This window comes from Mastacembelus armatus, chromosome 17 (assembly GCF_900324485.2).
Source record: "Mastacembelus armatus chromosome 17, fMasArm1.2, whole genome shotgun sequence".
NCBI classification, from domain to species: domain Eukaryota; kingdom Metazoa; phylum Chordata; class Actinopteri; order Synbranchiformes; family Mastacembelidae; genus Mastacembelus; species Mastacembelus armatus.
Genome location: NC_046649.1, coordinates 696,847 through 768,935, shown reverse-complemented (window position 1 = coordinate 768,935; position 72,089 = coordinate 696,847). Strand labels below are relative to the sequence as shown.

At 41.3% G+C, this 72,089-nt stretch overlaps 1 protein-coding gene across 1 annotated transcript; it reads left to right on the top strand.

The window, feature by feature from the left end:
• Positions 1-25,087: 25,087 nt before the first annotated feature.
• On the top strand, positions 25,088-45,968 carry cahz (carbonic anhydrase). The gene is made up of 7 exons (XM_026312826.2): positions 25,088-25,266; positions 26,907-27,104; positions 30,502-30,620; positions 31,190-31,282; positions 31,470-31,532; positions 31,693-31,848; positions 44,287-45,968. Exons 1-7 carry the CDS (start codon positions 25,233-25,235, stop codon positions 44,404-44,406), a joined length of 783 nt encoding a protein of 260 aa, XP_026168611.1. The 5' UTR covers positions 25,088-25,232; the 3' UTR covers positions 44,407-45,968.
• The last annotated feature ends 26,121 nt before the right edge of the window (positions 45,969-72,089 follow it).

The window sequence follows — 72,089 nt, the reverse complement described above, 5'->3', positions numbered from 1 at the left end:
ACAGATTGAGCAATATTGCTAAGCTTTTCCTCGTGAACTTCAATGGCAGACTCAATACCAGTGCACCATGGTGACTGAGTGGCTGAGGCATGGTCCATAGTGGCAGATTGTACTGTCATGAACTGGGTGGAATGAGGACCAGTAAATTGCCAAACACCACAACTCAGATGTAAACGTTTTTATTCTGTCTATATGGAAGGGGTATTGGGTGCAGCTGATAGAGTGACCAGGAGGTGGAATGTAAAGTAAGTGTTTATTGGAGGGTTGATTACTACACTGGCATGGATCTGGTAACACCAAAAGGAGCCATGGCAGATGGGAAATGGAGTCCAGATTGTAGTTCCACAGAGCAAGATCTGGTGGCGTAGTTTCCTTGGTCAAAGGTTCCCAGGTGATCTGGTACAACACAACTCAGAAAATCCAGAGATTGCGATTATTAACAAAAAACTCCTCCAACAGAAAAGAGCAAACTAAATATCCATGGAGGGAAAAAACTCCGTACAAGATGGCACCCTACTGCAGGGTAATTTGGGATCAAAGATTTCCTCTTGGGCAAAAAACATTCCTCTTTCTCAAATTATGAAACTAGAAACAAACTTACATAGCTTGGCATGGGATTCCTGGTCTTTAACTTGAATCAAACAAAATCCTCTTAAGCAAAAAAACATTCCTCTTTCTCCAATCATTAAACAAAAAGCAAACTTACATAGCTTGGCATAGGTAGAACAAGATAAAGGTTTTTGTGAACGGCAGCTTACAGGGGCCAGGCAGCATAGACCAGATCGGTGCAAGATGAACCAACTTTGCTGTAGACACCTTGGCTGAGTGAATTACAGACAATCTGGCAACTTGTCTGTGGCTGTGGGGAGGTATATACAGTCAAGCCCGAAATTATTCATGCCCCTGGCAAATTCTGACTTAAAGTTACTTTTATTCACATGCCACTTTTTGTTCAAATGTAAATAAAAAATGAGTAATAATTTTTTCCACAATATGCCTCTTGTACATCGTCTTATTTTCTTCTGGGAGACGCCTGTGTCATTTCTAATCAAGAAAAAACTTGCTGGTTGAATAAAAGTAACTTTAAGTCAGAATTTGCCAGGGGTATGAATAATTTCGGGCTTGACTGTATGCTGTGACCAGAGGAGAGAGAACAGGTGAACTCAATTACATAATCAAGTGGCTGTAGATGAGTGGGTGACCAAACCAGGCATGAGTTTTCAAAATAAGAGCATGAAACAGGAAGTGAATCTGCCAATCATCAAAGGTTCAGCACTATCACTACAATGATATTCATGAGTTTGACCCCTGAGTTCAAAATGTTCCATAAATATTTGTTCTGTATGAACACCCCTAAATCTGAACGCCAATTGCTATTACATATGAGGCATTTAAATGTGGTCACTTCAATATGTGAGAATAGTTGATGAAATCTTGACAAATGGGTCAAAAGTGCTCTCCAAATCTTGCAGGTACAAAGACTAAAATCAATGCATGGACGAATGGCGGTGTCCGCAGTGTCTGTGTTCAAGCTTATAATGTTTAAGCTCAGATCTTCGTAACAGAACTGCCACAGTCTTTGCATTTCCACATTTATCGAAGGACTAGGAAGGAAAGAAAAAAACACCTTACCCATTTGCCACTTAATTTACAAAATGCCACAGGGCACGTTTGCATTTAATTTATAGAAATAGTAGTTTGTTGTCAGTTACATCTTCAGCAGGAAAGCAATGCATTTTAAAGTCAGTAGTTATTAATTTTGCTTGTTTAGTCCATAAAGTATTTCAATTCTGAATTGTTAACACCATTGTGAAAATGCTGTTTGACACAGGAAAAAGTGATTTTTACATACCTGCAATCATTATCTTTTAACTTAGATATTTTAGAACACTTGTTGACGATACTTAAAATGGAATGAAATAATTCATTTATTTATTCTTTTCTTTCCATTGATTTTTTTTTGTCGCACCTATATGCACTTGTTGGTTTGAATGTCCAGAGATTTTTTTTCTAATTAAAGTGAAATTATATTTTCATTCAGATTAGCAAGTATGCATGTGCGTTTCAGTTCAAAGATATTGTTTAAGTAATGCATTTATATTTTGGGTCATTCTTATTTAACATAGATGAAGTTCATTTCGAAACTTAGCAAATTCAACAATGTGAAGAGAACCTGGCTCAACAGCAAACCTGTAAACACAAAGGAAAAGGTGAGATTTCACATTCATTTTGTTGGGAAAGTGTGCACTATTCATAATTGTCACTACAGACTGCAAATAATTAATTAGGCCTTAAACACGGGCACACGCACGCAAACACACAAACAAAAAAGTATAAATATTCATATGAGTTTACATTTTTATTACATAATGTTTAAAGATCAAAAGGAGCAAAGTCATCATATTTACTATGTCATTGTCATAAAACATTAACTCTGAAAAGTAACTCGACCGGTGAGCATTTCATTGGACATGAAGCTGACAAGTTTAACTAATGTTGGATAAACAAAGGGCTGGATGACTGAAATGGCTTGAGACTTTGTTAAGGTTAGTTTCACACCTTGAGGTTATACACTGTAAACAGACGAGCTGACTGTGGCTGTGTATGAACACAACAGCACAGCACACAACACACAATACTTGCTACCTCGTTTTCACTCCAAAGGTTTATCCCACTTACAGTAATGTGCATTTCAGTAGATTAAAAAGTGTCCATGGAGTTTTACCATCTCTACTCTGCTCCACACTGCAGTCAGTTCCAGGCCTGTGTGTGCAGCGGGCAAAGCAAACCCCCTCCTCCCTTCATAAGACGTTTGCTGACACAGAGTGGGACAGGCCCCATTACGCTCTCTCAAACATCACAGATTTTTTTGATGTTTTTAAGAGGGAATGATCATGGATGATCCTGTGATTCACACCTGAGAATACAAAGACCTGTATAATGAGCCTTTCAGTTAGGCTTACTTGTCAGGAACACGCATGCATGCAAAGTGCAGAAAAAGTAAGTAATGAATTCTATGATGAAGCTTGACGTTTTATGCCATTTCTCAGGGGTGTGTACATAATTACCTGGCTCACCTCAGATTATTTCCATATGAACACTGCGCTCAGTGCGAGGCAGGATCACATTAGCTATAATGAGGTGAAACAGGACAAACCATACCACTCCTTACTTTCATACGGATTACATAAAAAGAGATTATTTGTTTTTGAATTGATTGATTAGTTTAAAAGTAGACTTCAAGCTTTCTATGCAATTATTTCTCGTGTTTGAAGAAAGTATTCGCTGAGATTCAGGTTGTTTTTGACGTTAATCCTGAGTGAGTTCTGAGGTGAGTAGCTGAACATCCGGGTAAGCGAATCACTTTTGTCTTGCAGGCGTGTCTTGTTGTGTGTGTTGTGTGGTTCGTCTGCAGACTGGCGGCACACTAGCTGTGGTTTGGCACACCTGGGAACCGGCTAGACTTTGAACGGTTCACTGGCTGCTGCATTCCGGTGCTGGTCGGGTACCTTTCTGTTTTGACCGGTGTTTGTTGCTATTTCCTGACTTAGCGCTCGTTGGCCTACCGGTTAGCTTAGCTAGCTAGTTAGCTTGCTAACATGGCCTCTCCCTCTCTCTCTCTTTCTTGCTCGGTGTGCCACATGTTTAGTTATTCCTCTGCCTCCTTTAGCGATAATGATACCTGTATTAAGTGTAAGGTTCTGTTAGCCTTGGAGGCGAGGATCACTGATTTGGAAGCGCGGCTCCGCACCTTCGAACAAAAGCCAGCTAGCCTAGCCCCGTTAGCTGGTGTGGAGCCACCGAGCTCAGGGTCTGTTAGCGGTCCAAGGGCAGGAGAATTAGCCTGGGTGACGGTCCGAAGGAAACATACTCCTAAGCAGAAGCCCACGGCTCATCACCTGCCTGTTCACGTTTCTAATAGATTTTCCCCGCTCAGCGACACACCCGCTGAGAAACCGACTCTGATAATTGGCGATTCCATAGTCAGGAACGTGAAAATAGAGACACCAGCGACCATAGTCAAATGTATTCCTGGGGCCAGAGCGGGCGACATCGAGTCAAATCTGAAGCTGCTGGCTAAGGCTAATCGGAAATATGGGAAAATTGTTATTCACGTCGGCAGCAATGACACCCGATTACGCCAATCGGAGGTCACTAAAATTAATGTTGAGTCGGTGTGTAACTTTGCTAAATTAATGTCGGACTCCGTAGTTTTCTCTGGACCCCTCCCCAATCTGACCAGCGATGACATGTTTAGCCGCATGTCGTCGTTCCGTCGCTGGCTGTCTAGGTGGTGTCCAGCAAAGGATGTGGGCTTCATAGACAATTGGGCCACTTTCTGGGGAAAACCCGGTCTGATAGCGAGAGACGGCATCCATCCCACTTTGAATGGTGCAGCTCTCATCTCTAGGAATTTGGCCGAGTTTCTTAGCCGACCTAAAGCCTGACAATCCAGGGTGGGGACCGGGATGCAGAGACTCAGTCTAAAACGCTTCTCTGCAGTTTCCTTAGAGCCGCCGCCCCCTTCAAACCACATAGAGACTGTGTCTGCCCCTCGAACATATAAATCAAACAAATCAGAAGTTAACAGAAGAGGAGTTATTCATAAAAACTTAATAAAAATTAAGACCACTCCTCTTATTGAACAGAAAAACAGAACTGTCAAATGTGGATTATTAAATATTAGGTCCCTTTCTTCTAAATCTCTGTTAGTAAATGATTTGATAACTGATCACCAAATTGACCTACTTTATCTTACTGAAACCTGGTTACAGCAGGATGAATATGTCAGTCTGAATGAATCAACCCCCCTCAGTCATAAAAATTATCATGTTCCTCGAAGCACAGGTCGAGGTGGAGGAGTAGCTGCAATCTTCCAGTCAAACTTATTATTAAACTTTCATCCTCAGAACAGTTATAACTCATTTGAGAGCCTCACTCTTAGTCTCTCACATACAAACTGGAAAACACAAAAACCAGTTCTACTTGTCATTTTGTACCGTCCACCTGTTCCTTACTCAGAGTTTTTAACTGAATTCCCTGACTTCCTGTCTGATTTAGTGCTTAGATCAGATAAAGTCATTATAGTGGGAGATTTTAACATTCATGTAGATGTTGAAAATAACAGCCTCAGCATTGCATTTAATTCTATATTAGATTCAATTGGTTTCATTCAAAACGTTAATAAACCCACCCACTGTTTTAATCACACCCTTGATCTTGTTCTGACCTATGGCATCGAAATTGAACATCTAATAATTTTCCCCCCAAATCCTGTTTTGTCAGATCATTCTTTAATAACTTTCGAATTTAAAATGATGGATCATGCAGCGTCTGGAAGAAAATTCCACTACAGCAGATGTTTATCCGACAACGCTGTTAATAAATTTAAGAAAATGATTCCATCTTTATTTGCATCTATGCCAAGTATAAACATAATGGAGGGCAGCTGCCTTAATCCTACTCCCTACCAAATTGATCATGTTGTTGACAGCGCTGTAACCTCACTGCGTGAAACGCTTGATTCTGTAGCCCCTCTGAAAAAGAAGTTAGTGATTCAGAGAAGACTAGCCCCATGGTATAATTTACATGTTCGTACCTTAAAGCAGGCATCACGAAGGCTGGAAAGGAAGTGGCGTTCCACAAACTTAGAGGAAATTTTTCTAGCCTGGAAAAACAGTCTATTAACATATAAAAAAGCTCTCCGTAAAGCCAGAACTGCATATTATTCATCACTAATAGAGGAAAATAAGAACAATCCCAGGTTTCTTTTCAGCACTGTAGCCAGGCTGACAAAAAGTCACAGCTCCGTTGAGCCCAGTGTTCCCTTAGCTCTCAGCAGTGATGAATTTATGAGTTTCTTTACAAATAAAATCACAACTATTAGAGATAAAATTCAGCAGATGCTTCCTATACCTGCAATAAATGAATCTTTTACTACAGTAGCTCTTGAATCATCTGTAGGACCTCAGTTATGTTTAGACTGCTTCTCTCCTATAGATCTCTCTGAATTTACATCAGTAGTTGCTTCATCGAAATCATCAACGTGTCTCTTGGACCCCATCCCGACTAGACTGCTTAAAGGCACCCTGCCATTAATGAACTCATCTTTATTGGACTTGGTAAATTTATCTCTAGTATCAGGCTACGTACCACAGGCCTTTAAGACTGCAGTAATCAAACCTTTACTCAAAAAGCCTAGTCTTGATCCAGGTGTCTTGGCTAATTATAGACCAATATCCAACCTGCCATTTATTTCTAAAATCCTAGAAAAAGCTGTTGCTAAGCAGCTATCAGACCACTTACACAGGAATGAACTATTTGAAGATTTCCAATCAGGATTTAGAGCACATCATAGTACAGAAACAGCACTGTTGAAAGTTACCAACGATCTTCTCTTAGCCTCAGATAATGGACTTGTTTCGATACTTGTCCTCCTAGACCTTAGTGCAGCATTCGACACCATTGACCACAACATCTTATTACAGAGACTGGAGCATGTGATTGGTATCAGAGGAACAGCGTTAAAGTGGTTCCAATCCTATTTATCGGACAGATTCCAGTTTGTTCATGTCCATGATGAACCTTCCACACGAACAAAAGTTAGTTATGGAGTTCCACAAGGTTCTGTGCTAGGACCGATTCTGTTCACCCTGTACATGCTTCCTTTAGGATATGTCATTAGGAAGCACTCTATTAATTACCACTGCTATGCGGATGACACTCAGTTATATCTATCTATTAAACCTGTTAACACAAACCAGTTAACCAGACTTCAAGCCTGTCTAACTGACATAAAGGCTTGGATGACCAGTAACTTTTTACTTTTAAACTCGGAGAAAACAGAAGTCATTATATTTGGGCCTAAAAATCTCAGAAATAACTTTTCTAAAATTATAGCTACTCTAGATGGCATAGCCCTGGCCTCCAGCACTACTGTAAAAAACCTTGGAGTTATTTTTGACCAGGACATGTCCTTTAACTCACACATAAAACAAATTTCTAGAACTGCATTCTTTCACCTGCGCAACATTTCCAAAATTAGGAACATCCTGTCTCAAAATGATGCAGAAAAACTAGTCCATGCGTTTGTTTCCTCAAGGCTAGATTACTGTAACTCATTACTATCTGGATGTCCTAATATCTTAATAAAAAGCCTCCAATTAATCCAGAATGCCGCAGCCAGAGTCCTGACAGGAACTAGCAAGAGAGATCATATTTCTCCTATATTGGCTTCTCTTCATTGGCTCCCTGTAAAATATAGAATAGAATTTAAAATCCTTCTTCTCACATACAAATCCCTTCATAATCAAGCTCCTTCATACCTTAAAGACCTCATAGTACCATATTATCCCAATAGACCACTTCGCTCTCAGAGTGCAGGCCTACTTGTGGTTCCCAGAGTTCTCAAAAGCAGAATGGGAGGCAGAGCCTTTAGCTATCAAGCTCCTCTCCTGTGGAACCAGCTCTCAGCCTGTGTTCAGGAGGCAGACACTCTCTGTACTTTTAAGGCTAGACTTAAAACCTTCCTCTTTGACAAAGCATATAGTTAGGGCTGGCTTCAGGCAACCCTGAACTATCCCTTAGTTATGCTGCTATAGGCCTAGACTGCCCGAGGACCATTGGTGCACTGAGCTCCCCTACCCTACCCCCCCCCCCTTCTCTCCCACCTCATGTATATTCCACCATTGAATGTTACTAACCTTGTGCTCTCTCTCTCCCCTAGTTTGTGCTCTCTCCCTCCCTCTCTCTCTCTCTGTACCTTCTGCAGGTGTCCCTGGTCCTGGAGCTGTTTATCGCTGATGTGCAGTTACTGGCCCCACCAACTTGCAGTGTCTATTTGTTGTTTATTGTTGCTGTTCTTTTCTCTCTGCTCTATCCACTCACCCCAACCGGTCGAGGCAGATGGCCGCCCAAACTGAGCCCGGTTCTGCTGGAGGTTTTTTTCTTCCGTTAAAGGGAGTTTTTTCCTCTCCACTGTCGCCAAGTGCTTGCTCATAAGGGAATTGTTGGGTTTTTAGTTTTAGTTTTTGTAAAGTGCCTTGAGATGATTTGTATTGTGATTTGGCGCTATACAAATAAAATTGAATTGAATTGAATTGAATTGAATTGAATTGAATCCTCCAACATGGAAGAAAGACAGGAGGAGGTATACAGTGGCCTGCGAAAGTTTGGGCACCCCTGGTCAAAATTTCTGTTAATGTGAACAGTTAGGCAAGTGGAAGATGAAATGATCCCCAAAAGGCATAAAATGACACATTCCCTTTATATTTTAAACAAAATCTTTTTTTAAAATTATTTTCATCTTTTACATTTTCAAAGTAACAGAAAAGGAAAAGGGCCCACAGCAAAAGTTTGGGCACTCTGCATAGTTAGTACCTAGTTGCAGCCCTTTTGGCAAGTATCACAGCTTGTAAATGCTTTTTGTAGCCAGCCAAGAGTCCTTCAGTTCTTGTTTGAAGGGTTTTCGCCTATTCTTCCTTACAATAGTCTTCCAGTTCTGTGCGATTCCTGGGCCATCGTGTGCGCACTGCTCTTTTGATCACAGATTTTCAGTTATGTTTAGGTCAATATCCCTAATGTTCATTGTGGATTTTGAGGTGTGTTTAGGATCATTATCTATTTGTAGAAGCCATCCTCTTTTCAACTTCAGCTTTTTTACAGATGGTGTTATGTTTGTTTCTAGAATTTGTTGGAATTTAATTGAATCCATTCGTCCCTCTACCTGAGAAATATTTCCTGTGCCATTGGCTGCAATACAACCCCAAAGCATGAACGATCCAACCCCATGCCTAACAGTTGGACTGGTGTTCTTTTCATAAAATTCTGTGCCCTTTGTTCTCCAAACAGGGGTTCTGACTTGCTTTTCTAGCAATCCTACAAGCAGTTCTCTCTTCCAGACCTTATCTTGACCTCCACTGTTCCTGTTAACTGCCATTTTTTAATTACATTCCGAACTGAGAAAATCGGCACCTGAAAACGCTTTGCTATCTTTTTATAGCCTCCTCCTGCTTTGGGGACGTCAGTCATTTTCATTTTGAGAGTGTTAGGCAACTGCTTAGAGTAACCCATGGCTGCTCATTGTTGGGACAAGATTAGAGGAGTCTGGGTATTTATAAAGCTTTGAAATTTGCATCACCTGGCCTTTCCTAACGATGAACAAGCCATGACCCTAACAGGCTAATTAAGGTCTCATACCTTGGTCAAAGTTATCTGAGAGCTCATATCTCCTGGGGTTCCCATTCTTTTGCAGGGTGCTGCTTTCCCTTTTTTCACTCTAAGATTTGTGGGAATTATTACTTTTATCACATTATAGCTTAAAGTATAAGGCATTATTACAGTATACTCATGAAGCATTTTGGTATGTGCGAAACAGTAGCAGTTTAGACATGAACATGTTTTTCAGTAATTGCAAGGTTTCTTACAGGGCAAGAAGTGGACTAGACATAACATCAGATAGGATGTGCCTGTTGCTTTTGTTGTTGTACTTTGTCTTACAGGGCAGGTTGACCTCTGCCAGGAGGCATAGCAACAGTGATATCTCAGGACATCCCATCGTTCTCAACCTATGGGAGAGGAACACGCCAACTTCCTAAAGATTGCACATTTCATTCTGTAATATTATCACTGGGTCGAGGGAAGAATAGTCAGTCAGACTTCGTGCCCTGACAAAGACGGTTTGACCCAGAGCTCTGTAACTGCTTTATTCAGTGTGTTTTAATAAACGGCTAATTTGAGACCACATTTATCTCCTCCGTTTTATCAATCAAATGAACACGCGGAACTGAGGGAGGACATTCCAGTTCCAACAATTTGGTGACCCCGGTGTGATTGATGACGGAGGACTGGTCGGTAAAACAGACGGACGACTGCTTTTGACACTGGGCCTGGGTCGTTCTCAAAGGTAAGCAGACGCCTGCTTTCTTTCAAAAGTCTGCTATTGAACAATTTAAATTGAACGGTGTCGAAGGCAAATCATACGTCTGTCTAAATTTTAAAACACTGAATAAATTAGTAAAAACCTGTAAGTAAGTAAAGAGATAAATAAAAAGAATAAAAGTAAAAGTAAAAGTATACAAAAGTAAAAGTGAAATATAAGAAGAAAAGTGATGTTGTGAATTTAAAAAAAAAAAGGGAGACTAAATTACAGAGATAAGACGACTGGTTGAATTAATATTTCGAGTATAGTGTAGTATCCTCGGCGTGGTTGCCGCCTAATTCGATGGGAGAAGGAGACCACTGGGTTAAAATCCCGCCTAAAATTCAGTTACAGGACCGTAAGGGTGGAGTCCATTCCTGTAGACGTACAGGATAGAGTCTCGAGAAAGGGTGCCTCTGGGGAGTGTTGGTTCGCCCCCTAAAGACCCTCATTGAACACGCTAAAAGCATAGTACCTACGGCTCCATAAGAGCCGGTAAGTGGTGAGGTAAGGTAAAGGTATAAGAGAATATAAAGATAAAAAGCAGGTTTACTTTTACTTTTTGGTAAGTTGCTGTTGTTTTGTTTTCTGGTGTATATGTGTATGTACAGTTTGTGTTGTGTACAGTGACAGTGTCCTGAGTACGAAAAGCCGCCTGAGATCATTTGTGGAAACCTAACGGTGCTAACGAAGCAGTGGTCTCGTGGTCGAGAGAAGTAGTACTCAGTTGGACCGGTTGCTTGGGTGTACTCCATACAAACCGGTTGGCTGTCACTGCTGTATATAATGGATGATGAAAATTAGAGAATGTGGAGGAGAAGGAGGCTGGTATGTCACTCTTAAGTGGCAATGGGTAGAGGCATGTAATCAGTTAATGAGTGGTATTCCTGAACAGGAACGGAAAAAGCAGAAAGGTAAGTATCAGCAAAAATACGAGGAAGTGAGTAGTAAGTATGGATTGCACGGCGAGGATATGGAGGATTTGGCTCCTCTCCTGATGCAAGAGGATCAGAAAGCATTGAGGGAAGTGGAGGAACTGAAGAAGAAACCCGTAAGTGGAATGATGGCGAAGAGGAAGTGGAAGAAGGAAGTGGAGGGAAAAGAAGCTCACAGACTACAACATGGCACTTGCTGTGAGAGCGATGCAGGCTCGGAGAGCACTATATGATAAGAAGGATGCAGGTAAGTGTGAGAAGGACAAAGAGAAAATGGAGGCTCGCCTATATCCATCCCTCCCCAACGCACCCCCTCCACCACCTCATGTGCAGGCCCCAGTGTGGTGGATAAAGGGAGGAGAGTTAGATGTGGAGGAAGAAAAGGAAGACACTGGGGACCTATTGAGAGACTTAGAGCAGTGGAAGGTAGACACAGGGAAGCAGACATCCACACCGCTAGGGGCAGAAGGGCGACGAAGAGGGAGTGAGAGTAAGTTTAGTGTAAGAGACGAGGAAAAAGTAAGTCAGAAGAATTTGAAGCCATTTCAGGTGAGACAGGACAGGGAACATAAGGAGATACAGGACCAATGGGATAAAGAGGGAGAAATGTTGATTGACCTAGGGATAGATCAGGAAGAGGTAGTGGAGAGTGAGAATGAGAAAGGTGGTGTGGGGGTCACACTGACAGGTCAACTGCAGGTGCACGAGCCACAGCAAGCTCCCAGATATGTGTTGAGAAGCCATGTTCCAGCCCCAGCCATACAAGCACCCTCTTGGTGAAAGGGGGCAGACACCAGTACAAACCATGGTAGTCAACTGGTCCCACGGATGTGGGTTTCTGCCACGAGTTGGAGCCTCCTTCTCGGTTAAAGACACATTTCCCATCTGGCAACCTCAGTATCCCCAAAAACCTGTTGCTGAGGAAGGCATAGCTGAAACGATCGACAGTTTAAAGCGTGCTGGAGTATTGGAGCCTTCCACTGCAGCCTGGAACACCCCAATACTCCCGGTAGAAAAACAGGGGACAGGTAAGTTTCGGATGGCACATGATTTGCGGAGAATTAATGCGATAGTGACGACGCCAACTGTCCCCGTTCCAAATCCTTATACTGCATGGCATCACTCTCCCCTGAGTATCAGTGGTTCTCTTGTATTGACTTGGCAAATGCCTTCTTCTGTTTACCACTGGCAGAAGAATGTCGTGACATCTTCTCATTTACGTTCCGTGGCGAACGGCTGCGATACACCCGAGTCACACAGGGTTTTCTCTTGCCACCTGGCCTTTTCAACCATGCATTGCGTCAGCTCATGGAAGATCTGCAGCTTCCGCCTAATGTTGTTTTGGTTCAATATGTAGATGACTTGCTTTTGGCCGCTGCCACTCCTGAGGATTGCCTTGAAGGCACGCGTCGTCTGCTGCTTAAGCTCCATGACATTGGCTTTAAAGTCAGTAAATCTAAGTTGCAGCTGTGCTGCCGACAGGTTTCTTTTCTGGGCCACCTGATATCTGCGGCTGGCTCAGGATTGTCGCCTCAGCATCGGGCTTCCATTCTTCATCATCCTAAGCCCACTACAGTTAAACAAATGTTATCTTTTCTGGGCCTCACGGGGTTCAGCCGTCATTTTGTCCTGGCGTACAGTGAACGCACGGCTCCATTGCATGCCCTGGTCCAACAAGCAGGACCTAAAAACTTAGCAGCAGCTCTCGATTGGGATGAATCTGCCAAACGTTCCTTCATTGACCTCAAAGGAGCTTTGTCACATGCTGCTGATTTGGCTATTCCAGACTACTCTCAGCCGTTTTTTCTTGATGTTTCTGAAGCTGAACACACGGTAAACGGTGTTCTGTTTCAGAAACAAAGGGGGAGTAGAAAAGTACTTAGGTACATCAGTATTCTGCTTGACAATATGGAAAAACGACATCCACCATGCACAAGGCATGCAGCAGGAGTGGCAAAGGTCATCCAAAAAACTGCTCACATCGTAATCGTTTTAACGATGCACAGTGTGGTCTCATTCATCAATTCAGCCGTCTTTATTATGACATCCCGGGACCGGGAGCTGGACTAAGGTTTGAGGAGCCTCCTAGGAGGGTGATCAACTAAAGGCTCTTGTCTCAGCTTTCTCCACACAGATCACAGAAGCAGCAAAGGGACCATGAGGAGCAGGGGCAGGACCTTATACGGCCGAGTGGGTGTTGCTGAAGACCATCAAACGCAAGTGGTCGGAACCGCGCTGGACGGGACCGTTCAGAGTGGTGGAGAGGACATCTCATGCAGTGAGACTAAAAGGGAAAGGTGATGTATGGTATCACTGGAGCATGTGCACACCAGCAGAGGAGCCAGGTAAACAGTTAAATGATATTAAAGAGGCTCTTGTTGCTGAGGCAAACACAGAAGGGGACTCAAAATAATAGGTGAAAAGGTTTGAAGTTCTTTGTTCCAACGACGGACAGACACATGGAGTGAAATAAGACTTTGGGTCCAGAAAGACTGTTTGCTAAGCTATACCACCAGTATTTTTATTCTGCTTTTATATTTTTATATCTTTATACTTTTACATTTTTTGCTATATTTGTATTGCTTGCTTTTTTTACAGTTGAATCTGTGTTTTTTATTAGTCTTAGATTAGGGCAGCATGGATCTGCCATATAAGAAATTCACCGTAGTTGCAGTAGTAGGTCTTAGTCTAATGATACTGTTGGGAATATTGTGTTGGGAGAAATATGAGCGTGACCAGACCACTGAGACGAGAGGTAAGAGATCTGTGAAAATCAGCGATTATTGTTTGCTCTATTATGGAGGGATTGATTAAAATTTAAAAAAATTGCTAAGAAGTGCAATAAACCACAAAAAATGAAAATCTGTTTTTTACACATATTTTTCTAAATATAGAAATATCATAGGTGTATCCCTCCAAAATTGTAAATACAAAAAAGTTCTACAATCATTTCACACCGTCTAAATCTTATTTTCTTAGTTTTTAAAATACTCATTTTTATACTGTCATAAAAACAAAAATAAAATACATAGTGTGCAATCTGCAAAAAGACAGCATATACATCAAAATAAACTATTCACAATAGTGCAATCATATCTCTAAGTGTGCCAGATATCTATGAGCATACATATCTTTGTACAAGACCATGTTCATCCATAAAAAGTGCAATGAACAACAAAAAATGAAAACTGTTTTTACTGTGTTGAAATTTCACACAAATTAAATCATATTTTTTTTTATCAAAATACATATACAATCAGGAATAACTGATTGTATAAAGGCATAATTTGCAAAAAAAACATGTCTGGTGTGTGTGGGCCGTGTGTGCCTAAGGGTTTTTGTGAAATAGCAAAATACAGAGACCGCTTCACATGATCATTCATGCTCACAACGTAATCACGTGTATTCCAATGTAGGAAGTGCTGTGACCAGACCCGCAGTCTCAATTATAATGATTTTATAGTTTTTCTAGATTTTATAACTCCTCTGGGTTTAGTCCTCTCATTTGGTTGCAATTCTACAGGCATTTCAAAATAGATATGCAAATGGAAGCACGGGTGCTCCCGTCATTTTTAAAGGGTCAAAATATATTCACTGTGAAACTGTGAAACAAATTTCAGAGACCACAAAACTTTGTGAGTTAATTTATTTTTCAAAACTTTTCCAGGCCTGGAAATTGCTGTTTTAAAATTCCATGACTTTTCCAGGTTTTTCATTACCATACGAAACCTGTTCACAGCCTTCTGCATTAATTCAATTCAATTCAATTCAATTTTATTTGTATAGCGCCAAATCACAATACAAATCATCTCAAGGCACTTTACAAAAACTAAAACTAAAAACCCAACAATTCCCTTATGAGCAAGCACTTGGCGACAGTGGAGAGGAAAAAACTCCCTTTAACGGAAGAAAAAAACCTCCAGCAGAACCGGGCTCAGTTTGGGCGGCCATCTGCCTCGACCGGTTGGGGTGAGTGGATAGAGCAGAGAGAAAAGAACAGCAACAATTAACAACAAATAGACACTGCAAGTTGGTGGGGCCAGTAACTGCACATCAGCGATAAACAGCTCCAGGACCAGGGACACCTGCAGAAGGTACAGAGAGGGAGAGAGAGAGGGAGAGAGAGAGCACAAACTAGGGGAGAGAGAGAGCACAAGGTTAGTAACATTCAATGGTGGAATATACATGAGGTGGGAGGAGAGGGGGGGGGTTAGGGTAGGGGAGCTCAGTGCACCAATGGTCCTCGGGCAGTCTAGGCCTATAGCAGCATAACTAACTAAGGGATGGTTCAGGGTTGCCTGAAGCCAGGCCTAACTATATGCTTTGTCAAAGAGGAAGGTTTTAAGTCTAGCCTTAAAAGTACAGAGAGTGTCTGCCTCCTGAACCCAGGCTGAGAGCTGGTTCCACAGGAGAGGAGCTTGATAGCTAAAGGCTCTGCCTCCCATTCTGCTTTTGAGAACTCTGGGAACCACAAGTAGGCCTGCACTCTGAGAGCGAAGTGGTCTATTGGGATAATATGGTACTATGAGGTCTTTAAGGTATGAAGGAGCTTGATTATGAAGGGATTTGTATGTGAGAAGAAGGATTTTAAATTCTATTCTATATTTTACAGGGAGCCAATGAAGAGAAGCCAATATAGGAGAAATATGATCTCTCTTGCTAGTTCCTGTCAGGACTCTGGCTGCGGCATTCTGGATTAATTGGAGGCTTTTTATGGAGATATTGGGACATCCAGATAGTAATGAGTTACAGTAATCTAGCCTTGAGGAAACAAATGCATGGACTAGTTTTTCTGCATCATTTTGAGACAGGATGTTCCTAATTTTGGAAATGTTGCGCAGGTGAAAGAATGCAGTTCTAGAGATTTGTTTAATGTGTGAGTTAAAGGACATGTCCTGGTCAAAAATAACTCCAAGGTTTTTTACAGTAGTGCTGGAGGCCAGGGTTATGCCATCTAGAGTAGCTATAATTTTAGAAAAGTTATTTCTGAGATTTTTAGGCCCAAATATAATGACTTCTGTTTTCTCCGAGTTTAAAAGTAAAAAGTTACTGGTCATCCAAGCCTTTATGTCAGTTAGACAGGCTTGAAGTCTGGTTAACTGGTTTGTGTTAACAGGTTTAATAGATAGATATAACTGAGTGTCATCCGCATAGCAGTGGTAATTAATAGAGTGCTTCCTAATGATATATCCTAAAGGAAGCATGTACAGGGTGAACAGAATCGGTCCTAGCACAGAACCTTGTGGAACTCCATAACTAACTTTTGTTCGTGTGGAAGGTTCATCATGGACATGAACAAACTGGAATCTGTCCGATAAATAGGATTGGAACCACTTTAACGCTGTTCCTCTGATACCAATCACATGCTCCAGTCTCTGTAATAAGATGTTGTGGTCAATGGTGTGGAATGCTGCACTAAGGTCTAGGAGGACAAGTATCGAAACAAGTCCATTATCTGAGGCTAAGAGAAGATCGTTGGTAACTTTCAACAGTGCTGTTTCTTTACTATGATGTGCTCTAAATCCTGATTGGAAATCTTCAAATAGTTCATTCCTGTGTAAGTGGTCTGATAGCTGCTTAGCAACAGCTTTTTCTAGGATTTTAGAAATAAATGGCAGGTTGGATATTGGTCTATAATTAGCCAAGACTCCTGGATCAAGACTAGGCTTTTTGAGTAAAGGTTTGATTACTGCAGTCTTAAAGGCCTGTGGTACGTAGCCTGATACTAGAGATAAATTTACCAAGTCCAATAAAGATGAGTTCATTAATGGCAGGGTGCCTTTAAGCAGTCTAGTCGGGATGGGGTCCAAGAGACACGTTGATGATTTCGATGAAGCAACTACTGATGTAAATTCAGAGAGATCTATAGGAGAGAAGCAGTCTAAACATAACTGAGGTCCTACAGATGATTCAAGAGCTACTGTAGTAAAAGATTCATTTATTGCAGGTATAGGAAGCATCTGCTGAATTTTATCTCTAATAGTTGTGATTTTATTTGTAAAGAAACTCATAAATTCATCACTGCTGAGAGCTAAGGGAACACTGGGCTCAACGGAGCTGTGACTTTTTGTCAGCCTGGCTACAGTGCTGAAAAGAAACCTGGGATTGTTCTTATTTTCCTCTATTAGTGATGAATAGTATGCAGTTCTGGCTTTACGGAGAGCTTTTTTATATGTTAGTAGACTGTTTTTCCAGGCTAGAAAAATTTCCTCTAAGTTTGTGGAACGCCACTTCCTTTCCAGCCTTCGTGATGCCTGCTTTAAGGTACGAACATGTAAATTATACCATGGGGCTAGTCTTCTCTGATTCACTAACTTCTTTTTCAGAGGGGCTACAGAATCAAGCGTTTCACGCAGTGAGGTTACAGCGCTGTCAACAACATGATCAATTTGGTAGGGAGTAGGATTAAGGCAGCTGCCCTCCACTATGTTTATACTTGGCATAGATGCAAATAAAGATGGAATCATTTTCTTAAATTTATTAACAGCGTTGTCGGATAAACATCTGCTGTAGTGGAATTTTCTTCCAGACGCTGCATGATCCATCATTTTAAACTCGAAAGTTATTAAAGAATGATCTGACAAAACAGGATTTGGGGGAAAAATTGTTAGATGTTCAATTTCGATGCCATAGGTCAGAACAAGATCAAGGGTGTGATTAAAACAGTGGGTGGGTTTATTAACGTTTTGAATGAAACCAATTGAATCTAATATAGAATTAAATGCAATGCTGAGGCTGTTATTTTCAACATCTACATGAATGTTAAAATCTCCCACTATAATGACTTTATCTGATCTAAGCACTAAATCAGACAGGAAGTCAGGGAATTCAGTTAAAATCTCTGAGTAAGGAACAGGTGGACGGTACAAAATGACAAGTAGAACTGGTTTTTGTGTTTTCCAGTTTGTATGTGAGAGACTAAGAGTGAGGCTCTCAAATGAGTTATAACTGTTCTGAGGATGAAAGTTTAATAATAAGTTTGACTGGAAGATTGCAGCTACTCCTCCACCTCGACCTGTGCTTCGAGGAACATGATAATTTTTATGACTGAGGGGGGCATTAGTCACAGACTATGACGAGGTGGAGTAGGCAGTATGTTAAACGAGCAGCATTACCGCTATCTATGCAGCTAATGTGTTTAATTTAAACATGTGGATGTTAGAAAACAGAAATAACTTCTGACATTCTCGTGAATAAGAGCTGGTACCTAACTAAGAATTGATCCTACTATTTCTTGTACCCAATGCATTTGCTTAGTTCTGTGAGCCAAGTCATCACACAAGTCAGCTGTGACATTCCTTTTTCCCGTGGCTCCCATATAATGGGACAGGATTTTAAAATAATTATAAATGAATAAAAAGATTAAGATGAAAAAAAAAACTTTCCGAACATATTGGCTTGAATGCATGTTTTATTTTATTTTGGACTGTCTACCACAAACCACCAGGACCACAGATAGCATGGCACAGACCTCAAATCATTGAAACCAGACAGAGCACAGGCACAGACCAGACAGGCCACACTGCCACCACACAGGCCAGTGGTCCGTGCCACTCAGATTACAGAACAGTGCCCCTAGAGAGGCACTAGTGTCCCTAGAGAGACCATTACAGAGACCAACTCTGTAATGGTCTGTGGCACAGACAGACCACAGAGGCCAGTGGCCTGTGCCACTCAGACCACAGAACAGCGCCCCTATTGCCACAGACAGGGCACACAGGCCAGTGGTCCATTCCACTCAGGCTACAGAACAACGCCCCTAGAGTTGGTCCCTGTAATGGTCCGTGCCAGGACAGGACAGGACAGACCACACTTTTGGCTACAACCCCTACTGAACAAAGCTTTGGGGAGAATTCCTGCCATCTGTTCGTTGTAAATGAAAGTAATCCACTGCACCTTTAGTCTTGTGCTGATGGTAGTGAGAACAGACCCCTGTTGTTACAGTCAAACACCAGAGCAGCTTCTGTGCTTAGCTTGTCTCCTGCTGTGTTTACCATCCTGGGGACAAAGCGAGTACACAATAATGGCAGACAGCGGCGTTTTGGCGAAGGTTTCCATGGGCGGTCTTTGGGCAGAGCCAGAGGAGGGACGTGTCTTGTATATGTGTGCAAGAGAAGGAAGTGTAAAATCTATCGTTTCATGATGGAGGGGGCACACCTCTACCTTACTTGGTGTTTGTCTATAGACACCAGGCAGCCATATACAATAAATGTACCAAAATGACCAAAAAGTCAATTTTGTATATTAGGACCTCATTAAAATCTTTCTTCTCACATAGAAATCCCTTCATGATCAAGCTCCTTCATACCATGTCATCCCAGTGCAGCATTTCGCTCTCAGAATGCAGGTCTACCTGTCGTTTCCAAGCTGTGAAGACATCTTTAGTTAACTTGGACTATATGAGATGTTATTAGATTTTGTGTTTTGCACATTTGGATTTAATACTGAATGATTTTGCTACTGAAGAAGAGGAAGATCTTTCTTTTGGGAATAAATTGTCTGTCTCCACTTTGGAGAGGTTGTCACTATTCTCTGCCGGATTCCTGAATCGACACAACGAAGAGCCCGGAGTTCTGATCCACAGTTAATATCTGGAAAGATAAAACCTGCACTATACAGACTAACCTGATACACACCTGAACTCATCGGATCATTAACATAGATAATTTCAGTTACCTGTCTCAGAAATATCTGCCATCTTGGTGCTACCTGAAAACCTGGAAAGTAGTAGTGAGTGTAGCTTATCTGCATGTTTGCTGTTAAATCAGTTGTCATATTAGTAACTTCTGTTTCTGAACAAGTTCCTGACATAACCTGATCTGCCGAACCCGAACCTTCTACCTCAGTCGCTATGCTGTGTTTTTTAATAAAAACCAGAAATCTCAGTCTCTCTGTCAAGCTTCTCTTCTGAGCTCAAGCACAAAACCCTACAAACGTAATGGTTACAATATGTAACCAACATTCTGGATGATCTGCTGCAGGCAGATTGAGAGGTGGCCTGGGGCGGATCGTCCTTGTCAACTTTTTACACACGCATGTCACAGAAGTTTAGAAGTTTTAGGGTATCAGAAAACTTATTTTATTGTGCTAAACAAGAGTATTTCATGTCACCTTTAAGTAATAAAATAAATTGTTATGGATTCCTATTTTAATACAGTTATTAAGAATAATAGTTTGACTCACAAATAAATGGCTCTGTTTCCCTTAACTGCTGAAGGGTTAAGAGCAAACAGCATTCACATAAGGCCATGAAGCCATGAATCTAACGGCTGGAGTTTCAATCGAGAGCAAATGGACCGATGTCTTTAACTCTTAACAAAAAAAAAAAAAAAAACTCAGTTCAGTTCTGGGCCTAGTCCTGGAATACTATGATCTATGCATGTTAAATATTTACAATGGAAAAGCACATTGTCACAGCTGTCTTTTATTGAGCCACAGGATGGCAGCAAATACCTGGTTTATTGTCTTGATCTTTCCTGTAACAATATTTTAGAATTGTTGCTTCTTAGGAAATTACTGTCAAACATCAGTTGTTTTTATATAATAAACGACTGTATGTTTAGAAATTAAGGTTACTGATATAGCACATCTCAACTGGATATGTCTGTGGAGATTCTCAGTCGTCCTGGTGAAGTTATCTAGAGGTTGAGTCATGGCAACTGGACTTAACTAGAAGTCCAGTTTTTCCAATTTGATATTGCTAGTTACATGTTTTAATGCATTTATTGATCTGTCGGTTGTAAAGAGATAATTAAAAATTACACAGATACTGGAGGACAAGTGCTAGTTAATGCAAGTAGCTATATTAGCTATTACTGCTGTTAGTCAATAGTATATGCAACAGTAATAACTTAGGGAAATGTCATGTCTGTTATTTGTTTAAAAACATGCTGCTCTGTCTAAGTTGTAGCTAGCTAAGTAACAATGGACTGTTCGTAAACTGTTCATAATGCATTTCAGTGTGTAACGTGAATACTTGACACTGTGCACTTTCATGTTGCTACAGATATTCTGTAGTCTGTAGATTGTCTGAGTAATACTGTCATTACCTTTTCCTAACCAAGTTACAACACAGCTAAACAGCTTCCAGACCGACAATCATGGGGCTGGAACATGTGCTTGAATATGTCAGAGCAGTCTCCTAGCATGACTAATATTCATCAAATGTGTCATTTTACAATTATTATACTAACAACAACATGAATTGGATGACATTATTGGAATTACATTCTAACACCTTGTTAAGCAAATATCCAGGGTTTTTGCGCTCTACCTGTGCACATAAGCACACCATGAAAAACCTGTTCACACATCCAAACAGGATTCTGCTTTGCCGTTTACAGTGACAGACACCTGGTTATATCAGCAAACCAACAAGTGTTTTTCACCAAGTAAACTAGACAAAATTACCACACAAACTATCTACAATCCTTTCGATTATACCCTAGAGCAAACAGCCAACCTGTCCTGTTTCAGAGTAAAAACGAGGCTAGGAGTGGACAGAGTACGTTACCTTTGCAGCATGCAACACTAACTATGTAGCTAATGTGGCTAATGTTAACAAACAGCATAAAACAGAAATAAAATATATGGAAACTCACCACTGTAAATGAAACTATCCACTGGTCCTTCTTGTGCTGATGGTAGTGAGAACAGAGCAGCTTCTGTGCTCAGGTTGTCTCCTGCTGTGTTTATTCTAGGTGCCAGAGCCAGTGTCCAATAATGGCGGACAGCGGACTTCTTCCAAACTGCTCCATGGGCGGTGTTTGGGCTGAACCAGAGGAGGGACTTCCCTCTTGTATACGTAAACAAGAGAAGGAAGTGAAAAACCTATCATTTCGCAAATTCGCTTAAAAAAAAACAGAAAAAGGGAAAAAGGGATGCGGCACATCTCTACCTTGCTTGGCGTGTCTCTACAGACACCAGACAGCCATATAAATGTACCAAATCGGCCAAAAAGTCGACTTTGCATAATAGGGGACCTTTAACACCAAATACAAAATAAACACAAGGTTAGATACGTGTGAGTAGGATTTTGAAGAGTATATTACAATAGAACAGGAGTAGTCAATTATGTTTTAAGGAGGTTCGGATAGAGAAAATTAACTCAAGTACAGGTCCGTAGCATCATCGTGTTTAAGTTACATTATAATTTAGTTATACATTACAATTAATTTAAGTCGCATTGTCATTGTATCAACATCTGTACTGTGTGAAGTCAGTGACTCTAATCAAAAGAAGAAAGCTATAATTCAATGTCATTTCAACAATATTTATTTTGAGTGTGACTCTGGACTCTGGAGGGCTACATACAATAATAAATAATAAAAATAAACAAGAAAAATAAATAAAAGTAAAAGCAAAGTAAATTTGACATTCAACTGAGAATTATACAGTGGGTACGGAAAGTATTCAGACCCCTTTAAATTTTTCACTCTTTGTGTCATTGCAGACATTTGCCAAAATCAAAAAAGTTCATTTTATTTCTCATTAATGTACACTCAGCACCCCATCTTGACAGAAAAAAACAGAAATGTAGAAATTTTTGCAAATTTATTAAAAAAGAAAAACTGAAATATCACATGGTCTTAAGTATTCAGACCCTGTGCTCAGTATTGAGTAGAAGCACCCTTTTGAGCTAGTACAGCCATGAGTCTTCTTGGGAATGATGCAACAAGTTTTTCACACCTGGATTTGTGGATCCTCTGCCATTCTTCCTTGTAGATCCTCTCCAGTTCTGTCAGGTTGGATGGTGAACGTTGGTGGACAGCCATTTTCAGGTCTCTCCAGAGATGCTCAATTGGGTTTAGGTCAGGGCTCTGGCTGGGCCAGTCAAGAACGGTCACAGATTGTTCCAAAGCCACTCCTTTGTTATTTTAGCTGTGTGCTTAGGGTCATTGTCCTGTTGAAAGGTGAACCTTCGGCCCAGTCTGAGGTCCTGAGCACTCTGGAAGAGGTTTTCTTCCAGGATATCTCTGTACTTGGCCGCATTCATCTTTCCTTCAATTGCAACCAGTCGTCCTGTCCCTGCAGCTGAAAAACACCCCCACAACATGATGCTCCCACCACCATGTTTCACTGTAGGGATTGTATTGGGCAGGTGATGAGCAGTGCCTGGTTTTCTCCACACATACCGCTTAGAATTAACACCAAAAAGTTCAATCTTGATCTCATCAGACCAGAGAATCTTATTTCTCATAGTCTGGGAGTCCTTCATGTGTTTTTTGGCAAACTCTATGCAGGCTTTCATGTGTCTTGCACTGAGGAGAGGCTTCCGTCGGGCCACTCTGCCATAAAGCCCCGACTGGTGGAGGGCTGCAGTGATAGTTGACTTTGTGGAACTTTCTCCCATCTCCCTACTGCATCTCTGGAGCTCAGCCACAGTGATCTTTGGGTTCTTCTTTACCTCTCTCACCAAGGCTCTTCTCCCACGATTGCTCAGTTTGGCTGGACGGCCAGGTCTAGGAAGAGTTCTGGTCATCCCAAACCTTTTCCATTTGAGGATTATGGAGGCCACTGTGCTCTTAGGAACCTTGAGTGCTACAGAAATTCTTTTGTAACCTTGGCCAGATCTGTGCCTTGCCACAGTTCTGTCTCTGAGCTCCTTGGGCAGTTCCTTCGACCTCAGGATTCTCATTTGCTCTGACATGCACTGTGAGCTGTGAGGTCTTATATAGACAGGTGTGTGCCTTTCCTAATCAAGTCCAATCAGTTTAATTAAACACAGCTGGACTCCAATGAAGGAGCAGAACCATCTCAAGGAGGATCAGAAGAAATGGACAGCATGTGAGTTAAATATGAGTGTCACTGCAAAGGGTCTGAATACTTATGACCATGTGATATTTCAGTTTTTCTTTTTTAATAAATTTGCAAAAATTTCTACATTTCTGTTTTTTTCTGTCAAGATGGGGTGCTGAGTGTACATTAATGAGAAATAAAATGAACTTTTTTGATTTTGGCAAAAGGCTGCAATGACACAAAGAGTGAACAATTTAAAGGGGTCTGAATACTTTCCGTACCCACTGTATATAATAAGTGCACAACTGAACAGGTTTAAACAGTTTCACAGTAAATCTGAACATCTTTAAATAAGTGAATGTATCTTTCCTTCTTTCTGTCCTCATATCCAACTGCCTACTTTCTCTTGTTTTCCGCACCTCTGTTGATTTTCTTGGATAGGTTACATGTATTGTTATATTTCCTTATAATGGCATTCAGCTGTGCCCAAAATTCAAACATTTCCTCTAGCTTATTGTAGGTGTATTGCAAACCAACTGTGTACAGTGTGGAGACTTACACTTTTATCCGCTGCGGACAAATTTTGGAAATTAGGATGACAAGTGTCATGTCTTTATTTCTTAAACCTAAGACTATTATTTTGTAGATAGGTTTCAGTGATATTAAAGCATGTTAATTTAGCATTGTGTTTGCTACAAAAGAAAAACGTTTTCATTTGGATGAGTCCAAGGTAACAGCTTTCGTTTTAAAGAGCAGTTTTTAAATGTTAACTGGATGTATATATGGATGCAGGTATATTTGGATGTACTGAATATTATTTTTCCGTAACAAACATCAGAGGAACTATCACTATCACTGAAAAGTAAACCTAGCTAAATTGTGCTGAGGTGTTGTGTGTATGATCGTTGCCGCCTCTGTAATGTAGTCAGTTTGTGTTATTGACACTAAAAACAAGGATGTATTATTTGACACAAAGGTGATTATTTGGATACGCCGTTTTATGTTTTGTTTTACAGGAAAAAATCGGTTGGGGGTTCGGGTTTAGACGATTCTGTTTCGCACATGCACATCCAGTACAGCATCCTTTCAAACAGCCGCACAATAGTAACAGCAAAGCCAAGATCAACGAAGGCTGGCATCAGATGAAAAGAAAAAATATCGATATTGCATTAAAATCTGCTGGACCCTACGATTCTCACAGTGCGGAGCCTATGAACAGGTGTCGGCTGTTTTTTTTTTTGTTTTGTTTTGTTTTTTGGATGCATGGGGACGGATAATGTACGAGCACCAGGCACTAATCATTAGACACTCATGGATAGGACGGCGTTGCATCTCCTCAGTCCGCCTGAAAAATAATAATACGGCAGGGTAGTGCAGGGGAAATGGGGAGGTTAAATGAAGGAAAACGCGAGGTCTTGGCCACCACCGCATCTTTAGGTGGTTTTACTAGTGGTTGCCCGGCCCGCTGCAGGACCGGCAAGCCAAACCCACCGGTGTGCAGAGTTTATATAAAGCCCAGCAGCGGCTTTCTGATCGGGTGTTTCCTACCATATCGTTTCTCTGCTTCTTTTATGTCTCTTTTCCATCTGCAAGAGGACTCGGATTATTCATATTTAGGCTAGCATACAGAAGGCGCAGTCATGTCTCATGGATGGGGATATGGACCAACTAATGGTGAGGACCTCACAGCAACAAGATGGATTTAATCTAGTCTACTGAATGTTTATGAATTTGTGTTAGTGCAAACAGTTTACTGTAGTCACCAATTATTCAAAACTAAATCGCCTAAAACTAAAACGACCAGAGTTGTACAGTGAAATACAACTTCAGAGTAGGTTTAGCGGTACTGTAACTCATTTGAATTTGAAAAATAAATCATGAAATCTGACAGTCTTTGTGAAGAGGAACTGTAAGCACCATTTGAATTTGATTTGAACTTTTTTCTTTAACTTTTTATGCTAATTTCAGTACAAAACATACATTTTAAAATGTGGAACCTTACTATCGTTGGACGATGGATTTGAATTATTTAGTTGAATTACAGTGTTAAAGACATTTCAAAATTTCAAAACATTTCAAATCAAAATTATTTACTTCTCTGATGTACAATTTCAATTAAATATATAATTATATAAACACTTTTTTTAAGTTTGACTGAATGACACCCAAATCTGTGACACACTACCACACTTGGAAAAGATGAAATTAACTTAAATTGAAGAGAAAATTTTAAACTCTCCTCCAACTTCATTGGTCTTCTGGGGTCTTTCCAAGTGATGTCATCACATTGCTTAACTAAACCCATGAAATTATAGGTCAAACTGGCCTCTCATCTTTGCTTTGCCAAATGACACTGAAGGAAATAGATCTTTATAGAACAATGTTTGTTAGATACTAAAAATGTTTTTAAAAGGTCTATCATGCAAATACTTTTACAGGCTTATCTCAGTACTTTAAAAAATATGCCAAAGAGAAAACTGAATGATTTTTAATAATTTTTATCATTTTACCAGCAGTTGTCTTCATTAACTTTAAGTGAGGACTGTTACTTAATAACTGAATCTAAAATGCTAAAACTTATAAGTATTATCATTTTGTTTGTAAGATGGAGGACATTATAAAATTGTTAGAAAATATTATAAAGTGAATGAAAGGTTGACATTTTTGTATCTTTTGTGTTGTTCAGAATTATATTCATTCAATATCACGTTTATGTATATTTATGTTATCAATTGATTTGTGTAGTGCATATTGCAATTGCACTACGTCACTTGGTAAAACAAAATGTGTTATACAGTAAAACACTGAAATTTGCGGGAAATGCATAAAATATTGCATTGACATTAATGATGAAAATAAAGAAGGAAACAACACATTATGAAGTTTTATATGATTTCAAAGCATTTTTACCTCTAGTGGAAAAATTTTGGAATGAATGTTGACAGGTGACACTGATTAACCTTCAAAGTCAAAATATTCAATATTTGTAGTTAAAGTGTGGAAATTCTGCAAGTGGCTATAAATTACTTGTAAATCAACACTTGCATTTTGCATTATTTACAATTGTATAATTGGCATTAAATTTAATATCATATAAAAAAAAATAGCTCTGTTTTGCCAAATGATATTTTCAAGAAGTGCATAACATGAAATGCATTAAAATGCCTTTTATTTTATATTTTTATAAGGGGCACATACTGAAATGAAAAATATACATGTACACAGGAAATTATGAAACTAACTTGCTGTTTCATTTTAATTTTTTTGCCATTTTGAAATTCTAAAATGTCACTGCCCCATATTTGTGTTTGTAGGACCTCACAAATGGGTGGAAGACTTTGCTGTAGCGGATGGGCCTAGACAGTCTCCTATCAACATTGTCCCCAAGGAGGCCCAGTATGACTCCTCTCTGAAGGGTCTGAAACTCAAGTATGACCCCTCCGATGCTAAGACCATTCTAAACAATGGTCACTCCTTCCAGGTGGATTTTGTGGATGACAGAGACAGTTCCAGTAAGCACAGTTCAACTCCTGGTGTTATAATATAATATAATATAATATAATATAATATAATATAATATAATATAATATAATATAATATAATATAATATAACCAATGGAAACAGGAAAAAGGTCAGTAAGTAAAAAAACATATCTGGTTATCTTGTTTATGCCTCCACCCCTGCTGTATGAACTGTAGCAGATAAGAGTGTCTGATGACGTTAGTTCTCACTTTAACCTCTGATCAATGTTGTTTCATTATCTTGAGGTCAACAGGGTATCTGCACCACCTCGTCCTACTGCACTGAAACTGTTTTTTCAACATTCATCCAGCAGTGCAAATAGTGAAAACATACCTATATGAATCAAATAGGCTGCATCTTGCATACATTATTTATGCAAGAAATTATTAGATCTTCACCCTTAATATTTAAGGCAGCAGCACAAGCTGTTTTTTCTGGGAAGAAAGCATGAAGTTAGCGTGAACATGAATTGAACTGGTTTCATGAATAATCAACATAAAGATAAACAGACTTTATTGTCATTGTAGTAATACAACAAATCTTGTTTGGTAGCTTTCAGACACCAGCAGCAATAAAGAAAATGTAAGAATAAACAAAGATGTTTACAGTAAAATATAAATATAACAGTATATACAACAAAATATATGTGCAGTGGGACTTGGATTTTAGTGCAGACAGTGCAGTGCAAAACAGTGCAAACAGGTATTATCAGAAGTAAGGAAGTATGGCACAAATTATAATAATAAATATACAGTCCTAGATGTAAGTGCGTATTGCATTAGCAGCAACTTGGGGAAGAATGGAAAAAGGAGGCAGGTAAACAGTTTGGTTGTCTCTGTCTTTAGTTTTCAGTAGGGGTGTGTGGGGAGGGGGTGTAATACAGGCTACAGCTCTGGGGAAGAAGCTGTTCCTCAGTCTGTTAGCGTGTGTCCTGAGTGTCCTGTATCTTTTGCCCAATGGGAGGGGCACGAGCAGTCTGTGTCCTGGATGGGTTGAGTCCTTGATGATGTTGCTAGCTCTCTTGTGTAGATGGCAAGCATATACTATGTCCAGATTGGGGAGCTTGGTTCCCACAATCCTCTGGGCAGTTTTGACTATCTGAGCCAGGTCTCTCCAGTTCTCTGCAGTGCAGCTGGTGTACCACTCTATGACACAGTGACAGAGAATGCTCTCTATCGTGCTCCTGTAGAAATTCACTAGGAGCTCAGAGGAAACTTTGCCTTTCTTGAGCTTTCTCAGGAAGAAAAGCCTCTGATGAGCTTGATATCAGGAAATGACGATACACACTACAGAGAGAAGGTTCAACATCTGGTCAAGTGGTCCCAAGTAGGAAGTGTTAATGATCCATGTGAAATCCTTTGTGATGTGCAGACCCAGGAATTTGATGTTGCTAACCCTCTCAACCGCCGCTCCATTTATGTGGAGAGGGGAGGTGTTATTCTTCTGGTTCTCCTGTAGTCCACAATGATTTCCTTTGTTTTAATGATGTTCAGAACCAAGTCACTATCCAAACACCACTTGACCAAATGTTAAACCTCCTCTCTGTAGTGTGTCTCGTCGTTTCCTGATATCAATCCTGCTATTGTGGTGTCATCAGCAAACTTCACTATGGTGTTAGAGGAGTGGATGGGTGTGCAGCCATCTGTGAATAGGTTGAAAAGTTCTAGACTGAGGACACAACCCTGCGGTGCTCCTGTATTCAGGATGAGAGTGGAGGATGTCGTTGCCCACCCTGACATTCCGTGGTCTGTTTGTGAGAAAGTCCAAAATCCATGAGCAGATCTTGGTGGCTAATTCCAGGTTGCTGAGCTTGTTCAGCAGTTTGTGGGGCACTAGTGTATTACACGCAGAGCTAAAACCAACAAACAACATCCTAACGTATGTGTTGGGATGCTCCAGATGGAACAGGCTTGTGTGAGGTGAGATTGAGATCGCATCCTCCATTGATCTGTTCCCATGGTAAGCAAACTGGTGGCTGTCTAGATCAGTGGGGATGTTGGCTTTGTTGTGGGAAAGGACAAGCCTCTCAAAGCACTTCATAATAATTGGTGTCAGGGCAACTGGGCAATAGTCATTGAGACCCACGACTGTTTTTTGGACAAAGGGACAATAGTGGGGAGGCATTTGGGAGGCATTTTGAGGCATGTGGGGACTACAGCCTGCTGCAGGGACAGGTTGAAGATATTGGTAAATACCCCTGCCATTTGGTCAGCAACCATGGCAGTAAAAAATGAAAAAAGGCCTAACAGTCACTTTGAAGGTGATAGACCAGTGATTTGGTACTGTTTTACCATAAAGTTGGGGGCCCCACAGAATAACAGAATAGAATTATTCAAATTGAAGCACTGGAGAGCAAAATATCACTGAATTACCCTAATATGGGTCAATATGGGCCTTCCAATTTAAAAATATTGACTTTATGCTATAAATATGTAGAGTTTTGCCACATCTAAGCTAGCCACTATCATCAGGGTTGTTTTCTCAGATTTGACAAAGAACCTTAAGAGACTTTGAAAACATTAGACAGCTGTTTTCACAGGCCATGACCCTTAGTGTCCTTTATCTATGAAGTTTAGCAGAGTGCATATTTAAGAAGTCGCAGGGATGAATATCATTTTTCACTGATACAGGATCTCTTGAAAGTAAACTTTCACAGAACATTGTTGGCTATGGTTAAAATTAAGAACATACCATTTGAAATTGCACCTTCTGACCATGAAAACTAATCAATCTGATGCAAAAAAGATAAAAGGGGTAGATAGAAAATTGAAAAAAACCCAAATGAATAAGAACCTCAATAGCATATAAATAAAAAAAATAGAAACACAAAGTCACAACTTATTATTTCTTACAGTTTCATAATGTACAGGTCACTAACAAGGTATACGACTCCAGTTCCAAATTCACACATCAGATCCGAATCATGTCAGATCCATTGTGCTATCTGTTCAAATAGTTTGGAAGTTTAAAAAAAGTGTAATGTTTGTATTTCTCTGTGCAGCAACTAAAGAAATTTCAACTGAGCTGAAGAGTGGCAGCACTTTCACCACTTACTATTATATCATATTCATCAACCCTGTCCTACGGAGCTGTGCAGGAGTTGCACAAGCTAAGACAATACAGAATCTAATACTGATTCTGCTTTATCATTCAGTGAATATCAGTTAAATCAATCACTAATGTTTACATGCATACTGGAATTATTAGCTGTGTTAGCTGGTTGTTGCAGGTTACACTAACACCAGCAGGAGGCTAATTTGTTTAGCTGAAAATCTTTATGGATCTGTGTACATAGTAAAAGTTGCTTAGTTGTTAAATCTGTCTTTTCCTGAATGTGTCCGGAATGTGTTCCATGTGTAATGATTCAGTTATTTTGCTCTAACCAGCCCTGACCAGAGGCCCTATTTCTGGAACATACCGTCTGAGGCAGTTTCATTTCCACTGGGGAGCCAGTGATGACAGAGGCTCGGAACACACTGTCAATGGAATCAAGTTCCCCTGCGAGGTACTAAAGCTGCTACAGCTTCTGGAGTTACAGGGACAGCCATTATAAGACAAGAGGCACACAGAGTAACAGATCCTTACTGTACCTTATGGAAAAGGCAAAGCTTTGTGCTGCTAACAGTGGTATTATCCTATCTTTGACAAAAGGCTTGGGTAAACAGAAAAGTCACAAATTAGTTTAAAACAGTTATTTTCATATACAATGATTTGCACAAGTACAGGGAGTTATCTGTGATGTCAGTAATTTATTTTTTCTGGGAATTTAAATGTTTATTAATGTTATTTTATTCTACAAATAAAAATTACATTGGCTAATTGGTTGAATCCAGTATCTTTAGATCCTGAATGTATTAAACTACATCCTCCCATCTCACGTATGGATCATCCATAATTGCACACAGACAATTATACTAAATAAATACGCAAACAGCCTGCTATGTTATGTGAATACCTCTCTGGGTTGCTATAACAGCGTTTGGCTTTAGATCACTGTCTATTAAGCTTTGGATAAGATGACAGTATCAGTAGCCTCTGCCTTAAAAGTCAAACTTTGCATCTCTTTCCTGTCAGCTCCACCTGGTGCACTGGAATACTAAGTACCCTAGCTTTAAAGAAGCAGCCGGCCAGCCTGATGGACTTGCTGTGGTTGGGGTCTTTCTTAAGGTGAGTTATCAGTGAATAATCACTGACAAACTGTCAGTCTGCAACTGCACTGCAGATTAAGTGCTAGTATTCAAAGTATTCATGTCTAAAAAGAACTGTAAGGTTAAGAGAAAAGCCAAAGAATGAACACTATGTTTGGAAACTGCATTGTACATTAAATTGTGAATTTATTTGTGTTGTGTTCCAGGCTGGTGCTGCCAACCCCAGACTTCAGAAAGTTCTGGATGCCTTAGATGCTATTGAGACGAAGGTAAAAATGACTTCCACATTTTGCAAAATACAGCTCTGCTGAATCTGCTCATACTGTCTATGAAAAGCAAGTTTGGGAACTAGCTTCTTGATTATTGTCTGTTCACCTTCTAGCTTTCCATATTCACTCTTCTCTGTCCTTCCTTCTCTGATGTCTGCAGGGCAAGCAGACCACATTTGACAACTTTGACGCAAAGACTCTTCTTCCTGGTTCACTGGATTATTGGACCTATGATGGTTCTCTGACAACCCCACCGCTGTTGGAGAGTGTCACCTGGATTGTCCTCAGGGAGCCAATCAGTGTCAGCTCTGCCCAAGTAATTTACTTGCCTCACATGCTTACTTGCTTTATCTACATAAAATCATAATGAGTAGGAAAAAAATACACATAAACATCAGCTCCCACTCAGAAGATCAGGACACACTGTGCAGACATACAACTGAACAGCACACAGTCTTATATCATAAAAGGACATATAGATGAGTCGTCAAAATCTTGTTTTAAATGCGAAAGATATCTTGATCCTAATGACACTATATGAATCAACAATGCTTAATTAGACCACAAGTTGTAGAGGACTAATAAATGTGCTTTTAAGTAATTGACCATGATGGCTACAGTGACAGGCAGTGTTCAAGGAAACAAAGTAAGGCCAGCAGGATACACCAAACAAACAGGATATACAGCAAAAGCCTATTACAAGCAATGGTAAACAAATCTTCAAGTAGAGTGCTGTGTAGCAGTACCTATTCCTCAGACAACGTAATACACCAACAGGCAAGAACATAAAAGCATAAAAACAATTGAACTGAGAACACAGCTCAGTTACACACTAGATATAACCATATTATATCTAGTGTGTATCTATAATTTCAACCATGTACTCAGGTAAGACTGCCACTGCATTCTCCAGAGAAGAACAAAATATTCGATAAAATAAACATTAAGTGTTAAGTCTCATAGAGTCTGAGAAAAAGAAAAGAGCCATTCAGTTGCTGTAGAAGAGAGTTGTCTATTTTCTCAATATGCCTCTTTTTGATAGTATTTTTACATTTCCTCATGCACATTTTGACTTTGATTTAATAGTTATCCCATATAATGTTTCTTCAAACATTGTTTGACATCGTTTGTTTGTTGCATCAAGGTCAAGAGTATAAGCAGCTATGTCACGTTTTAGGGTGGGTCTGAGCCTCGAATGCCTTGTGTTGCATTAAGATTACACTGACTATCTCCAGTTTCCAGACAGGTTGCACCTAGTCTCATAATTAATACTGCTACACTGTACCTTCAAGTGACATTAAAACCCACATAGATTAGTTTTGATGCTCAAGTCTGGATGTAAAGGGGGGGGGGGTTTGATTTAGCAGTTACCCCATGTAATGTTTGTTCAAACATTGTCAAGGTCGAGAGTGTACGCAGCTATGTCACGTTTAGGGTGGGTCTGAGCCTCAAATGCCTTGTGTTGCATTAAGATTACACTGACTATCTCCAGTTTCCAGACAGGTTGCACCTAGTCTCATAATTAACACTGCTACACTGTACCTTCAAGTGACATTAAAACCCACATAGATTAGTTTTGATGCTCAGTCTGGATGTAAAGAGGGCTTATATAGAGAAATATTTCCAATTTGAAATGTAGAAATGAACTTACCAATACAAGTACAATACAACTTGTACTTTGTTGTGAGAGAACTGCATGCATTGCAGACTGAGGTTGCTCAGGGAAATTATATTGAAACTCAGCCACTAGCTAAAGGCTAAATGAGTCCCAGAAGAGCTCTCTATGTAGTTCTGAGGACACATTGACATTATACATTCATTTGCCCCTTGTCCTAACATTAGCCATCAGAGCTATATGCGTAATCTTAACATAAACATAATTCTAACCTGGCACCTGGAGCAAGTGAAACACTGCATTAAAACTAAACCATAACCTTCAGACAGCCCTTTTATTGTGAGAGGACTGACCAAAATGTCCTCACAATGTTGAAACTAAAACTTGTTCACAGAACCTATAGAAAGGCATGTACACTTACACATGTTAAAAAATAAACTGGAGCAAGTGAAGCACCTACATTGCATCAAATTCCATTTTTAAATTGGTATTTTTTTTTACTATTTATGTTTACTATTGAGGTTTTGAAATTTTTATTAGTTTACAAAAAACAATAGTGGGTAAGGCAGGGATAGTTGGAAAACAAGCAGGACAGTGGCCCTCGAGGACCAGGATTGGGCACCCCTGCTTTAGACTGTGTAAGTCCATAACAAGTATTTGTAGAACAAGGATGAACCTGTGCAAGCTCTACAGGTACATCTGAGTGTAAGTCTTTAGCCCACGCCTCACGTAAAGAAGTGAGACAGAAACAGTGAGCAGTCTACAAATCTTGCTACCAAATGTTTTGAGTCTGAAGCAAATAATATAGATTGTCATAAGAAAGGTTGGGGGAGAGGATAGGATGGAATAGATTCAAAATTAACAAACCTTTGTTTCACATAATGCCTGATTTGAAGATAGCAAAACAGTGTGCATTAGGAATGTTATACTTATTACATAATTGAGCATATGATGCAAAATAACCATCAATGTACAAATTAGCCAGAGTTGCAATACCTTTCCTTTTCTAAGTAGCAAATTTCTCATCTAGTTGCCCGGGCTTAGAAAAAGGGTTTTTGATAAATTGGCGCATATATGGATTCTTTGGGAATCTGATTGGCTACTTTAATCTGTCCTAATATATGCAAGGACTTCTTTGAGATTAAATTTTTCTGAGTCGATTATCCGGTGTGGGATAAGAAAACAACCATATAGAAAGTGAAACATTATTAACATAGAGCTTCAAGTTGCAACCAGGAGGGGATGTCCTCATGTCCCTTATCTGTGGGGTTCCCGTGTTTCCAGTAGGTGCAAGCTCTGGAGCTAGCTGTGCAATAGTAGTTCTTAAGAATTGGAAGGCCAAGGACACCTCTGTCTGTTGGTTTGTGTACATGAGCATTAGATACAAGAAGGTAAGCTAAACATTTTTATTACATTGACTCATCCAATCATAGACAAGGACAGTATCCTCCAGACCTCAATAATGGCTTTAAGCTTTTCAGCTAACTCAGCAAATTTAGCTTTAAAGAAGTGTTTAAGATTCTTTGCCAATTTGAGCCCTAGATAATTAAAATAATCGCTTACTACTGTAAAACAGTAGTAAACAAGTGTTTAAAAATTCTTTGGACAAATTTTCCACTAAAGGCACGAATTCACTCTTTCCACAATTTATTGCGTAACCAGAAATGCTGCTGAATGCGTTAGCAAAATCTAGAAGAAGAGGGATGGAGGCTTTAGGGTGGGCTAAGCAGAGATCATCAGCATAGTGTCACACAGGTCTCTGTATCTCACAATTTGATACCTGAGAGTGCAATGTCGAACAACAGGGGGGACAATGGAACCCCTGCCGCACACCTTGTTGGATTTGAATGCCTTGTGTTGCATTTGGGAACAGTTTGGATTTGTTCCCATTTGTAAGAATGGAGGATCTAGGATTTGTATACAGAATTCTGACCCATTCAATAAAATGTTGCTAAAACCAAATTTTTCGAGCGTTGTGATGTGGTATGACCACTTTATTGTGCTGAAGGGCCTCTAGAAATGGTATAATTACACCATTGCTGTGGTCTGCATACAGAGTGTTAAGAAAATTGCAAACATTACAAAAGAATATCTGCCTGCGATTAAAACCCATTTGGTCAGAATATATGATGCTTGCTATACACTCTTGCCTAATCTTGTGGCTAAAACCTTTGTTATTATTTTTATTTTTAGCAGGCAGCCTGCTGGATGGGCAGCCCCTGGGAGGAAGTCAATGGCACAGTCATAGGGTCTTTGCGGCAGAAGAGACATAGCTTTGTCCTTGCTCAATGTGGCAGCCAGATCGTGGTAACATTTTGGGAGTGTTGACAGGTGTGGTGGTTTTTCAGGGATGATAACTGGGATAATTATCATCAGCCAACTGTCGAGTCGATTAGGCGGACAGTTAGATGGACAAGAGATTTCAAATGAAAGTGACTTATGTGGCCAAGTATGTTAACCCATACTCGGAATTTGCATTTGCTCTGCATTTAACCCATTCCAAAGTGCACACGCACAGCGTCTCACCTCAGTCATGGTATTGAAGGTGGACAGGCTATTCACCCCATGCCACCGACAATTCCTTCCAGACCTCAGACTCAAACCTGCAATTTTCAGGTTACAAGTCCGACTCCCTATCCATTTGGCCACAACTGCCCCTGTTCATCATCATGGCAAGTTAGCTCATACTTAATTTATTTGCTCAGCCCCTTAATAAACAATTCCTTAAGCGCGGTATCATTATCAGTATCATCACTAGTATCAGCCACAATTGTCTGGAAATGTATAGAAAAAATCCAGGAGGTGTTTGGCTACAGTTCCAGCGTGTTTCGGGTGATCATATGAGTGCTGAAATAATTTGAGGAAACTCCCAAGCGTGAGACTGGCTAGCAGTTTAGAGGATCATTCCGTCTCCACCAATCCCTACTCCGTAACAACCCCACAATGAATAAAATTTTAGACTTATCTGATGGGTACATCTGGGGGCATAACTCGAACATAATTTTCATAACATAATTTTCAGAAAACAGAAAACCCCAGCATCCTCCTGGGTCTCCATGGTAAGATTCTGGGTCTGGAACATGGGAATCAAACAGAGCGGGGGAGGATGACGGGACCACCGAGCTTGGCTTGAGGCTGCAGCACAGGCATATGGGCGGAAGCTGTGGGGGGAAGCTGGTTAGCTAAAATTCGCACATGTTCCTTCAGATGAGTCATTTGAACTAGACGATGCAATTTCTGAAGAAATTGCGTTGGGATTGCCGATCGCCGCGAAAAGCTCGAGGCAGACCGCGTCGCCGAAGCACGTTTTGAATCGACCGATTGCGATAATCGAGAAATACCGACTGTAGTGAGGGTGAATTTATTTTGAGAAAATGCTATAAAAAGGCTTTTATTTTGAAAGGACATAGAGCTGCAGGAGATTCATGGGAACTCACAAAAGAATCTGGACTTTATTTTGAATATTCCTCATATTTTACAAAAATGTGATATCTTCCTATAAATAACTGTAGACGTTTATTGTGAAAGTCTCACCATGTCAGAAACCATGCCTGACAAAGAAAATGGCCTCACCTGGTGCCCGAAGCTGTATGCCAATAACCAACGTCCGTTTTAATATTGAGTTGCTGTTTCAGGGCTGTTTTATTGAGAAAATGCTATTTCGGGGCTTTTATTTTGAAAGGGCAAAATGCTGCAGGACACTCTTGGGACCTTATACAAGAATCTGGACTTTATTTTGAATATTCCTTACAATTTACAAAAATGTAATATCTTCCTATAAATAACTGTAGACTTTTATTGTGAAAGTCTCACCATGTCAAAAACCATGGCTGACAAAGAAAATGGCCTCACTTGGTACCTGAAGCTGTATGCCAATAACCAACGTCCGTTTTAATATTGAGTTGCTGTTTCAGGGCTTTTTTATTGAAAAAATGCTATTTCGGGGCTTTTATTTTGAAAGGACAAAGTGCTGCAGGAGACTCTTGGGACCTTGTACAAGAATCTGGACTTAATTTTGAATATTCCTTACTATTTACAAAAATGTAATAAATTACTATAAATAACTGTAGACTTTTATTGTGAAAGTCTCACCATGTCAGAAACCATTGCTGACATGGAAAATGGCCTCACTTGGTACCTGAAGCTGTATGCCAATAGGTAACGTCCATTTTAATATTGAGTTGCTGTTTCAGGGCTATTCTGTTGAGAAAATGCTATTTCGGGACTTTTATTTTGAAAGGACAAGGTGCTGCAGGAGACTCTTGGGACCTTGTACAAGAACCTAAACTTTATTTTGAATATTCCTTACAATTTACAAAAATGTAATATCTACATATTAATGTCTAAACTTGTATTGTAGACTTGAGCTGTTGCTATGGTGACCTAAACGCAGAGTGGGGGTGGCGGTGGGTACTGGGTGGTCACCAAGTGTAAAAGCAGTGGACATTTGGCAGCCTGTCATTCTTAATTACCAACCACAGACAGCTGATATGCTGCTATTGCCTTGTATGCTGTTGCTATGGTGACCTATGCCCAGAGTGGGGGTGAGGGTGGGGGGTGGGGGTGGGGGGGGGTGGTACTCAGTGGTCACCAAGTGTAACAGCATGTGACATTTGGCAGCCTGTCATTCTTAATTACCAAACATAGACAGCTGCTATGCTGCTATTGCGCAATGAGCTGCTTTGTGTTGAGTAGTTGCTATGGTGATCAAAGGCCAGAGTGAGAGGGGGAGTGACAGCACTTTACACACGCTGAGTGGAGAAACTGAGAAAACTTCACCTTACAAACTGGGGGATTACAGAAAAACTATAAGTGCTATCAATATAATTATTTCACTAACAGTGCCAGGAGGCTTCAACAAAGAGACTGATCCACTTTTTGTGAAGATATTCCAAAAAATGAAGGATTGGTGGCGAGTTAGAAACAGCCTTCATTTGTGTTTCTCTCCAAAAATTGTAGAGATCTTTAGAATGGGAGTGAATGAGAGATTGAGCAGTCACTCTCTGTCTGTTAGGCCACCTTGTGGAAAAACCGTAGGTCCTATGAAAATGAGAAAAGCATTGACTGAAAGAAAACAAAAATCTCTACTACTTTTGAGAAAATGGTGTATGAAGAGTCAAAATTGTGGCCGTGACGGCGAGTAAGAGAGAAAAAATTTCCCTAAACTTAACAGCTTCTCCCACTCTAGCGATGACATCACGCACTCTAGCCCTCTCCCATACACACCAATGTAAAATTCAGAAATTTCCTAAAAAAACCATAAAACCTAAACTGCGATTGAAGAAAAACCGTAATAGATATCAAAAAGCTGTATACAAGACTTATAGATTAATGCCTTCTGACCCGTTTAAAGGTCGAATGGTGTTTCTAGCTGAAAGTATGCTGACACAGTTAAAGCTCAAAGAGGACAAAGTTGAAAGGGGATTTTAACGTACTCTCCATTCATTCCTATGAGAAAAAATTCCGACAAAACCTGGAATATTTCGGAAATTATGAAAGATATCGCTGAGAAAAGTAGAAGCACCCATCTCCTCATCGAGCTGCACGCGACGGTGTTTGAATGACGTTTCTACGTCGAACGGTGTAGGACTAGATAGCGACCGAAAAACGGCGGAATAAAAATAAAAATAACTAGACGATGCAATTTCTGAAGAAATTGCGTTGGGATTGCTGATCGCCGCTAAAAGCTCGAGGCAGACCGCGTCCCCGAAGCACGTTTTGAATCGACCGATTGCGATAATCGAGAAATACCGACTTCAGTGAGGGTGCTTTTATTTTGAGAAAATGCTATAAACAGGCTTTTATTTTGAAAGGACAAAGTGCTGCAGGAGACTCTTGGGACCTTGTACAAGAATCTGGACTTTATTTTCAATATTCCTTACTATTTACGAAATTGTAATATCTTACTATAAATAACTGTAGACTTTTATTGTGAAAGTCTCACCATGTCAGAAACCATGGCTGACATGGAAAATGGCCTCACTTGGTACCTGAAGCTGTATGCCAATAGGTAACGTGCATTTTAATATTCGGTTGCTATTTCAGGGCTTTTTTATTGAGAAAATGCTATTTCGGGGCTTTTATTTTGAAAGGACATAGTGCTGCAGGAGACTCTTGGGACCTTGTACAAGAATCTGGACTTTATTTTGAATATTCCTTACAATTTATGAAAATGTAATATCTTCCTATAAATAACTGTAGACTTTTATTGTGAAAGTCTCACCATGTCAGAAACCATGGCTGACATGGAAAATGGCCTCACTTGGTACCTGAAGCTGTATGCCAATAGGTAACTTCCATTTTAATATTGAGTTGCTGTTTCAGGGCTTTTCTATTGAGAAAATGCTTTTTCGGGGCTTTTATTTTGAAAGGACAAAGTGCTGCAGGAGACTCTTGGCGACCTTGTTCAAGAATCTAGACTTTAATTTGAATATTCCTTACTATTTGCAAAAATGTAATAACTTACTATGAATAACTGTAGACTTTTATTGTGAAAGTCTCACCATGTCAGAAACCATGGCTGACATGGAAAATGGCCTTACTTGTTACCTGAAGCTGTATGCCAATAGGTAACGTCCATTTTAATATTGAGTTGCTGTTTCAGGGCTATTCTGTTGAGAAAATGCTATTTCGGGGTTTTTATTTTGAAAGGACAAGGTGCTGGAGGAGACTCTTGGGACCTTGTACAAGAACCTAAACTTTATTTTGAATATTCCTTATAATTTAAAAAAATGTAATATCTACGTATTAATGACTAGACTTGTATTTTATACTTCAGCTGTTGCTATGGTGACCTAAACGCAGAGTGGGGGTGGGGGTGGGGGGGGTACTGGGTGGTCACCAAGTGTAACAGCAGTGGACATTTGGCAGCCCGTCATACTTAACTACCAACCACAGACAGCTGCTATTGTTTTGTTTTGAGCTATTGCTATGGTGACCTATGCCCAGAGTGGGGGTGAGTGTGGGGGTGGGGGGGTGGTACTGAGTGGTCACCAAGTGTTACAGCAATGGACATTAGGCATTCCTAATTACAAACCACAGACAGTTCATATGCTGCTATTGCTTTGTGTTAAGCTGTTGCTATGGTGACCTATACCTAGAGTGGGGGTGAGGGTGGGGAGTGAGGGGGGTGGTACTGAGTGGTCACCAAGTGTAACAGCAGTGGACATTTCGCAGCCTGTCATTCTTAATTACCAACCACAGACAGCTGATATGCTGCTATTGCCTTGTATGCTGCTGCTATGGTGACCTATGCCCAGGGTGGGGGTGAGGGTGGGGGGTGGGGGGTGGTACTGAGTGGTCACCAAGTGTAACAGCAGTGGACATTTGGCAGCCCGTCATTCTTAATTACCAACCACAGACAGCTTGCTATGCTTCAATTGCTTTGTGTTGATCTGTTGCTATGGTGACCTATGCCCAGAGTGGGGGTGAGGGTGGGGAGTGGGGGGGGGTGGTAGTGAGTGGTCACCAAGTGTAACAGCAGTAGACATTTGGCAGCCAGTCATTCTTAATTACCAACCACAGACAGCTGATATGCTGCTATTGCCTTGTATGCTGTTGCTATGGTGACCTATGCCCAGAGTGGGGGTGAGGGTGAGGGTGGGGAGGGTGGTACTGAGTGGTCACCATGTGAAACAGCAGTGGACATTTGGCAGCCAGTCATTCTTAATTACCAACCACAGACATGCTATGCTGCTATTGCATTGTATGTATTTGCTATGGTCACCTATGCCCAGAGTGGGGGTGAGGGTGAGGGTGGGGGGGGTGGTATTGAGTTATCCCCATGTGTAAAAGCAGTGGACATTATACAGCCAGTCATTCTTAATTACCAACCACAGACAGATGCTATGCTGCTATTGCTTTGTTTTGAGCTGTTGCTATGGTGACCTATGCCCAGAGTGGGGGTGAGGGTGAGGGTGGGGAGGGTGGTACTGAGTGGTCACCATGTGAAACAGCAGTGGACATTTGGCAGCCAGTCATTCTTAATTACCAAACATAGACAGCTGATATGCTGCTATTGCGCAATGAGCAGCTTTGTGTTGAGTAGTTGCTATGGTGATCAAAGGCCAGAGTGAGAGGGGGAGTGACAGCACTTTACACACGCTGAGTGGAGAAACTGAGAAAACTTCACCTTACAAAATGGGGGATTACAGAAAAACTATAAGTGCTATCAATATAATTCTTTCACTAACAGTGCCAGGAGGCTTCAACAAAGAGACCGATCCACTTTTTGTGAAGATATTCCAAAAAATGAAGGATTGGTGGCGAGTTAGAAACAGCCTTCATTTGTGTTTCTCTCCAAAAATTGTAGAGATCTTTAGAATGGGAGTGAATGAGAGATTGAGCAGTCACTCTCTGTCTGTTAGGCCACCTTGTGGAAAAACCGTAGGTCCTATAAAAATATGAACAGCATTGCCTGAAAGAAGACAAAAATCTCTACTACTTTTGAGAAAATGGTGTATGAAGAGTCAAAATTGTGGCCGTGACGGCGAGTTAGAGAGAAAAATTTTCCCTAATCTTAACAGCTTCTCCCACTCTAGCGATGACATCACGCACTCTAGCTCTCTCCCATACACACCAATGTAAAATTCAGAAATTTCCTAAAAAAAACATAAAACTTAAACTGCGATTAAAGAAAAACCATAATAGATATCAAAAAGCTGTATACAAGACTTATAGATTAATGCCTTCTGACCCGTTTAAAGGTCGAATGGTGTTTCTAGCTGAAAGTATGCTGACACAGTTAAAGCTCAAAGAGGACAAAGTTGAAAGGAGATTTTAACGTACTCTCCATTCATTCCTATGAGAAAAAATTCCGACAAAACCTGGAATATTTCGGAAATTATGAAAGATATCGCTGAAAAAAGTAGAAGCACCCATCTCCTCATCGAGCTGAACGCGACGGTGTTTGAATGATGTTTCTACGTCGAACGGTGTAGGACTAGATAGCGACCGAAAAACGGCGGAATAAAAAGAAAAAAAAAAATAATAAAGAGAAAAAACGAAGAACATATCTTGGGATTGCTGCTTTGCACAGCAATCCCAACAATAAAGAGAAAAAACGAAGAACATATCTTGGGATTGCTGCTTTGCACAGCAATCCCAACAATTACCAGCTTGTGATTAGTTTTGACAAGTGAACGCAGCGTCTAGTCATGTTCTCCTAGTAGAATCCCTTGTTGTGAAAGGGCCTCCTGTAGGGCCGAGGAACTGGGGTTGGTCCACTGGGTCCATGGGTGGCAAGTTCATTCTGTTACAATCAAAAGAAGTTCCAATTATTAAGGAAACAGGCTTTATTAACAGAAAAGTCACCGGAGTTAAAACGAACTGAAAGCATCTCATTCAGAGAGATAATCCAATAGGGCAGAAACTAGGAACTCCAGGGAAGGAATAAAGAAATTTGCTCACTCATGTGCTCTGCCAGCCATATTCACGATTTAAATGTAAAGTAATGAAGACAAACTGTGCTAGTTTTAGGGCAAAATGGAGGCATAAATAGTAGCACAAACACTTTTTAAAAAATAAAATCGGTCGTGTCCAGAGGAGATCCGCAAAATTAATGAATGAATTAGTGATGGGCAAATGATACTGAGGCTTTGAAGCTTGTGTCACTCTTCCTGAAGCGGAGTGATTCGAAACGCTGTGTCGGAGCTTGTATCAAAACACCAGTGTCACGTGACTGCGAACGTCATCACTGTTTCGCTTCGCGCTTCATTGCTTCAAAATGTTTCAAAGCTTTTCATTGGCTCATAGAGTTTCAGTGTGTGTCATTGGCTCATGGCGTTTCAATGCATTCTGAGGCAATGACAGCTTGACAGATTTGACAGATTTGAGTGGTTTGGTGCCATACCAGCTATATAACATGCATCATTCTGCTTCAGGATTTGGAGAGTGAGAGTGATAGTATTTTGGCAAGTTTCACGGCGAGTCCCACCAATAAGCGACGTTCTAAAGTTTGGGATCATTTTGATCTCAAGAGGTCTGAACTTTTAATGCTGTCATGAGATTGAAACATGCCAGTGCTTCAGTCGTGCTCTTCAGAGGTTGCGATGGTTTCAGTTGTCCACCAGATGTCACTGTCACTGAAGTCTCAAAGCTTTGAATCTTTTTCGGCACAATTGTCAGGAAAGCCTCAGTGCTTCATGAGCCTTCACTTGCCCACCACTAGAATGAATTAATATTAATGAACAATATAAAAACGTGGCACATACTTTCCAACATGATGTGAAAGTACTGTGTGGACATTACCATTCATATTTTTTGACACACTATGATCTGATCCAAGTCACATATTCCACTGATGTTCTGACACTGATAACATTGCAGTTATTGCAAGTGACTAAGCAAATCCTACGAACATTATTATCACAGCCAATTCAGATTCTGTTTCTATTATGACAATGAGGTTCTAAAGTCTCTAAAGGACTTTAATATTATGCATGCTTTCACCTCTTATCTTTTTGTTATTCACAGTCTGACCAACACTGGCATAGTATTTTGTGTTTCAAAGCTTAAACTCTATAAAGGACAGTCAACAGACCCTATCGATGAGAGAGACAACTTTGATGTGCTGTTCAACTTAAAGGATCAGTAAAGTATTCATAGAGCAATCATATTTAGAGTTTTGGTTATAAAAACAATTATTTGTTGTTGTTCTGATTTGCATGTTGTGTCCTTAAATTGTAGTCAACCAAGTCACATGCAGTAAGGATAAAGTGGGAACAGCTACTTGCTTAAAAGGTCACATTTCCCACCTCATACGCAATAGGTTTTTGTTCATTCCAGGAGTTGCGCCCCTGTCATGGTAGCAACCCAAGACTGTTCAGCTCTTCAGCTCTGGTATCAGAAGGCTTGAAAAAGTGCAGCTTCTGCCTTGGTTGACCTCAAAGGGGTTCCTGCAAGCAGATGGGATGCTGGATGGTCGTTGAACACCATATTCCAAAAGAAAATGTACGCTACATGTACATTTTGGGATTATGATCAAGTAATTTGAGGTGTACTGTGTGCAAAGCTGTAGGGATATGAGAAACTAGAAGCATTTGTACAAGCCATGTAGTCTGATAATTATTAGGAATGCAAATTGCAAATTTTAAGCATTGCCTTAATGATCTTTCTCTCTCTTGCCTCCCTCCTCATTAGATGACCAAATTCCGCAGCCTTCTATTCACTGGGGACGGAGAAGATCCATGCTGCATGGTAGACAACTTCCGACCTCCTCAGCCTCTGAAGGACCGTGTGGTCCGTGCTTCGTTCAAATAAACACTATAAGATATGATTCTGTTATACCTGCACAAAATATGCCAGCTGCCTCCTAGCTAAAAATATAGTAAAAGCAGAAGTTTTGTTTTTGTTATTATAAGAAATTTTAGTAAGTATAAAGATTTCCAATAAACAAAATTACCATTTATATAACATATTTACAGTTTGTTAGCATTAATGCAACAAAAAGTGTAAAAGAAATGACTTAGTGGCTAGTGGTATTGTATACCTTATATGGGTATGTAGGAATAATATTAATTAAAAAATAACAATGGTAGTAATAAAAATGCCTTAATCTTCTAAAAAATATGAATAATATGCTTTGCCTTGTTTGAAAATGAAAGCCTTTATCAACTTCTTGAAGCCCATTTCAGTGTGTTGTGACTTGTGTAGCAGATTGTTAAATCTAATCTTTTCATTGATGCTCATACCAGCAGTGACAGAAAGTGGCTGGGTTTGAACATGCCATTTTTCATGGGTGGACTGTGGCCACCACCAAACAGCTGGCACTTTTCTGTAAGTATATTTTTAGATTTGTGGTCATGTCATGATAACAGTGCTACAGAATGATGCAATAATTGCCTACCTAATCCTGACAAATAGAAAAGCCCAAGGCCATGTTATTTACATGCACTAGTGTGGACTAGTGCATGTAAATAAATAAATAAATAAATGAATGATACATTGTTTTGGTGCTAAGCTTCCATGCACTTGGAGCTTTTTTGGAAAACAAATTGCCAGAATCCCACAGACACATTACTTTATTATTGTGTACATGACCTCAACAATTCATATTATCGTAGGTTCTTCATTATTATCTATGGCAACCGAACTACCTACCACCACAATGCAGTAATATTATTTAGCTTTTCTTTCAATACTATTAAAAATATTCTTTAAAAAAAAAGTTTTAGATTGTGGCTATATTGAAATTGCTATAACCCTTCATAGTATGTATAAGTATAAACTGCTGTCACAGTGGAGATTGAAAAATATTGTGTCGTGTCATCTCGTATATACAAAAGAATTATCAATAAAAACACCTACAAAACCAATGCCATTTCCATCAAACTCAGCTGTACTTTGTGTTTATTAATAATATGCAAATGCTAACTTATGAAACTAAGATAATAAAAATGGTAAATAATATACCTGTTAAACATTTGTGTGTTGTAAGCATGTTAGCATTTTGTTCAACTCACAGACCTCCAAGACTATAAATTCTTATATGCACTGAAGGAATAGCACATAACAAAAAAACATACATTAACATATAGTTTACCTTTTAAAATGTAACTACACACTAAGCTATTATTATTATTAATATTATTATTATTGTTGTTGTTGTTGGGACCCTAATGTGGACCTAAAGAATTATTTGACCCCCAGTCAACCACAAAGACTAAACAAGACATAAGAGACACAATAAAGTGGGATTTAATTACATAATATGCTCATTTACAGTGACTGTCTAACTGTGACAGAGGAATACTCTGCATTAAATGTATACTGTGAGGAGAGAATAGGTGGTTGTGTCTAAATAAATACAATAATAAAACAAACCAGGACTTAACTATCCTGACTAACCACTCTACAAAGACATCACAACTATACAAAGATAGGCACTAATCACCAAACTACTGTTAATGTAACAATGAAGTGTATACATTTCCACTGTTCATATATAAACACATTTAGTGGTGATTTAACACTGGCAATTTTAGAACACTAAAAATACCAGTGTCTCGTATGTAATTATGTATGTTGGTGTCCCTGGTCCTGGAGCTGTACAATGCTGATGTGCAGTTACTGGCCCCACCAACCTGCAGTGTCTATTTGTTGTTTATTGTTGCTGTTCTTTCCTCTCTCCTCTATCCACTCACCCCAACCGGTCGAGACAAATGGCCGCCCAAACTGAGCCCGGTTCTGCTGGAGGTTTTTCTGTTAAGGGCGTTTTTCTTCTCCACTGTTGCCAGCTGTTGCTCATATCAAACATGTCTGATATTTACGATCGAGGCTCCGACCCGGGGCCTGTTCCAAAAAAGAATGTTTAGTGAAAACTCAGAGTTTGTTAACTCCTCACTTGTGGAACAAACTTCCTGAACACCTAAGGTCAGCTCATTCAAATCAGGACTGAAAACACTGTTGTTTACTGCTGCCTTCAAATAATTGTTCATCCTTATTTTCTTAATGTGATTTTACATCTTATTTTATTTGATTTAAACAGCGGGCCGTCAAACACAAAAACAACGTGACTTCGGAATCTTTCAAATTCCTGATACAAATCCGGAGCATCCCAGTCGATTCTCGGGTGCTCAAACTGCGAGGACGCCACCCTTATTCAATTTTCTGAGTTTCAATAGACTTCTGACACCATATAATGTAATGCACGATACCGACACAATGTTTATCACATCCGAACTGTTTTATTCTGCTGAATCAATCAAGACACATACATACCAGTATGAGGGGGAGGAGTCACTACACAACTATAGTGTTCTGTGTTTCTTAAAGGCATAGTGCCACAACAATCACCAGTCCACCCAAAATACACTATTATTTTTGAGAAATGTAGCTTCAATTAAAATCTAAGTAACATGTTTTTAGGCTGTATGCTACATCTCATTGGCTATAGCTATGATCCTAGAAGAGGTAAATATAAAGATACCAGCTTCCATATCATATAGATATATGACTAACTTGCTTTTTTTTTTTGGTGTGTGTGTGTAACGTTAGGTTATCAAATTTGATGTGTAGGTTGTCAGTGCCTTCTTAAGGTGTTGTACGTTGAAATAAAATAATCAGTTGCCTAGTTTGCAAACTATCTTTGCAGTAGTTTGACATAACTTTACATTAGCTAATAATGTAACGTTACAAACAAGCGTAAACAAACACAATGCCAAGAAGGTTCATAAAACGCGATAGGACTCTTTGGGCGCCTTCTTGGGACTCCATGAAAGCCGGGTACTCTGTACTGCTGTTCAGCCTGTAGCCGAGAAAGGTGTTTGTAAAAAAAATTTTTTGTTTTGTTTTTGTAAAGTGCCTTGAGATGATTGCATTGTGATTTGGCGCTATACAAATAAAACCGAATTGAAATTGAATTGAACTGAATCTACATTACTGACAACACTGTCAACTGTTACTCCCTATAAAACCCCCTATAAATCAGCAATGGTTTGTTCAAAAGTCACGTGTCCAACATCACGTAATGTCATTTCCTCTTTTGGAAGGAGATTTCAAGACAGTGTGCTAAGTAATAGCTTCTCCTTTTCAATATTATATCTATATTGTTGTCTGCACATAGAATTGACCGGATAATTAATTCCCTAGCCATTAGTACACCCAAGAGTGTTGTACGGCAACACATAACACCGTATGTGATAATGAAGGGAAGTCGTATAATTCTAATGTATGACGGGGATTATAATCAGCGATGGATCGATTCGTTCAGCTTTCTGCCTATGAGTCTGCCTATGCTGCTCTGGGTTTTGAGGATGAAATAGGTAAGGGGTACTTTCCACATAAATTCAACACTGTTGAGAATGAATTTTATGTAGGACCTTACCCCGAGCCCAAATTCTACGACTATGAACAAATGTCCCAGATTGAACAGGTAAAATTTATGAGATGGTACGATGTTAAAAATACACGCTTTGATATGCAGGCTGAGCTGGCGCATTGCTGTCGCAATGACGTTAATGTGCTGCGTAAGGCCTGTGTGATCTGTCGCAACACATTCATGCACTGTACATGGGTAGTGTTGGAACTGGAATTTTCTCCCTCAGTTCCGCGTGTTCGTTTGATCGATAAAGCGGAGGCGATAAATATGGTCTCAAATAGTCCGTTTATTAAAACACACTGAATAAAGCAGTTGCAGAGGTCTGGGTCAGCCTGTCCCTAACACCAACAGTGTTCTCTGTCAGTTCACGAAGTCTGACTGACTATCTTTCCCTGACCCAGTGATAATATTACAGAGTGAAATGTGCAATCTTTAGGAAATGTGTTCCTCTCCCATAGGTTGAGAACGGTGGGATGACCTGATGCTTTACTGTTGCTATGCCTCCTGGCAGAGGTCAACCTGTTCTGCAAGACAGAATACAACAACAAAAGCAACACGCACATCCTATCTGATGTTATGTCTAGTTCACTTCTTGCATTGTGAGAAACCTTGCAATTACTGGTAAACATATTCATGTCTTAAGCTTGCTGCTGTTTTGCACATGCCAAATGCTTCATAACTATAACTGTAATAATGCCTTATACCTTAAGCTATAATGAAATAAAGGTAATTGTCAGGTTTACGCTACACTGACATGGTTCTTTTCCTGAAGGCAATGAAACACACAACAACTTTGTACCGAGTATATGTCTGCAAGTGAAAACCGCCTCAGTTGCAAACGGAGAGAAGAGACTTTCTTCTCTCCCCATGCGACTTTCACCCTTCTCTCTCTCTTTTCACTTAGCAGTCCTTTATTTGTATAGTGGGGAACAAAACCAGACACAGGATACATGGGTGCAATAAAACTTCAGTTCATCATGGGTCATAAGGTTATGGAGGTCAGCTGGAGAAACAGACCTCTCACATAAATATCCTGTCTTCAGATCTAATTCCACAATGGCAACCTTTAAACTTTTGTCCTTATAACCCCAACATTTCCTTCCTGTTTGTCATTGTGAAACATACATCAGGCTGACCCAACTTCATAAGATTTTCTGAGTCACCATCATTCATGACAGACCACGGAGGGAGTGGAGGAAATCACATAGGTCCTAATCCAACAGTGGTAATGCTAAAATAAAAATGAATAACACACATAACACATAGATATGTATGTAGCAAGGCTGGGCGAAAAACCCCTCCTTCAGGGGAAAATTCCCAGCCGACTCCCTCACCAGGGCAGTCACCTTATGGCTTGCTACCTAAAACGTTACATAGATAAAAGAAAAACATTCATATCTCCTTTACACTCGGTCCTCTTCCTCCAGTAGAATTGTATGTAGGACAGTATAGGACACAAAGTCTTGGGTGAACATTTTGGCAGAATATCTATACCACATATTAGTTTTGAATGGGTGTGGCATTCCATTCAGGTCCTGAGTCCAGTGCCAGTCTTTAGGATTTATCCATGTCCATCGCTTTGCTCTCAGTTTCTCATGTTCCACAGTGTAATTACCACTTGTCGTCTTCAGGTCTACCATGGTGAGGACGATTACCAGTATGGTCAGGCAGAACCATACTGGTAGGAGAACACATTCCCACCCTTTAGGGCAGGCGGTGGGTGCCATAGCTGGGAGCGAGGATTAGATGTTTTCTTCAGCGGCCAAAGGTTTTGGTACCGGCCGACTTCCACCTCTACTCGACACTCACCAGGTGTTGCAAGAGTAGTTTCTCCTTGAGGTTTTTCACACACATCCTCACAAATGGGAAGTGTAAAAGGTCTCCCATAAAGGATTTCAAATGGGGTCAGGCCTCTGTCTGTTGGCGTGACCCTCATATACACTTTTACCAGGGGGAGGCACTCTACCCATGTCCTCCCCGTTTGCTCCATGGATTTTCTCAGTCTCATTTTTATAGTGCCATTAGTTCTTTCAACTAATCCTGCACTCTGGGGGTGGTATGAGCAATGTTTTTTTAACTCAAACCCCAGGTGTTTGGACATTTGTGTAACTACTTCATTCACAAAATGTGGACCATTATCACTGTAAATTCGCTGTGGGATCCCATGATCTGGAATAATATTTTTGCACAGCGCTTTAGCCACTGTTAGTGCATCAGCATTTTTACTGGGCACAATTTCAACCCATTTAGAGTATGCATCTATCAGAACAAGGCAGCACTTGTATGTCTGACATTGTGACAACTCTATAAAATCCATATGAATGACTTGGAAGGGATAATCTGGATTGGGGAATCTCCCTCTCTTTGGTCTGAGATTTCCCTGTGGGTTGTGTTTACAACAAATCAAACAGGATTTACAAAAATTTTTTGAGTAGTTAGTAAATCCTGGTGCGTGGAAATACTTTTCCACTGCATATACCATCCCTCCTGTTGACACATGGCAAGGCCCATGTGTCAAAATAGCTGCTGTATGATAAAGACTTCTAGGCAGGCAAAGTTTGTCTTTGATCTTAAAAAAGTCTTGCTCTATTGTGGCTCCTTCTTTGAGCCAAAGTTGTTGTTCAGCTGGTGGGGCTCTTTTCTGCATGTCCAAAAGTACCTCATGGTCTATGGGCTGTTTTACTTCTTCTACAATATATAGATTACATTTGCCGAATTGTCCCTGTGCAGCTGCCTTTGCTGTTACATCTGCCTTCTCATGTCCTTTTGATACGGAGTCTGTACCTTGTGTATGTGCAGCACATTTGCAGATAGCAATCTGCTTTGGTAACATAACAGCTTGCAATAACTCTTTTAGGAGGGAGGCATGTTTAACTGATTGTCCTCCAGCTGTCTTCATTCCTCTGCGAGCCCATTGTGCAGCAAAGAAATGAAGTGTTGAAAAAGGCTACCTGTATACACTGTAACACTTTTTCCCTCTGCTAATCTGCATGCTTGAGTTAGAGCAATTATCTCTGCAGCCTGTGCTGAGAAATGTGAGGGGAGCTGACCTGCTGCACAAACGTCCTGTTGTGACACTACAGCGAACCCACACATATTTTCTCCTTTCTCATTTTTAAAGCAGGAGCCATCTACAAACCACACTTCCCCCTCAGCTAAGGCAACATCTTTCAAATCACTACGAGGTTTGCACATCTCCTCAGTGTTTGAAATGCAACAATGTGGTGTGCGTTCCTCAGCTGTGGGCAGTAGGGTAGATGGATTAAGTGTAGAACATCTTTTTATGGTCAAATGTGGCTGAGACATTAAGAGAGCCATGACAGACAGATGTCTAGCTGGTGACAAAAATGACATCTTGGTCTCTGTCAGAAGCAAGTCAACTGAGTGTGGGACAAGCAGTGTAAGTGGGTGAAAAAGTACCACTTCTACTGAGGCCTGTACTGCCATTGCAGCCACACACACAGCTCTGACACAGGCAGGCAGGGCACAAGCCACAGGATCTAACTTCTTAGAGTAATAGGCTACTGGTTTCTGTTTGCCTCCTGACAGCTGGGTCAACACTGAAGTCATAAATTTCCCTTTACAGTCTACTGTCTGAACAAAGGGTTTACTATAATCTGGCAGGCCTAAAACTGGTGTGGTCACTAGTTTTCCTTTTAACTCACTGAAAGCCCTCTCGCCTTCAGGAGTCCACCTTATTTCCTGCTTCATGGCCATTGGAGTCTCATAAATTAAGTCTAACAGGGGTTGTGTCACCTGAGCATAGTTTGGATTCCACTGTCGACAATAGTTACACAGCCCTAAGAATTGAATCATCTGTTGCTTAGTGATAGGCTTACAGGCTTGCTGAACAGCTGTTTTCACTTACACAGGAATGAACTATTTGAAGATTTTCAATCAGGATTTAGAGCACATCATAGTACAGAAACAGCACTGTTGAAAGTTACCAACGATCTTCTCTTAGCCTCAGATAATGGACTTGTTTCTATACTTGTCCTCCTAGACCTTAGTGCAGCATTCGACACCATTGACCACAACATCTTATTACAGAGACTGGAGCATGTGATTGGTATCAGAGGAACAGCGTTAAAGTGGTTCCAATCCTATTTATCGGACAGATTCCAGTTTGTTCATGTCCATGATGAACCTTCCACATGAACAAAAGTTAGTTATGGAGTTCCACAAGGCTCCGTGCTAGGACCGATTCTGTTCACCCTGTACATGCTTCCTTTAGGCTATGTCATTAGGAAGCACTCTATTAATTACCACTGCTATGCAGATGACACTCAGTTATATCTATCTATTAAACCTGTTAACACAAACCAGTTAACCAGACTTCAAACCTGTCTAACTGACATAAAGGCCTGGATGACCAGTAACTTTTTACTTTTAAACTCGGAGAAAACAGAAGTCATTATATTTGGGCCAAAAAATCTCAGAAATAACTTTTCTCAAATAATAGCTACTCTAGATGGCATAACCCTGGCCTCTAGCACTACTGTAAAAAACCTTTTTGACCAGGACATGTCCTTTAACTCACACATAAAACAAATCTCTAGAACTGCATTCTTTCACCTGCGCAACATTTCCAAAATTAGGAACATCCTGTCTCAAAATGATGCAGAAAAACTAGTCCATGCATTTGTTACCTCAAGGCTAGATTACTGTAACTCATTACTATCTGGATGTCCCAATATCTCCATAAAAAGCCTCCAATTAATCCAGAATGCCGCAGCCAGAGTCCTGACAGGAACTAGCAGGAGAGATCATATTTCTCCTATATTGGCTTCTCTTCATTGGCTCCCTGTAAAATATAGAATAGAATTTAAAATCCTTCTTCTCACATACAAATCCCTTCATAATCAAGCTCCTTCATACCTTAAAGACCTCATAGTACCATATTATCCCAATAGACCACTTTGCTCTCAGAGTGCAGGTCTACTTGTGGTTCCCAGAGTTTCCAAAAGCAGAATGGGAGGCAGAGCCTTTAGTTATCAAGCTCCTCTCCTATGGAACCAGCTCCCAGCCTGGGTTCAGGAGGCAGACACTCTCTATACTTTTAAGGCTAGACTTAAAACCTTCCTCTTTGACAAAGCGTATAGTTAGGGCTGGCTTCAAGGCAACCCTGAACCATCCCTTAGTTATGCTGCTATAGGCCTAGACTGCCCGAGGACCATCGGTGCACTGAGCTCCCCTACCCTAACCCCCCCCTTTCCCTTCCCCTCCCCTCTCTTCTCTCCTCCCACCTCATGTATATTCCACCATTGAATCTTACTAACCTTGTGTTGTATACCCATTATAATTAGTCTTATTAATAACAGAAGATAGATTTGGAGCACATGCACAAAATGTATCTGGTCCCGCACCATCAGCTGGAAATGCTAAAACAACAGCATAACAACGAGACCATAAGACAGACGGTACAGAATGAGCTCGACTGGGAAATGTCACGTGCTACAATTACCAGACACTGACGTTCATGAGAAGGCTAAAAAGTATACAGCTATTCTGCAGAGATATTTGTTGCTGGTGAAACAGGGGGAGCGTGAAAAGGATGTGATAACACTGTCTCTACCGACCTCACCAGGGATTGCAGCTGACGCAGGTGACAAGGGTAGTGTAAAAGATTTGGTTGTGGAAGATGTGTTGAATCATATGCCCAAAAGGCAGAGGAATAATGCAGAACACATTTTGTCAGCCCTATTTAGGGCTGGAGATGTGGTTTCATGGTCGGACCAGGGTGACCTCACTATCAACAAGCACACAATTAGGGGTACACATCTGTATGATTTGATTAAAAGAGTTACAGCATCATACCGTGTTTAAATGTACCATTATCTGCTGTATCAAACACTCATCATACCGTGTTTTCAAGTTTCGTACCTCAGGGGTGGACTCAATTTTTAAAAACACTGGCAAACCTAAATGTGCCATTATCTGCTGTATCAAACACTCAGGCCCGTAGAGATATTGAAGAGATTAAATCTGGTAAAAATGTTGACTATACCCCTTCGCACCAACACCATCATTACCCAGCCTTGTACATTGAAAGGAAAGCCAGCCCTGTCACGCGTGTACATAGATCTAGGAGGGGAGCTCAACACAAACCTAACACTCATTCTAGGTAAAATAGATTTTTCACTGGAATAATTTTTGACCTAGTTAAAAATTTATATATTTTTTTAAACTAGTGGATGTATTTAAAATATTGTATTGAATTCACTGATGAATTTTTTTCATTTGAAATAATAATGACTTTGTACAATTTTCTCTCATTATGAATAATAAAACACACTATGAATACATACGAATTGAATGTCTTTTTATTAATATTTTATACGCGTCATAATTGCACATTGGACACAGGTGAAGTGCTGCTGCACAGGTACAGGTCTGATTCTACTAACAAAGCGTAAAACACAGGCATCATTGAGGGTGAGATCAGAGCTACATTTGTCGATAACATTTTTGTAAGAAATCATCTTTTGCACATGCCAGAGAAAAAATACACAATGTTGCCCACATGTTATCGAGAGGGGAGACTGTACCTGGGTGTGGGAATAAAGCACCCTGCTGGCATTTTTAAGGAGAAAGTTGGACATTAATGACTGAAATCTATCTGGGCGGTTACCATAGTTGTCGAAAAACCAGGCTTGATGATCGACTGTGAAATATATGGCCAACCAGTGCTCACCGGGCAGGTAAGATGGGTCAATATTAACAATCAAAGCAGCAGGTGGTCGTGAAATTTTGAGTTTAGCCAGCTGATCACATGGCAGCAGACCCAGAAAATCTAAATTTTTACTAAGTATCCTTCTGACGATACAAGTCAACTCAATTGTATTCATGACCTGCTGTGTTCTTTTTGTACTGGGACACGTAATAGTCCACCAACACCTGTCTACTGCTTGATATCTCAGTGACTGAAGAAAACACTGTATAACAGATCATGTTAACAGTGCGTTGGAGAGGCGTTCGGAACCTCACCTCCAGTCTTACATTCCAGGTCTTGATCAGGGACACATTACCCCCATCGCTTCTGTCTGGTTCAAGGTTGAAACAATACAGAGTGTATCTATTGCCAAACGCGTCTCTTGAACTGGCTAACAGCCTGTCTTTAAGATGTCTGCCTGTGGATTGGCTCATCTGATAATCCTCCCTGACATACTGACCACTAGGAAAATGTGGCTGCAGTGGTTTTGCAGGGTGAGTGTGTCCATCAGCATAGAGACTGATGAACTCGGCATCCAAATGTTCAAAATTAAATGGATTTCTGCCATAGCTTCCTGTGTATGCTTCATTGTCGACAAACACCACTATGATAAATTTAGGCATCTCCCCTTTTTAGAGATTCTCCTGATGGCAGACTCTTGTTCCTGTAGGGATTGAGAATGTTTTCAAGGTCACTCTGTCCACAGCATATTTCACATTGCTGTGCTGGAGCACCCTGCTGTGGGCTAGCCGGAGGGTGGGTGAGATTGAGACTTTCTTCACAAAAAGGCTGGCTGACAGGATTTTCACAGCATATTGTGTTTTAGGTGCTGCCATTAAACAGAATTTATCTTTGGCTCATATAAATTTCATAGAGATGTCGATACCATTAAGCAACAATTTCTCCTGAAAAAACAGATCTCCTATACATGCAGGTATATACATATATACAGCAGCTATTAATTCCACAATCCCCCTCCTTGAACCACCACCTTATCGTGGTGGAGAGGTTTGAGTGCCCGTATGATCCTAGGAGCTATGTTGTCTGGGGCTATATGCCCCTGGCAGGGTCTCCCAAGGCAAACAGGTCCTAAGTGACGGACCAGACTAAGAGTGGTTCATTGACCTCTTATGAAGCGAAAATCGAGGACTGTGACTTCGTCCGGCATGGCAAAGCCGGGGCCCCACCCTGGAGCCAGGCCTGGGGTCGGGGCCCGTTGGCGAGCGCCTGGTGGCTGGCTCTCTTCTACTCTGGAGTTGCTCACGGTGAGAGGCGGAGAGCTGGTGTGGGCTTGCTCATAGCTCCCCAGGCCTATGGGCCGAACAACAGTGCAGAATACCCAGCCTTTCTGGAGTCTCTCGGGGAGGGTGCTGAAAGGTGCTCCTACTGGGGACTCCATAATTCTGTTGGGGGACTTCAACGCTCACTGCCCATAACGAACACCATGTTCAAGCATAAGGATGTCCATCAGTGCACATGGCACCAGGACACCCCAGGCCGGAGGTCAACTTTGAACCATTGGAAACCACCATCCCACATTTGCTTGATCTCTGCCCCTCTGTCTGTATGTCTTGGACACTCGGGTGAAGACAGGGGCAGAGCTGCCAACTGATCACCACCTGGTGGTGAGTTGGATCCACAGACTTGGCAGGCCCAAACGTACTGTGACATTCCCAACAGTCAGAGGGGTCTTTAACTCACACCTCCGAGAGAGCTTCTACCAAATCCCGGGGGAGGCTGGGGACATTGAGTCCGAATGGGCCATGTTTTCCACCTCCATTGTCGACGCGGCAGCTAGGAGCTGTTGGGTGCCTGTCGTGGCGGCAATCCCAGAACCCGGTGGTGGACACCGGAGGTAAGGGATCCCGTCAAGCCAAAGGAGGAGTCCTACCGGCTTGTGGGACTCCTGAAGCAGCTGACGGGTACTGTCGAGCCAAGCGTGCTGCAGACCAGATGGTGACGGCGGCAAAAATTCGGGTATGGGAGGAGTTCGGTGTGACCATGGAGAAGGACTACCTATCGGCCCCGAAGAAATTCTGGCAAACCGTCCGGCGTCTCAGGAGGGGGAAACAGTGCTCTACCAACACTGTTTACAGTGGAAGTGGGGAGCTACTGACCTCGACTGGGGATATTGGCGGACGGTGGAAGGAATACTTTGAGGATCTCATCAATCCCGTCAACACAGCTTCCATAAGGGAAGCAGGGGCTGGGGATTCGGAGGATGATCCATCCATCACCCAAGCCGAAGTCACTGAGGTAGTTCGGCAACTCCTCGGTGGCAAGGCACCGGGGGTAGATGAGATCCACCCCGAGTACCTCAAGTCTCTGGATGTTGTTGGGCTGTCATGGCTGACACGCCTGTGCAACATCGCATGGCATTCGGGGACAGTACCCCTGGATTGGCAGACCGGGGTGGTGGTTCCTCTTTTTAAGAAGGGGGACCTGAGGGTGTGTTCCAACTACAGAGGGATCACACTCCTCAGCCTCCCGGGGAAGGTCTATGCCAGGGTGCTGGAGAGGAGGATCCGGCCGGTGGTCGAACCTTGGATCCTGGAGGAACAATGCAGTTTCCGTCCCGGCTCTGGAACACTGGACTAGCTCTACACGCTCTCGAGGGTGCTCGAGGGTTCATGTGAGTTTGCCCAACCAGTCCACATGTGTTTTGTGGACTTGGAGAAGGCATTCGACCGGGACCCTCGTGACATCCAGTGGGAGGTGCTCCAGGAGTATGTGGTCCGGGGCCCTTTGCTGAGGGCTATCCAGTCTCTGTACAAACGGAGCAGGAGCTTGGTTCACATTGCCGGTAGTAAGTCAGACCTGTTCCCAGTGCACGTTGGACTCCGGCAGGGCTGCCCTTTGTCACCGGTTCTGTTCATTACTTTTATGGACAGAATTTCTAGGTGCAGCCAGGGGCCGGAGGGAGTCCAGTTCGGGGACCAAAGGATTTCATCTCTGCTTTTTGCAGATGATGTTGTCCTGTTGGCTCCATCGAGCCAGGATCTCCAGCATGCGCTGGGGTGGTTTGCAACCGAGTGTGAAGCGGCTGGGATGAGAATCAGCACCTCCAAGTCCGAGGCCATGGTACTCAACTGGAAAAAGGTGGCTTGCCATCTCCAGGCCAGGGGAGAGATCCTGCCTCAGGTGGAGGAGTTTAAGTATCTCGGGGTCTTGTTCACGAGTGAGGGAAAGACGGAACGTGAGATTGACAGACAGTTGTGGTGAAGAAGGAGCTAAGCCCAAAGGCGAAGCTCTCGATTTACCGGTCAATCTACGTTCCTACTCTCACCTATGGTCATGAGCTCTGGGTCATGACCAAAAGGACTGCTGTAGTGCTGCGTAGTTCTGTGTTCCTGGCTGCTCATTTTCTTTCTGGTTGTGTTACACCCCCTACCAGCCCTTTTACCCTTATTCTTCTTCTGCTTCTTGGAGCTGTGGCTTACAGTCAGAACCCCAGGGGGTCTCTTAACCCCCCTGCCTGTGAAGACACTCACTCTGCCCCCCTCCTGTTTCTCATTCACAATTCTGTGGGTGACCTTTGACATTACCTTGCCCATAATATTTTCTGCAGCTGTTTTAAGATGCAGTTTTGATACATCGAAACCGCTTTTAAATAACGGGACGGACATCCTGAAAAGGCTAGGAAAGAGGCATCCCAAACCATTTCCATATTGCATTCGTGAGCCAATAAACCCTGGTAAAACAGGGCCATCTGCAGGTAAACCAGCCTGTGCATTGTAATATCTAAGAGGTCTCTCGCTGTTGTCAGAGTTGTAAGGCACGCACATCATCATCTTTTCTGTTTGTGTCACAACCCCAACCCCACAGGTCTGAAGTGAAGTTTTACAACTGCCTTCCTGTAGAGAAATGGAATATACTCGTTCTGATCGTTCTTTAACATTAGCTGGATATTATCTATTGTTGGCTTTGACAGCTGTGTATAGTGTGGCTTGTCAAAAGATAGTGTGTGAATTTTGGCTTTGTTGTCCCCTGATATATTGATGCATCTGAGTAAGGGCACATGTGAATCCCCGACCAGCTGATAATCTACGATGTCTGAATATATAAAAATATTATATAGTCCTGCATGAATGTCTGCTGAGTAGGGTGCTGTAAATGCTTTATTTCCAGGAGGAATAGTCACTTTTCTATCCGGATCAAATCCTAGTATTTTCAGCTAGGCGCCCTTTAAATCTCACGGCAGTCCCCTCTGTTATGAATATTCTATTGGTGCTGTAATTGTACCACATCTTTATGCTTAATGAGTGTGATAATTGGGACAGACATGCCGTATTGAATTCTTGGACAACTACGTCTATGGTCTCATAGTGGGCCAGAGGTATTGATATTTTAAAATGGTTATCATTCTGACCCTCTTTTATCCATATTTCTGCATCGTCTTGAAGAAAGCTGAGCCATGTAGCTGGGTACTGAAACTCCCTACCTCGTAAGGTTCATCTACACGTATAGCCTTGGCTAATTGTGTTCTGTAGTTACATAGTTTATTCTTTGGATAGATATGGGCTGACGCATTGCTGGGGAGCGTTATATAAAAACACCTGTTTCTCCTATTCGTTCTCTCTCTCTCTCTGTCTCCCTCTTATCTTCACAGTTTTATCTTCAGTACCTTACCGGACTTTGCTATCATAGTATGGCTCTGTGACAGCTTCCCAACCTTCCCCCATGTCTATACTGACATACTGTATGTTCAACGCCTGCAAATCCTCTCTCTTTTGAGAGTTTAACTCTTTCTCCCTGTTTTCTAATCCCTTATCTGTCTCTGGGCCTGTGTGCACGCGTGTGTAAGTGTAAGTGAGTATCTGGGCCTCTTTTCTCACTCCATGACATACATCTTCATTATATATCCATGACCTCTTCTGCAGCCACCCATGTATTAAATTTGTCTGGCCAACCTAACCATTTAAACAGCACCTTTTTCCCACGTTTGGCCAATATTTTCTCTATTTTACATGGCTGTTTATGATTACAGGTTGAAGTTCTTTATGATTAAATATTCGTTTCACATTCTCGCCAGCTAGATCACACTTTTTATACACAGTAGGTACAGTGGACAGTCGCTCTGTTATAGTGAAATACTCGTCCATGAACGTCTGCTTATAACCTTTTCTAAACAGTCTGCTGTGTTTTGAAATCCTAACAGTATCACCCACATTGAATCTAGCAGGGGCTCGGGTTGTTTCAACCTGTGGCTGGTACAGCGCTTTACACACCTCCTTCTCATTGTTTGTATTCACACTCGCAGGTGTTCTCTTTATCAATATATGTACTATGTAATAGCTGTACTATGTAATCTATATACTAGGACCATATCGTCAATACAGTCAATGTATCTATGCGAATTGACAGCTGTCAAATAACGCCACATCTTACGCTGCAGCAACCTATTAAAACGTTCCGACCTACTGACTTTAGATTCGTTCAGAGTAGAGAAATATAATGTTAATGTTATATTCTTTCATTAGCTCCGTAAGATGCTTATTATAAAATTCGCCCCCACAATCTGTCTGTAGCTTCACTGGCACACGCCCCTCAAACAATATGTGCTTGAATGCTTTTGTGACAGGAAGACCCGATTTTGTCTTATGACATCTGACCCACGCGTACTTAGAAAACACGTCGATGTTAAAAGATATCTAACATTATCATTTGCTGCTAAGTATTCGCTCATGTCAAAGATGTCTGCTTGAAACTATTTATCAATACCAGAGACCAGCACCCTTCGCTTACTGAAATTCTTAATTGCTGGGGCATGTAGAGTATAAACATCGTGAGCCAATAGAAATTCCTTAACCCTCTGGAGTCTGAAGGGGTTTCTGGGGCCTGGACAAATTTTGACATGTCCTGACATTTGTGCTTTTTTCAGTGTTTTTTAAACATATTAATGTCTAAAGTCTAATAACACTGTAAGCACACAGCACAAAATTGGCTACAATAATATGTGAGCTTCAAGTTTATACATTATTGTGTTTTTGAGAAAAAAGTGTTTATGCATGGCTAGTGAAAAACTACAATTTTTTACTCACTGAAATAAGACCATAAAACACAAACAGAACATTGGTTCACAAGACTTTGGAGACCAGCATGTTGTAGGCTAAAGTGTTTACTTCAGAGTGCTGTGAATGTCATCTTGTTCACACATTCACAGTAAACAATACACTGATTTAAATTTTCTAAGACACTTTTTGTCCAGAAAGGCCATATGCAAGAGGGTGTGTCTGAGGATGAATAGTCATGTGATTTACCTGAGAACACAAAAGACGCACTGAACGTCCAGACAAAGGCGCGCATAATGAGCCTTTCAGTCAATGTAGATGGGACGGATTAGTGCTGTACAATACAACACAATGAGGAGCAAACGATCCTCATTTGAGTTAAAATCAGTGTTTTTACTCTGAGGACAAGCTAAACTATTTGTCTCTGTGTGGAATGTAAGGAGTGCCGCTTCACGTGCGTAACGCGCCATCATCCAAACGCGCCGAAAAAGTGAGTAAATTCTATGATGAAGTTTGATATTTTGTGTCATTTCTCGGGGGCGTGCACATATTTACCTGGTTCACCTGAGATTATTTACATGTGAACAGTGGACAGTGTACAAGGCGGGACCACATTACCTGTAATGAGGTGAGACGGGAAAAAACGGACTTCTCCTTACGTTCATACGGATTAAATAAAAAGTGATGATTTGTTTTTGACTTGAATTGTTTCACTCAAAAGAAAACATTTCAAGCTTTCTAGCCATATAATTCTTATTTTTATGAGCCAAGTATTCGCTGAGATTCTGGTTGTTTTATTTACGCGTCTGTGAAGAGAAATGGCAGAGACAGAAAAGTCCGAGAGCGCACCCTGTCGGCTTTCTTTATTTAAAAAAAGCACGTTTTGTTGTTATTATGATGGTATACCACTAAAACTAGACCCTTTACAGATTTGAATGATATACTTCTTTTATCTGTACGATCAGAATTGACGGAGTAATTTAAGTTTGTTTCGGCCTTATCAGAAAAAGATGCGTCAAAACGCGCCGGCGCGTGCGTCGACCCCAGAGGGTTAACATTGGATAATGCAGGGTTTACTCCTGTGTGGTCCTTCACGGCCTCATGTAGCTTATTAATACCTGCTAAGCCTCTTGGGATCGTAATATATTTTATCCATCAATCGTTCTTCTTTGGGTGTCAATAAAACAATAATGCTTTTCTTTTCAATACTTGATTTTTTATATACAAAACCATAAACATATAACAATATTAGGCAATTATTATTATGCAAACAAAAAGGATGAAAACATTCAGATTGTTGATGTGCATAAAACAATCATTAGTATGAATATAGAAAAAAAGAAAAAATACAGCTACTTCAGAATAGATGTGTAAAAACACACATCTTAATAACAGGCAAAGAATTATCACTCCTGGCCAGGCATCGATACATCAACTAGTACCGCCAGCTCTTTCTGTTGTTCACTTTTGTCGCAGGTCCAGGTCCTGCTCTATGACAGTGTGACTTTTCTCAGATTTTAAGGTGTACAGGATGACTTCAGCAGCCCCTTGAATCCTAGTGTCATCAGCATCCACCCCGCCGGCCCAGAGGAATGCAGAAAGAGCAGGGATGAATCGTTCTGTCCAAAGTTTTTTAAACAAAAAGTCCGAGGCGGTTCGCCAGAAAGCATGCAGGAAACTCCCACAGGCATTTGTCCCCATCCTGAGACGGTGAATCCACCTCACACACATAGCATCATTGGTCTCTGTCCATCCAGCACAAACCTAGGGCATGGCATGCCAAATGTTCAATGCCAGTCTGGAGCATCTGCACAAATGCCTCAGCAGTGTTTTCGGGTTGTCCATTCATGTTTCCGGGCTGAGCATTCATGTTTTCTGTTGTGTTTCCGAGTTATGACTCAGTGTTTCCGGGTCGAGCGTAGGCGATCTCGAACAGGCATCGCTCTGATTCCAATAGCGACCCGTCAAATTCTTGTTTTTGACAAAATACACAGAAATATAAAGCATTTTTAAGTCACAGAATGTTGATTGAAATACACCAGACATACACATACCAAAAACAGACGCTTGGATCGTCTACACATCGTTACCTACCGTAGGCCTCTGTTCCGCTGCTTGATGCACGGCCATATTGTCACCAGTTTCAGTACCGTTAAAACATAAGCGTTTTCTAACACCGTCAAAATTCCCACCAACCTTATCCTGCATGATCGCTTCATCGGTCTCACTAAACACTCCCTGCAGCCCGACCCAATCCCTCCATTGTATGACCATCCATTCTCTGAAATAAATCTCACATTCGCTGTGAGTCACAGGGTATGGGTGGTCGGGCCAGTTCGAGTGAGTGTGTTCAGCGGTGATGCGATCATGATCGTCGCAAACTCTTAAAAATATATAATCTGGCCCATTGAACCTCGAAAACACAGTCATCCAGCCCTCTACAATTCAGATCATTGCATACAACATACCGGAACAGCCACCAGTCTTTCACAGACATCCCACCACTACAGCACTCCACAACCCACATATACACATCCCCATCACTATATCTGACCTTATAATTATATCCGCCACCCTTCATACAATTGTTCACACGGCTGTGCTAAATCATGCATAACTCGTCTAAAATTTCTACTGTTAACTAACGGTGCTAACAGCAACTCGTCTAAATTCAAGTACCTATGTCATTGCGCATGCCCGCACTTCCGCACACGTCACCGGTGCAGCTATGGCAACTGTTGTTGCTGCTTCTGCTGCTGCTGAACCCACTCCCATAGCTGCTATTGTTTGTGCTAACATAACTGCTCACACCGCTGATACTGACACCACTCACGTCGCTTCCACTTGCACCACTTGTCACAACCATCTTAGCTGTTGACACATCTACCTAGAGTTGCACTATGACACCCGGCCACGCATGCTCTTATGTACTGAACAGGGTCACTCCCCTTTTGACCCATACGCCCCACACGTCACGAAACAAACCATATTCTTAACTTGACAAACAAACCAATTTCTTATCTTTAAAAACAGACCTTGCTGCTGCTGAGGCATTACAGGAAACTTATCTTAAACAACAGACCATACTACTGCTGAGTTGTTATAGGAAGACGCCCTTCACTCCACCCTAACCAACCAAACTGTTATTTTCAACACGCCCACTTGTATAATTAACTTAATATCAGATTTAAGATGTTATCAGTAAAACACACCATATTATTACTACTGTGGTCAGGCCTCTTCTCAGGAAATCCAATCTTGACCCTGCACTTCTGTCCAAACCAATATCCCCTTTACCATTCCTGTCTAAGGTTTTTTGAAAAAGTTGTTTTCATCCAGCTACATTCTTTTTTGGAAAATAATCATATCTCATCATATCGTCACAGCACTGAATCCGCTTTCCTCAATTTTCAGAATGATATCCTCCTGTCCTTGGATTCTAAACCTGTGCTGCTAGTAATGCTGGACCTCACCTCAGCATTTGATACTGTGGACCACTCCATCTTCCTGACACGTTTATCATAGCTAGTTGGCCTTCAGGGACTTGTACTACAGTGGTTCAGGTCCTATTTAACAAAAAATAGTATATTAGTGTTGCACAAGAGGGCCGTGGTGGTGGTACACGGCTGAAGCTTGGCCATGTACCTTATTGTGAAACTTTGTCAAGGGAAAGCATTTGTACGATCCTAAGAATTACACCTCAGACAATAATTTATGTTTCAGCATGTGTATTATCAGGTCAGAAAACCCCTCACTGGGGGCTCTGGAAATGTTACACAAGGCTAAAGAACTACAAGAATCTGTAGGGCTCTGCCACACACAGCAGGTGGCTTTTAGTGATGTCACTAGATTCGAGAGAGAATTAGGGGTAAAAATTATAATTTTTCATCATGGTGGTGGTGGTAGTGTTGGGAAATAAATTTTACACATTTACTAACTTCATTTATAACTGTTTGGAAATAAAATCTTACTAATTTCACTTATAATATTGGGAAATAAATTTACATATTTACTTCTTTCATTTATTATATCATTACTCTTATAGACGTTTATACATTGTTACAAAGAGTTGTAAGACCAAATTGTGAGGATCAAGGGTTACAAACCTTGCCCCACTGTGTGAAGAAGCAATCAGATGTGAAGGAGTCTAACACATACACTCACACACGCACACACATACACTTACCTCACACATATACCCACATGTACACTACAACACACACGCACACACATACACAGGTGCTTACACATATACTCACCCACATAAGTAGTTTAGGAGAATGACTAACTAAAATACTATATTTACATGTGTGTTGTGCAATGCCATAGAAATGCAAGAGAATAAATGTAAACAACTTGATGCTGGGTTAACCATCTAACTTTGTAATTACTAACATATGTGTTGTTCAGGGAAAGGTCACAGGGAGAGAAAGGCCACAGGAATAGTTTCTACAGTGTGTATGCATGATACTACAGATAAGATCAGCCTGCAGAAAGAGAGGCCCCATATGATACACTGTTGCTGAGGGGAGGCAAGGTGAAGTTGCCAGGCTGAGAGAGGCCCTGTATGATACACTGTTACAGAGGGAGAGGCAAGGTGTAGTTAGGGCTGAGAGAATCACAAACTTCAAGGATGAGTTACCATATAAGGGGGCTTATGTAAAAGGGATACAGAGGTACTAGGTACTGTGTCACAGAATGTTTTGTAGGATGAGGAGCAGCACTGGACAAGAAGATAAGAAAAGGAGGATGGCAAAGTGCTGAGGGGTTGGGACCAACCCAGGGCACCAACAAGGGAAGGTGAAAGTCTAAACCAAAGCCCTCCCCACCTGTAACCAATGAGATGTGATTTTTGGCAACCTTATAATGTCATGTTTGTCCTTTGTTCATCATCTTTCTTTCTGTGAAGTTGGTTACAGCTAACTGCTTGCAGACTGTGATTTTCTGATCAGGAAGTGGGTCCTTGTACAAGCTTTGGAATTTCAATTAAATACTTTTAAGATCAATTAACCTCTCCTCCACTAATTCAGATAAACGAACACGCTGACAGTAAAAAACGGCCGCTCTATTACCAGACACAAAACTCTTTTCATCCCTGTACCATCTGGCTTTATCTACATAATGCCCACTATTATCTGATAATGAACCCTAAGAGGTTTTTTGGTGGGTTGTTTGTCTGTGAACTCTGTTACAACACCTACGAGACACCCTTTTTACATAATTGTAAACACAAGTGTAATGTCGGCTTCACCATGTGTGAGCAGCATCCTGGTCCCATTGTCAAATGTGAGGTGTGCAAGCGCATTTGTAAATCTATGCACTGTTTCCAGAATCACAAATTGCCGGACCATGATCACCATATGATTCCTTGTGCAACTGTTAAATATTGTGAGGAGTGTGGAAAAATTTACAAGACTTGTAAACAGAGTCCTAAACATAGATGTTCAGCCCCCCAGTGCAAGCACAGTGCACCGATGGTCCTCGGGCAGTCTAGGCCTATAGCAGCATAACTAAGGGATGGTTCAGGGTTGCCTGAAGCCAGCCCTAACTATACGTGTCAGGTTTACGCTACCTTGACATGGTTCTTTTCCCTGAAGGCAATGAAACACACGACAACTTTGTACCGAGTATCTGTCTGCAAGTGAAAACGCCTCAGTTGCAAACGGAGAGAAGAGACTTTCTTCTCTCCCCATGCGACTTTCACCCTTCTCCCACTCTTTTCACTTAGCAGTCCTTTATTTGTATAGTGGGGAACAAAACCAGACACAGGATACATGGGTGCAATAAAACTTCAGTTCATCATGGGTCATAAGGTTATGGAGGTCAGCTGGAGAAACAGACCTCTCACATAAACATTCTATCTTCAGATCTAATTCCACAATGGCAACCTTTAAACTTTTGTCCTTATAACCCCAACATTTCCCTCCTGTTTGTCATTGTGAAACATACATCAGGCTGACCCAACTTCATAAGATTTTCTGAGTCACCATCATTCATGACAGACCACGGAGGGAGTGGAGGAAATCACATAGGTCCTAATCTAACAGTGGTAATGCTAAAATAAAAATGAATAACACACATAGATATGTATGTAGCAAGGCTGGGCAAAAACCCCTCCTTCAGGGGAAAATTCCCAGCCGACTCCCTCACCAGGGCAGTCACCTTATGGCTTGCTAGCTAAAACGTTACATAGATAAAAGAAAAACATTCACATCTCCTTTACATTCGGCCCTCTTCCTCCTCCGGTGGAATTGTTTGTAGGAGTGTATAGGACACAAAGGCTTGGGTGAACATTTTGGTAATCATAGACTTAATACATGGCAGAATACATGTAGTAAATAAGCAAAACAGTATTAGAACAACAATAAAAGGTGTTATTAGTCATTTCCTGTATCCAGTGCCAGTCTGTGAGGTCAGTACATGTCCATCGTTTGGCCCTAGGTTTTTTGTGCTCCTTCGTAAAATTGTTATTCACTATAGTCTCTAGATCTGCCATTGTGAGGAAGATTACCAGTATGGTCAGGCAGAGCCATAATGGTGGGAGAACACATTCCCACCCTTTAGGGCAGGCGGTGGGTGCCATAGCTGGGAGCGAGAATTAGATGTTTTCTTCAGCGGCCAAAGGTTTTGATACCGGCCGACTTCCACCTCTACTCGACACTCACCAGGTGTTGCAGTACCTTACAGTGGCTCTGATGAATCCACGTGGGTCTCTCTTGGATCTTTACAGCTGTGGGTGTAGTCAGGATCACAGTGTAGGGTCCTTCCCACTTAGGTGTAGACCAGGTTTTCCTTTTTATGACCTTTATCAGCACTCGGTCTCCTGGTTTAACCCTCTGGCCCTGTGGAGACAAAAGGTCATCTGGCAGATTATTTGCACTCACAACTTCCTTGGTCTTTAACATTTTACTCATCCACTCTGCAAGAGTAGTTTCTCCTTGAGGTTTTTCACACACATCCTCACAAATGGGAAGTGTAAAAGGTCTCCCATAAAGGATTTCAAATGGGGTCAGGCCTTTGTCTGTTGGCGTGACCCTCATGTACATTTTTACCAGAGGGAGGCATTCTACCCATGTCCTCCCCGTTTGCTCCATGGTTTTTCTCAGTCTCATTTTTATAGTGCCATTAGTTCTTTCAACTAATCCTGCACTCTGGGGGTGGTATGAGCAATGTTTTTTTAACTCAAACCCCAGGTGTTTGGACATTTGTGTAACTACTTCATTCACAAAATGTGGACCATTATCACTGTAAATTCGCTGTGGGATCCCATGATCTGGAATAATATTTTTGCACAGCGCTTTAGCCACTGTTAGTGCATCAGCATTTTTACTGGGCACAATTTCAACCCATTTAGAGTATGCATCTATCAGAACAAGGCAGCACTTGTATGTCTGACATTGTGACAACTCTATAAAATCCATATGAATGACTTGGAATGGATAATCTGGGTTGGGGAATCTCCCTCTCTTTGGTCTGAGATTTCCCTGTGGGTTGTGTTTACAACAAATCAAACAGGATTTACAAAAATTTTTTGAGTAGTTATTGAATCCTGGTGCGTGGAAATACTTTTCCACTGCATATACCATCCCTCCTGTTTACACATGGCAAGGCCCATGTGTCAAAATAGCTGCTCTATGATAAAGACTTCTCGGCAGGCAAAGTTTGTCTTTGATCTTAAAAAGGTCTTGCTCTATTGTGGCTCCTTCTTTGAGCCAGAGTTGTTGTTCAACTGGTGGGGTTCTTTTCTGCATGTCTGAAAGTACCTCATGGTCTATGGACTGTTTTACTTCTTCTACAATATATAGATTACATTTGCCGAATTGTCCCTGTGCAGCTGCCTTTGCTGTTACATCTGCCTTCTCATTTCCTTTTGATACGGAGTCTGTACCTTGTGTATGTGCAGCACATTTGCAGATAGCAATCTGCTTTGGTAACATAACAGCTTGCAATAACTCTTTTAGAAGGGAGGTATGTTTAACTGATTGTCCTCCAGCTGTCTTCATTTCTCTGCGAGCCCATTGTGCAGCAAAGAAATGAAGTGTTGAAAAAGCATATTGGCTATCTGTATACACTGTAACACTTTTTCCCTCTGCTAATCTGCATGCTTGAGTTAGAGCAATTATCTCTGCAGCCTGTGCTGAGAAATGTGAGGGGAGCTGACCTGCTGCACAAACGTCCTGTTGTGACACTACAGCGAACCCACACATATTTTCTCCTTTCTCATTTTAAAAGCAGGAGCCATCTACAAACCACACTTCCCCCTCAGCTAAGGCAACATCTTTTAAGTCACTACGAGGTTTGCACGTCTCTTCAGTGTTTGTAATGCAACAATGTGGTGTGCCTTCCTCAGCTGTGGGCAGTAGGGTAGATGGATTAAGTGTAGAACATCTTTTTATGGTCAAATGTGGCTGAGACATTAAAAGAGCCATGACAGACAGATGTCTAGCTGGTGACAAAAATGACATCTTGGTCTCTGTCAGAAGCAAGTAAACTGAGTGTGGGACTAGCAGTGTAAGTGGGTGAAAAAGTACCACTTCTGCTGAGGCCTGTACTGCCATTGCAGCCGCACACACAGCTCTGACACAGGCAGGCAAAGCACAAGCCACAGGATCTAACTTCTTAGAGTAATAGGCTACTGGTTTCTGTTTTCCTCCTGACAGCTGAGTCAACACTGAAGTCATAAACTTCCCTTTACAGTCTACTGTCTGGACAAAAGGTTTACTATAATCTGGCAGGCCTAAAACTGGTGTGGTCACTAGTTTTCCTTTTAACTCACTCAAAGCCCTCTCGCCTTATGGAGTCCACCTTATTTCCTGCTTCATGGCCATTGGAGTCTCATAAATTAAGTCTAACAGGGGTTGTGTCACCTGAGCATAGTTTGGAATCCACTGTCGACAATAGTTACACAGCCCTAAGAATTGCATCATCTGTTGCTTAGTGATAGGTTTACAGGCTTGTTGAACAGCTGCTTTCCTGGATTCAGTCAGGGCTCTGCCTTCTGATGTTAGCTTATGACCCAGGAATACAACTTCAGAGGCAGCCATTGCAATTTTTCTGGGGATGCTTTGTTGCCTGTTTTTCCTAGGTGTTTGAACAGCGCTATTGCAGTGTCTTTGTTGTGTTGCTGGTGTCTGATGCAATTAAGATATCATCAACATAAGTCAAAATTTGGCTGTGTGGAGGCATGTGGAATGTAGATAAGCAATTTTCTAATTCAGAAGCAAATATTGTGGGGCTATCTACATAGCCTTGGGGTAACCTAGTGTATGTAAGCTTCTTTCCCTCAAAGGTGAAACCAAACCATCCCTGTGAGTCTGGATGCACTGGTATAGAAAAGAAAGCATTGCTTAGGTCTACTACTGTAAACCATTTCATCTTAGGTCTTAATTGATTCATCAGGGTGTGAGGGTCTGGGACACATGGTGCTCTACTCTCCACTGCCCTATTGACTTCCCTCAAATCCTGGATCATCCTCCAACTATTTCCATCAGCTTTCTTGACTGGAAATATGGGGGTGTTACACTGAGCCTCTGGGGATCTCACCAGGATTCCTGCATCGAGCATCCCTTGCACTACAGGTCTGATTCCTGCTAAAGCATCTGGTTTTAGGGGATACTGTTTTATTCTGGGTCTACAACCTGATTTAGGTTTGATTATGACTTCTGAGGCAGTGGTCATTAAGCCTACATCAGTCTTGCCTCGGGACCAGAAACTGCTGGGCACTTCAGCCAAGCACGGATATATGTCCTCTAGTAGCAACACTCATTCTCGATCATCCTCCCCTATGTGGGCACGGGGAGTGGCAGTTACAACCCAATTTAGGTTTTTGTAAAAGCGGTTTCCCACACTGTTACTGAACCAGCCCCCCTTTCCCTCATGCCAATCACAAATGCTTTCTGCTTCACTTAAAAACTGTTTCAGCTCCTCCCAGTACATGTCATTAGTCTTAGACACTGACAGATAAGGATTAGGTGTCCACCCTTTTACCAGACGTTTAGCTTCCTGGGTCAGGCCTACAGAACAGACTGCTTTTCCTTTTCTGTCAGTGTAAAGAGTTTTAAGAGTTATTCTTTGTGGCCCTAGTTTTTCAAATTTCTGTGCATAATCTAAGTCAGGGCCTGGAGTGTGCTTATAGTAAAGAGTGACATGCATCTGCTCTGGAGTAAGGCTTTCCGTGTGAGGTGGTTGAGGATCAGGCAACAGGCGCAGGAGCTGCTCTCCTCTCCGTCCAGGGTCAGGCGTGGGCAGATCTAGGGACCACCAGTAGTAAGGCGTCCCTTGTTTTAGCACTACATAGGAGGGGACCTCTTCCCCCGGACCTATTGCAGCTATTCCATTGGTAGTGGGCACCAAGGATATTTTCAATTTGCTCAACAGATCTCTGCCCAGTAGATTGACTGGACAGCTTGGTCGTAAAACTGCCATTGCCTTCTCCTGGAAGCCAGATGCCTCATCCTTAATCACAAGGCTTTGAGAGAAACTGCAAGGAGTGACCTGTCCATTTGCTGATCTCACAAAGATATGTTTATCACCTCTTGTCACTCCAGGAATTCTGTCCCTTAATACTGTTCTGTCTGCTCCTGTATCACACAAAAAATTTATTTTTACTCCATTAATTTTTAACACTCTAATGGGCATTACTTTGTTCTCTTCTGTACTATAATAAGTCTCCACAATTTCACTAAGATCCAATTCTTCAGTATTTGAGGGGTCTAGTCATGCATTAAGGTTATAGGGTTCAGGTCTATTGTACTCATCTGATCTCCTGTATCCTCCCTTTCTCTGCCTCCGTTGATCACATTCTCGTGCAAAATGACCTGGCTGACCACAATTATAACATACTTCATCCTTTTGTTCTTCTTCCTTGTACCTGTCTCCTCGCCTCTTAAAACCTCCTCTACCTCTGACACCTCTTCTGAATCTTTGAGGACCCCCCCTAGATCCACCACTGCTCATCACATCCAGAAGTGCAAACACAGCAGCCTGTGACTGTTGCTTTGACTTGTGCTTTTGCATGTCTTGTGCATGTTGTGCATAATTCATTATCTGAGTGACTCCATCTGTAGGAGTATTAATGTTGAGTTTTCGTATGTGATGTGTAATGGAAGGGCGGAACCCACTCAGCAGGGCCTGCTTTAACTGCTGCTGATAGGCTGAACCAGGGGCCTCCTCAGGTTCCAATCCACTATTTGCTTTAAACACTTCCTCTAATCTTCCTCTGTATTCCTGTACATCCTCATCATCTTTCTGTTTACAATGAGCAATAACTTGGTAATCAGGAGGTTTAACAAAAGCTTCTCTAATCCGCTCTGTTAATGCTGTGAATTGAGCTCCCAATACGATATTATTAGGAGGCAGAACTGCTCCAGCTGGAGTTCGGCCAGTATATTCTCCTCTTACT

Bases quoted from the DNA above. Each gene is read 5' to 3' on its own strand.
- cahz (XM_026312826.2), top strand. From the start codon at position 25,233: ATGTCTCATGGATGGGGATATGGACCAACTAATG. The intron at 27,105-30,501 runs GTAAGCACAGTT...TGCTCTAACCAG, and splicing joins GGATGACAGAGACAGTTCCA to CCCTGACCAGAGGCCCTATT. The intron at 31,283-31,469 runs GTGAGTTATCAG...GTTGTGTTCCAG, and splicing joins TGGTTGGGGTCTTTCTTAAG to GCTGGTGCTGCCAACCCCAG.